Source organism: Dreissena polymorpha, chromosome 5 (genome assembly GCF_020536995.1).
Source record: "Dreissena polymorpha isolate Duluth1 chromosome 5, UMN_Dpol_1.0, whole genome shotgun sequence".
Classification (NCBI taxonomy): Eukaryota; Metazoa; Mollusca; class Bivalvia; order Myida; family Dreissenidae; genus Dreissena; species Dreissena polymorpha.
In genome coordinates, this window is record NC_068359.1 from 13542891 (window position 1) to 13614979 (window position 72089).

Genomic DNA, 72089 nt, shown 5'->3' on the forward strand with positions numbered 1-72089 from the left:
GTAGTCAACCTGAAAATAAAATAAAGAATCCTTTAGAAAAAAAAACATCATCAAACATTCATCGCATAACTGCTTTAATAATAAAAATCCAGATATATTATTTGTATTAAAATTTAAACTTTATAAATATAGTGACATATAGATTTTTAATATGTTCAGATAAAAAAATAACATAAATACTCTCAAAAATAAATTTGTCGGCAAAAAAGTATTACCTTTCCGACAAATTAATTAGATGGGTTGATGTGAAGCTGTGCCGGGATGCAGTTGGGGGGGGGGATATCTCGAGTTGGTTGAGAGGCAGAGAAAGACTCAGACCAGTGCAACTGAGCCGCCAAGAATTTTGGTAGATATCATCACCCATGGAATGTGTGGTCGCAACTTTCTGCCATTAAAAGAAAAACATTTCATATTATAATAAAATAAAACAAATCCAACAGGAGATAACATTTCAAAATAGAGTGTTTAAATAACATTTTTATGGCACAACTTGAACAAATTACAACTTTAATAGACACAATATTATTAATACAAAATGAAAATTTATAAACTCCACTTTATATAAAAATAATTAAGAATTTCTTTTAACTTAAAATATTTTTATTATGGACTCGGGGCTTTTTTTGCTTATTAAGGGAATAGGTGTTTTCCTAATTTGAGAAATTTGCGACTCAAATTTTCACAATTTAAACAAGTTCGCGACTCAAATTTTCACAATTTAAAAAAAGTTTGCAACACATTTTTTCACAATGTTGATCTGTGGACGACACAATTTTGAACAGTTTTCGACACATGTTTTCAAAAAAGTTGCACAACGCGCAACTCATTTGTTCACAGTTTTTCAACAGTGACATTTTTTATGAACAGTGCGTGACTCAATTTGTTCACAATTTTGAACAGTGTGCAACTCATTTTTTAAAATTGTGTACAGTGCGCGACTCATTTTTCCACCATGTTGAATGAACAGTGCGCGACTCATTTTTTTCAAAATTTTGAACAGTGCGCGACTCATTTTTACAAATTTTTAACAGCGCGCAACTCATGTGTTTTCACAATTTGAAGAGTTTGTGACTTATTTTTTTGAAATTTTTAATGAACAGTGCCCCACTTATTTGTCCCCCATTTTTGAACAGTGCGCAAATGATTGTTCCAAATTTTGTACAGCGCGTGACATGATTTTTTCACAATTTTGAACAGTGCGCAACTAATTTTTCCACAATTTTCAATGAACAGTGCATGACTTATTTTTTTCCCAAAATTTTGAACAGTGAGTAACTCATTTCACAAATTTTGTACAGCGCGTGACTCATTTTTTCAAAATTTAATTTATGAAAAGAGTGGGATTTTTCCACAATTTTGAAATCAGAACGAACAGTGGGCAACTAATGTTGCCCACAATTTTGAACAGTGCGCGACTCATTTTTTTCAAATCTTGGTACAGTGCGTGTCTCATTTTTTCACAATTTCGAACAGTGCGCAACTCATTTTTCCACAATTTTGAATAAACAGTTTGCGACAGTAGAACAACTGGCACTGATCATTGGTTCATCAGCATGAGAATGGGTGTAAAAAATGGCACAAATAATGAAACATGTGTGTTTAAGCATGTATACATAACAATGAAACTTACCAACCACTCGGCCAGGATACATATGGTGCAGAAGCTGCGGGATTCAGCATGCTCTCCCACTGATATTATGCAGTTCAGTGGTCAGACTGGCAGTCAACTTATGTTGGGATTTCCCAATTGTGAAGATATTAACCTCAGCAATCTCCAAACACAAACATATGTTCATTTATTGTCAGTCAAACAGTAATTAATCCATCATGTCACCCAGACAGTCTCAAAACACGATGCAAAACCAAAGCATTTTCGTTTCGTCTAACACACAGCTGGTAACGTCGCTGAATATTGCACAAAAGCAGCTTCATTATGAAGTTCCAGCGACTCGAAATACACAAGAAGTCGCGTTCCCCACCCACTTTGACTTCGCACTTGAAGGCCTGTTTTTTGGGGAAAACTGTTAACATCTCACAACAAAACGTATACTACGGAGATGGACAAGTTGAAAAATAAATCACTCTTATCACTTCCAAATTGCGCACTACGTTAAAATCCCGTTCCATTTGATAATTGTATTTATTGTTTGAAAATTTCACTCTACACATTCGCTTTGAAAATAGCGGTTGGTGTGTACTCTTGGAAGTACATGTCGAATGTGTTATTGTAAAAAATATTGGTATTGTGTTTTTATTGCAGAAATTGTTCTTTTAAGTTTCGATTTCTCGCTTCAATTTTTGTATTATGTGCGTTTAAATTTGATTGTTTGTTGCTTTCTTGCGAACTATTTTTTATGTGTAAATATATATGCATAGACGCTAGCGGATGTAATCAGGTTGCTACTAATTTGCATATTTACTACCGTATCTACATCAATGAATTTAGCGGTTGTTTGTTTTTGTTTGTTTTGTGAATATTTTCTTATTTACTTTAAAATGTGGCATAATAAATAGAATATACGGTTGGTGACTTTTGATATCATGTGATATATGACTCGTCCGATATGGTGTGTGAAAAGGCTCGGCAAGCCTCGCCTTTTCCTACGCCATATCAGACTCGTCTTATATCACATGATATCAAAAGTCACCAACCATATCTTCTCTATATCCCGTACAAGAAACCGTACATCTCGGCGGACTTAATCCGCTAGTCCAAATTTGACAGCTGTCAAAAATGGGAATTTCCCAGTTTCTAAAAATAGAAACGAGACGAACATTGATGGGCAACAGAGTGAGCCGGAAGTCAAGAAGTAGGACGGAGAGGAGAAGATCAAAGTTCGATGCGCTTATATGAACATCAACGGACTATGTAGTAAAAGGACTGACAAATTGAAATCGGATTTTATAAAGAAATTATTCGATAACAATGATTGTATTTTATTTACAGAAACATGGACAGATGCTTTTTCAAATTTACATGTAGATGGTTTCGAACATTACGTTTTAAATAGAGAAGATATTAAAAGCACAGCAAAACGAAATTCAGGCGGTATTATTGTTTATATAAGAAATAATCTAGTGTCAGATGATAGTTTACTTTTTGCATCAAAAGATGACATTATTTGGGTTAAATTTTCTGCCAAAAAGTTAGGTACAGAGAGAGACTTTTTTTTATAGGTTTATGTTATGTGGTTCAAGATGATAGTAGCTGCCAATCTATGGATGAGACTAATGTTTTTGATAGGTTAATTGATTCCGTTATATATGTAGAAAGTTTGTCAGAAAATGAAAATTATTATGCAATTTTTGGAGACTTTAACTCACGCACTTCAACTTTGCCTGATTATGTAGAAAATGATAGTGTGAACAATTTCAATATTGATTTACTGCCTGAGGGGTACTAGTCAGATATTGAATTACGTAGGTTTTCATTAGAATAATAATGGAAGACATATGTTAGATTTTTGTAAGCAAACGGGCTATAGAATTGTAAATGGTAGAAAAGGCAATGATAATACGATAGGGAAACATACATTTGTAAGCAATGGGGGATGTAGCGTGGTGGACTATTTGTTATGCAAATATGCTATGTTCAAGAATATTTCCATATTTGATATCGATGTTCCAAATATTGACTCAGACCACTGTTTAATGAGCGTTACATATACATTAGACTCAGTAATCAGTAAAAATACCAGTGAAAGGTGTGATACAAAAGAGTTTGAAAGTGTAAACTATAAATATGTATGGAAGCCCGACTTGAAAAATACTTATATGGAAAATTTAGAGAGTGAAGAATGTTTAAAAAGCTTAGATGTTTTGACGAATAATATAAGGGCTAGCATGACATGTGATGATATAGATATGTGTATAAATAATTTCGAAACTATTTTAGACAATGTTGCCTCACCTTTTGTTAAAAATATATGTACAGAAAATAGTAATTATATTGTTAACTCGGAAAGTTCACAGCCATGGTTTTATCGAGGAGTGTTTGAGAAAAGGAATATTTTCTTAAGATGTCTTAATCAGTATAGAATTAGTCAAAATAAAAACACAAGAGTGAATATGGTTAAATCTAGGTCGGATTATAAGTTGACAATAAGAAAATGTAGATACAATTATGATAAAGAAAAAACAAATAAACTGTTGAGTAACAGGCACAAAAACGCTCGTTTATATTGGAATATGTTAAAGGGATCTGCTGGTATCAAAAAGTCAAATATATCAATGTCAATGTTTGAAAATTATTTTAAAGCTGTTAACAATACAGAAGATAGGTATTTTACACCTGATGAAGATATTATGTATTTTATTGATAGGTACGAAAATGATGAATTTAAAATTATGTTCAGTGAATTAAACACATGTATAACTATTATGGAAATAACAGCAGCCATTAACCAGTTGAAAACCAACAGGTCATGTGGTCCTGATTGTTGAATAAACGAAATGTTTACTGTCGGTAAAAATGCATTGGTGAACGTTTTTTATACATTGTTTACTTAGATTTTTGAAAACGCATATTTCCCTAAGCGATGGTTGGAAGGCTTTGTGATTCCACTGCATAAAAAAAGCAGTATAAATAATGTGGATAATTATCGTGGTATAACTTTATTGAGTAGTTTAGGTAAGCTGTTTACTAGGATTATAGATAATAGATTGAAATCATGGGCCGAAAAGTATAACGTGTATATAGAAGCCCAATCAGGATTTAGGGCAAATATGAGTACGGTAGATAATATATTTGTGCTTAACGGTTTAATAACACATGTTCTGAATCAAGGGAAACAACTCTATACATTATGTGTTGATTATACTAAAGCGTTTGACTATGTGGTTCGTGAAAATCTTTGGTTTAAGCTGATACAGCTGGGACTTAGAGGTCATATACTCTACATTTTTAAATCAATATAAGTCTAGAGTTAAGTATTGCAATGAGTTAAGTGATGAATGCACATGCACTCACTGACTCTTGGGGTACGTCAGGGGGAGTGCTTATCTCCCTTTTAATTTTCGATGGTTATCAATGATTTAGAAGATATGTTTATTCATAACAATGCAGATGGTATAGATGTTAATATGTTTAAGATATTTATGTTACTGTATGCCGACGACATTGTCATTTTTGCAAATTCGGCTGAATCATTACAGCGTAGTATTGATATATTATATGATTATTGTTTAACATGGAAACTGAAGACAAATGCTGATAAAACAAAAGTTATGATATTTAAAAACGGCGGTATTATTCCAAATGACATTGCTTTTTATTATAATGGCGAACCAATTGAAATAGTTAACAAATTCTGTTATTTAGGTGTGGTTTTTACTACAGGGGTTTCGCTTAGTACCGCACAAAGTACTTTGGACGGACAGGCACAGAAAGCCATTTTTACTATGAATAAATACTTGAATAAATTGACTTATATACCGCCAAAACACAAGTTGGAACTTTTCGAAAAGCTTGTATCGCCAATTTTGAATTATTGTTGTGAAATATGTTGTTATGCGAATGACTTATCCATTGAGACATTACATATGAAATTTTGCAAAAAAATGCTTGGTGTGAAGAAAACTACTCATAACGATTTTATATATGGCGAATTAGGCAGAGTATCTTTTAAAACTATACATATGTATAAGGCTATTAAATATTGGTTACGAATTCTTCAAACGAAAGAAAATAAGTATATTCTTGTTGTGTTTAATTTATTAAAGAATGATTTAGAATATTATCACAATAAAACAAATTGGTGCTCCTTATTGAAGAACTTATTATGTTTGCTTGGTTTTGTTGATGCCTGGACTTTTTAAGGTGTAGGTAATAATGACATGTTTCTATATATTGTTAAGCAGAGATTAAATGACCAATTTATACAAAACTGGTACGCCAGATTAACTCAGTCTAGTAGAGCTTTATTCTACAACACAATTTAATCTTTTAGATTTCAACCATATCTCGAATGTTTTAATATTAGTAAGTTTTGTCAATCGTTTTCTCGTTTTCGAGTCTCAACGCATAGATTGCATATTGAGGCTGGTCGATGGACCAGACCTTTGAGTACCCCAATAAGTGATAGAAAATGTGCAAGATGCAATACAATTGAGGATGAATATCATTTTGTTATGGAATGTGTAATGTAAACTGACATTAGGAAAAAATATATTGGCAGAAAATATTGGTTTAGACCTAGCATGGCTAAATTTGTAGATCTTATAAAGTCAGAAAATGAGAATATACTTAGAAACTTAGGAACCTATATTCATAAAGCATTTATTATTAGAGATGAGGTAATGTATAGAAATTGACATGGTAAAATTGATGCACAATGTGTTTCGTGTGATACTGTAAATACATGCTTTCTATGTGTTTTCTTTGTACTTGAATTGTATATACAATTGTATTTCATGTTTTCTATGTGTTTCTGCTGAAACTGTTAATGTGTCTGATGTACTATGTATGTTCCTTGGTATATTACAGAAACCATACGCAAACTATGTTTACATGATTGTTGATTACTGTTACATACATTTTGTAATACGGATAATAAATGTGATATGAGGCCTTTATGTTGTTTTAATTCTTAAGTATACTAGACTATGATAGCGTTGCTATTTACAACTGTAATGTATTGTAGTGAACTACGATTACATTATAACATTTACCTGCATTTTTCTATTACGATTAATAGATAAGACATGTTGCCTTAATACCCTGTGTATTATTTTATTTACCAGGCTATAATAGCGTTGCTCTGTACAACTTTAAAGTATTGTAGTGAACTAATCTGAAATTGTTAAAGCAAAATTAGTTCTGCTGTTTATGTTAATATCACACCATATAAGCGTTCTATCGTATGAATAGATATGACAACAACATCTATAATGTCTGTCTTACTCGAAAAATCATAATGTAGTTCACGATTTTACAATTAATGTATTATAACGTGTTATTATAAGTCTAGTTTCCACAATATTTGTCTTACCTGTTTCTTTCGGTAAGACAAATATATGAAAAGTGGATATAAATTGTTAAGTACAGATGTTAGTGATGGCAGTTGCCTATGATATCAGTCTTACATTTTCGTTTCGGTAAGACATATATATCTATGGCACTCTTGATGTTAATTCCATAGATGTTAAAATACCATCTGTGATAGATATATAACTCATTCATGTTAACTAATTAAACTATATTATATTTTTGTATTTAAAGGTTTCTTTGCGATTGGTTATTTTACTTGTTTTTCGTAATAGTAAAATTGAACTAAATTTATAAACATATCCGAAGAGGCCGATGTAGAGAAACCATTTAATGCATGATAAAGTGGTGTAATATGGCATACTTATGTTAATGTGTATGTTATGTCGTTGTTTGTTAAATCGATGCATATGTTTAAAATACAGCCCGAAAATGCTTCCTTTAAACAACATACTATCATGCTTATATGATGATATTTGATAGTACGAAACAAATTAGGGTAAATGTATGCTACATTTTAAAAGCCGATTTCTATGTTTCTACATTCACTGGGGGCTGACGAGGTCAAAGCGTAGTCCGTTTCGCTACGACGTCGGGTATATGTTTAACTACGAAAACATGGTGTAAATACACTACTTAATCAGGCGAGTTCCATATTTTCTGGTGTTTATGGATTAGAGAACGGAACATCCAGTAATGGTAGGTACTTATTTTCAATAACAAACTAATAACAAATGCGCGTAGTTGCAACCTTTAAGTTTATTTTGAGCTAAAATCGAAATATTTTGATTTGAAGCAATGCATAAGGAGGTTATTCTGTTAAAATTGCCTATTACGGTAACTTAAATTAAATAAAACTACATTTTACTTCGATTCAGTGTACATTACACATTTTAAAGTACAAAACAGGTTACGAACATATATTTTAATTATGCAAATTCTTTGTTTCGAAGGAAATTACAAGTCGTTTTATGTAAAGGTTTCGCACAGAGTATGTATTGGTTGCGCAACGAAGTACAAATATAATGTATAGGTTGCTCAACGAAGTTTCTGTATCCTTTTCTGGACATATCACATGCAGTTTTCAGTTACTACAGACTGCCATTTCCCAGTGCAAAAGATGCCGTGCTTCACTGTGCGCATGAACATCCAAACGAAAAGGTTGAACCCGGTGAAAGCCTGCAGAGTCCCGGGAGAGCCCCGGTATACCGTCACTACGCCGGCACTCACCGGGGTTATACCGTCATCAGACCCCGGCAGAGCTGCGGCAACGCCCCGGTTTAACCGGGGACAACCGGGGCTCCACCGGGAAAGTATTCAAATGTTTAATACCTCCGGGATGAACCAGGAGTTACCGGGAAGGACCGGCAATAACCGGCTTGGCACTGGAAACAACCGGGACTGCATCGGGAACAACCGGAACGGTACCGTCAGAGCACCGGTTTACTTATGTAACGTAGCTATAAAGGGACTCTGCCGGCATTCACCGGGGCGTTGCCGTAGCTCTGCCGGGGTGGTTTTGGGCCCCGGTGGAGCTAAGGTGCCGTCCCGGTTGTTCCCGGTACAGTCCCGGTTGTTCCAGGTGCCACACAGGTCGTTGCCGGTCCTACCCGGTGACTCCCGGTTCATCCCGGAGGTATTAAACATTTTAATACTTTCCCGGTGGAGCACCGGTTGTCCCCGGTCGTCCACGGTTTATCCCGGTGGAGCACCGGTTCATCCCGGTAGGGCCCCGGTTCATCCCGGTAGATGCCTGATCACGCACTGGGGCTCCGCCGGCATCATAGTGAGACTGGGCCTTAACCGCATTGTAACACGAAGTAAATTTATCGGCCGTCATGTACGCAGTTAACAATAACCTGTAACAGAAACCCACTGCCACAACTTTACAACAATATATTGATTATGCAATTGCGGAGTTGTGCCATTGGGGTCCTACTTTCCACACCTTACGGCTGTTACAGGTGTGGATTTTACAGGTACAATCATGTATACGAACATGAAATTCACCTCAAAATTAGTTGACGATTACCGATTTTCAAGAAAATCGCTTTGATATATACAATGTAAAAATCAAAATCCGTATGAGATAAATAATGATCGAAGTTGGAACATGGAATTTACTTTGACATAAGCAGAGTTTCGAGATAAGCGAGTTGGGAATAACGAGAATCGAATGTCATTTGATAAAGAGTACCGTATGCTGAAAACCTATCGTCGGTCTCTATCAAAATGAACGTATAAGGGATTGTCAAAAGGTGAAGATGCGTCATTTTTATTGAGACCGACGACATTAGGTTCTCGATTCTCAGCTGTCATCTTATGTATGGATTTTCGATTTTAATCGTTTTCTTTGGCCTAGTCGTGAATGTAATTATATCATAATAATGTGCATTACCATGTCGACTGTGCGCTTCGGATCATGTTGTGCCGTTGTTACAACCTCTGTCTCAAAGGAAACATCCAGCCACTCCATGACTCTGTATTAATTTTTTTTCTTCTTTATTTTGCCTTTGAGAGATAACCAATACGTCTTCTGTGAGAAACGCATGCACGCTAAAGCGTTGTCGTAGCGAGGCATATACGTATGCTGTCAGAGACATGATCATGCCTTATAATAATATGTAGCCTTTATTTCTGATAACTGGGTCACCCTACACATTTCTAAACACCCCAGTGGCTTAACAATACATAGATCAATATGGAAATTGTAAAATTGTGTCAATTAAACACAGTTGTAAACCTTAATTGCATTTTTTTAAAGTGAAACTTGACTTCGGTTTGATAAATCAGCGGTCTATTTCATGTTTAACCGCATAAACCAGACACATCTTGGATTATAATTTGATGTAACAGACCTATGAAATGACATTGTGCTTAAATTCAGAGTTTTTTTATTACAAAATCATAATCTTACATGTTTTAAACACAATTTTCGACTTATCCGTTCTCGATGTCATGTGTATTTAAACAATGTTTTCGTAGTAAAACATATACTCGACGTCGTAGCGAAACGGACTACGCTTTGACCTCGTCAGCCCCCAGTGACATTGTTAATAGAATATCATCCAGTAATCGGTACAAGGACAAACATAAATATATGCAGCTATACTATCCAAAGTAGTTGATTTAAGAAACCTCTAAGATAAGAACATATTGTATTATATTTTAAAATAGATTGGTTAAATGCTTAGAAAACGTTCCAGAATTATCTTGCATGTATGCTTTTTGAAATATTGTTCTCAAAGCGATCTTCTCCAAATGTTGGAAACATACAACTACAACTTGTGTTAAAATTTTGTATTCTAGTCTACACTGTTCGTCAACACTTGTATTGTATATATGTCCTCGTGGGCTTAAATGCCTTATTGGATTGAAATAAACTGTCTTTCTGGTCTGTCTTCATATACTATAGAAACAGTATCCAAGATGGCGTGTATGTGATTGCTGGATTGCTTTCATACCACACTATTAACCCATTTATGCCTAGTGGACTCTCCAATCCTTCTAAATTGGATCAATGTATTTCCAAAATTAGGGATGTCTTGTATATTTATTTCTATATTTAGAATATTTCTTACAGAAATTACTTTATGCAAACAGCGCAGACACTGATGAGACGCCGCTTCATGTGGCCTCTCATCTGGGTCTACGCTGTTTGCCAATGCCTTTTTTTCTAGACGCTTAGCATAAATGGGCTAAATGAGCTTAACAAATATGCACTATCGCACGTTCGAAGGGATACACACAGATAGACTGGTTTGTGCTCTTATAAGATACGTCAATGAGTTAACAAATTTTAATATTACCCATACCTACGTGCGCTGGCGTCACGTTTTAGAATCCAAATTGCAAGACTCAACAGGTTCTATATCCTTTTAATCTACCCATACCTTATGACGAAATGCTTACTGTTGGGATTTACTGCATCCATTCATATACAACGCACATGTATTATTTGAATACAAAAAAAACATTGCTCGTCATATCATACATTAATTGAGACTCGTTTTGAGAAAACTGGGCATAATGCATGTGCGTAAAGTGTCGTCCCAGATTAGCCTGTGCAGTCCGCAAAGGCTAATCAGGGACGACACTTTCCGCCTAAACTGTATTTTCGGTAAGGAGGGACTTCATTGAAACTAAAAATTCCATAAAAGCGTAAAGTGTAGTCCCTGATTAGCCTGTGAGGACTGCACATGCTAATCTGGGACGACACTTTACGCACATGCATTAAGCCCAGTTTTCTCAGAACACTCCCCAATTAGTGACAATATACCAGTACATGCTAGTAACAAAAAATTGGAAATATATATGAACAAAAACGTCATTATAAGACTCCTTCACGTATTTATACTCAAACAATGAATATGAAATCGTTCTCATTAATGTATAATAACCTTGTGTTTATAAAGAAACCTACTATGAATTATAGTGCTACAGGAATATGTTTTTACGACCGATCTAACTATTAGATGATTTTTGTTTAAGTTATTTCTATTGCCATACTTCTGTTTTCAATATTTCAAGCACATTTCAAGTAATAATTACAAGTCGATGTATTGTAAACGTAAACGCAATCTTAGGCAAAACGTTCTTTTTTTCAAAACAGATGTGTCAATGAAATACGTTAGACTTTAGAACAAAAATAATTTACATTTGTGTACCCCATAATCCGTTTTCACTATACGCACGTGTAAACACCGTACCTGCAATAAATTATTAACACGTCACTATTGTTTACGGTGTTAATGTTGTTTTGTTTCTAATTTCAAAATATCGTTTTGCCGGGACAACATTGCCAATATGGGTTGACTTGAATGGCAATAAATCAATCGGTGATCCAAATAATAATCATGATGTGCATGAATCTTTTATAAGAATGTGATCAAGGCATTGATCATGATGTGCATGAATCTTTTATTAGAATGTGATCAATGCATTTGTGTGCAATGTGCGAAGACGGCAACTGAATGGAAATACTGGCAATAACTGGGAGTTCAGAAATATAAACTTAACTGGTCTGAATACTAGCTCTGTCTCGAGCTGTGTGCTTTATATACATAAAACGTTAGCGGTTAATCATAGTTTAAAACAATCAATGTTATTCGAATAAATGAAGCTTGTTTAACTAAAAGTACTATTTTCCAGTATTAATAGTACGGGAAATAGATACTTATTCAAACCCATGCTGTCATTATGTCTCGGTATCAATCCCAATAACATTGTCTTCGTTATCCATTATTAAAATCACAAAAACGATTATAAAGAAAAATAAACTTTTGCACATTTCTACAATTTAAAGTAATCATGAAACAGGACGTTATGTATTTATAGTACTATATAATTACAATTCAATAAATGAGTAGATTTATCAACGGTTCAAACTATTAATATAATTATGTTTTAATTTGTGAGTGATCGGCACTTTTCTTTGCTTTGTTGATATTGATTACGTTGACAAGCACATTTATGAGTGCAAACGAGTCAAAGGCAAAATAATCAATATAAAATATGTGCGATGAAGGAAGATACCATGGATGGCATGCATCATATAACACGTGAATTGGCTCATTGATTGAAAGCAGATTTACTGCAGATACACAGAGAACATGCGGAGTATGTGTCAATTTATTATCTCCTTTTACATATAATACACATCTACTTTTTGTGCGCTTTCTAGCCTCCCTTTTAAACGATTTTTCGTTTAAATGAAGTCTCTTCTTAGCAAAAATCTAATTTAGGCGGAAAGTGTCGTCCCTGATAAGCCTGTGCGGACTGCACAAGCTAATCTTGGACAACACTTTACGCACATGCATTATGCCCAGTTTTGTCAGAACACGACTCATTTCATTTTTGTTTTTTGAGGTTTTGATTATCTGCTATGCTTACCGATAAAAGCTGATGCAATATCTGTAGTAGTTATGTCATTTAATAATCAAGAATTAGTCCGATGCAAGATGCTCATTTGTCACTTGATATAACTGTTTTATTTCATCATAAGTTTACTGACCACGATGGAATTTGTCAATACCGTGTAATGGACGTAAGTCCATTCTCGTGGTTTAAATTCAAACCTGGTATTTTCCGTTATGGTTATATTGGTCAGCGTCAATACAATGGATTAAATAGAGCTATGGACTTTGTTTGCTATCTCCATCAAGCCCCACCCAAGTTAAATTTAACATATACACACATAATTCAATTAAACAGATCTAACACATTATTCGATTAATTCGGTTCCGCCAAAAACGAATACTAAGTACGATCGGGCCGCAAGAAAATCATTTAAATTTAAAACAAAGAAAAAAGACAAGAAGATACCAAGTGAACAGTTTCAACATTGCACGAGCCAATTTAATGTGATATGAATGGAAACCAGGAGACATGCGAGCCATCGTTCATTTGCGATGGCTGGTGAGAAAATGTGATGCTGGCACAGGTCCACATCAAGAATCAATGAACACAACAATATCGCTCTGAACTCCTCGCTTTGCGCTATTTTACAATACGACGGTTACTGGATGAGTCTCATTAAATTTTAATTTGAGCCGTGTTCTGAGAAAACTGGACTTAATGCATGTGCGAAATGTGTCATCCCAGAATAGCCTGTGCAGTCCGCACAGGCTAATGCGGGACGACACTTTTCGCCTTAACTTGATTTTCGATAAGGAGGGATTTCCTTGAAACTAAAAATACCATAAAAACGAAAAGTGCAGTTCCTGATTAGCCTGTGCGCACATGCATTAAGCCCAGTTTTCACAGAGCGTGGCTAATTCATTTCTGATTTGTGTAGTTCTTATTATCTGCTATGCGCTAAGATAAAGTGATATTTGAGTGGAGTCATAATGTTATTTGGATTTATAATCCCGATGCGTTGATTTAGATGATGCGTTTTGGACACCAGTGTGCTCCCTGTGTTATTCTAATGAATTACGAATACCTCAATATAAGACACAGCAGCAAACCTGCTTGCTGAGGTCAAAGTCTGGAAGGCATGATTTGAAATATTAATGAAATGGTTGACTTGATTGATGTTAATTTGAACAATTTAAAAGCACTACTGAATCCTTGAGATTCGGTGCAAAAAAGTCACATTCGACCGACTCCCGTGCATTATGAAAAATAACTAAAATAACATGATTTAGTTTAAAATAGAATGCTGTAAACATAATATGAATATGAAAGAAACAATGAAATGTCTTAATGTGTTAAATAAAAACAAAAGTAAATATACTAAAAACACAATATTGCTGTGTTGATATATGAATTGGGTTATATGCAGCATAGTTGGGTAATAAGAATGTATACTGTTTATTCAAAGGAAGTAAATCTTGACTAAAACGAGTGTTCCTATTTATTTGTATTTCCAGTTTAAATGTATGTCTTCATCTGAACTCTTTTTTACAAAAAATATAGACGCACGACTTAGAAGATAAACGTATATACTGTATCCCCAATGCAGAATCTTACGAGAAACATCACAGCTCGGAAGCGTAGAAATATGTCGATACACTGTTAAAGGGGCCTTTTCACAGATTTTGGCATATTTTGAAGTTTGTCATTAAATGCTTTATATTGATAAATGTAAACATTGGATCTTAAAAGCTCCAGTAAAAAATCAAGAATTAAATTAAAACAAGGAAAAAAAAGTAGCCGGTACCAGGGCTCGAACCAGTGACCCCCGGAGTCCTGGAGTTAGTCTGAAGTAAAACCCATTAGCCCTCTCGACTATTCGCCGAGTACACATACAATAAGTATTTTATACCTTGTATAAGCAATCTTTGTAGTTTCGTAAATTTAAACGACAACAACAGAACTCTCCAAATTATTCAATCGTTTCGCGTTGCAACGCTTTATAATTTTTAGGTTTTCAAATCGTCAAAAGATACATATAATGGCTATATTGGACTATGGTAAATGTTCACTAATACTGTTTCCTCACAAATATCATAACTAAAACGAAAATTTGCGAATCTGACACAACTTTTTTTCAATTTTGTCAATTTACCAAACCGTGAAAAGATCCCTTTAAATAGCAACAGTGCACATTTGAGAAGTTGAAACAATCAGCTGCTCAATTCAGGCGAGTAAAATATGACGTGCTTTTTTCTCTGATTCTAACCTAAATAGTGCACACATAAGAGATGTGTAGCTCATACATATTATTGTGTGTTTGGGAAACATTATATGAATAATAGAGCATGAGCATGTGTAGTCAATTTAATGCTAATATATTTCCTTATTTAACGTAGACATTTACTCATTTTAATGCTTTAAGTTAACAATCAATGGATATTGTCTTTTAAACGACAATGTCATACTTATTTTAACGATTTGTTTCGATAATGTAACATGTATATGGTCTGATAAAATGATGGGATGAAATGGATATTAAAGAGGACAACGTTTCGAAACCATTTTGTTATCTGAAATATGGTATTTTCTTTACGCGGGTGACGTTTTATTTAACAACTAAAGATACGTGTTTGTTTTTGTTCAACAGTATAATTGTCGGCAATAAAGCTATGCAATCTTTCTGCTATTGGTTTGTTAATGGGAGGTTAATATTGATTATGTTTATTATTTTGATCTAGTATTAACGCCATTACAAAAATGTGTGTTTGCGCTAAAATACACCGAAACGTTGGCAGGTTTTGAATTTAAAGCAATTATAAACACTCTAAATGTTGTGTACACAGTGCGTTCCTTAAACTTCTTAGGATGATGCTAAGACGTGAAATATTTTATATTCATTATATTTAATAATGACGTTACGAAAAATGAGTCACTGGTTCGCAAGACACATTTCTAGGTTTCTAGGTCATACCGATTAAGTATCTCGTGGAAACGAATTTTTTTTGCGAACTTCTGAGTATTTGTTAGAACCAGTTATTACCGCGTACACAAATAATTTACTGGTAACGAAATAATCAACTAATTCGAATATATGCCGATAAACTATTTTAAAAATGGAAGCTACTAGAGCGGCTATAGTAATTTCCGTCAACATTCATCGGACTGATTCTTTGAGTTTGTTTAACCGTGTAAAAACGTGTTTAACCGTCTCATAGTTTAATTCTGTCGTTCATTTATTTTCCTTACTAGTAACAAAGTCTTTCCCAAGGTAGATATGGCGTTGTTAATGCTAATTAAGTCGTTTCCACTACTTAAATGGGGCCTTTTCACGTTTTCGTAAATTGACAAAATTGAAAAAAGTTGTTTCCGATTCGCAAATTCTCGTTTAAGTTATGATATGTGTGAGGAAACATTTATACTTAACATTAGCCAGGCTCTAAAATAGCCATTATATGCATCTTTTGACGGATGGTCGAGTGGTTTTCTTTTACCCCAGGATTACAGGGGTCAGTGGTTCGAGCCCTGCTGGGGGTTACTTTTTTTTTCTTTTTTAATTGGATTCTGGATTTTTTACTGGAGCATTTAAGATCTAAGTTCTACATTTATCAAAATAAAGCAAATAATGAAAAACTTCATAACATGCCAAAATCTGTGATAAGGCACCTTTAATAAACCGTTCAGGTACTGAGGAAATAATCATGACTATAACGAAGTGGGGACGACTAACTGATTAGAATCGACCTTTATACCACATGCAGATGTCACATCTTCGCCATCGTAAGACTTTATTTATATTTGATTAATATCGATTACATCGGGGTTTTCACACACGACCATTTACATTAGAATCTTTTTAGTTGGGTTTTGTAGTGCCTGATCAAGAGATCCAGTTACCGGTTCTTTTTAGAGCCCGATGTGAAACACCTGTGACTCCCAAATGAGTGCGCCAGATTGTTACTACTGTACAAATAACCAACTCGCCCGCCTATGGCTCTTTAAAAACTCATACAGCTGTAACTATAGAAGCCAGATACGATAATGCACGTGCTGTTTAAAAAAAGTATACCTCTGCCAACCTAAACGGCCAGATCTTAGGATTGTTCTATTTAAAAGCCAATTCCGCGAATTGGCCCCGTTATTTACTAGTTCAATTTTGTTTTAAATACAAATGTTTTAAATTCAGACGCTCATAATTCTTAACGTATTTATATAAATGTATCAAGTAAACATTGTACTGCTCTTTTTCCAAGTCACGAAGCGGCATGTTTTTATTAAGTGACTTGCGGTCAACACTTCCCTTAATCCTTAATCCCAACTTCCGCGCAGGGATTTTGCTGGAACCTTCATAGTTTGATTCAAGCCCTGCCTTCATAACCAACCAAGCCATGATAGCCGAGCCACCTGGTACCATAATGTTCCCGTTTTTATTTTTTGACTTTTTTCAAAATTTCGGTAAAATATGTTTGTATTGTGAACGTTAACTATTACTTTATTTATATAATATTAAGGTAAATTATACCACGTTTCATAATATTATACTTAAACAAAAAAATCTTCAAGATCTGGAAGGATGTACACGTGTGTGATGCAAGAGACTGTATGTGAGAGCTAGAAACAAAAACACTACGTAGAGATTGCAAACGTCATAAATTATCGCCGTAGATAGTATATCGGCACATAGGTAGGCATTCTCGAATTCACTATTTTAGATAAAAAATAAACCCACATGATAAAACAACTTCAGAAAATTAATATTAAATCAGTTACTGATGTTTGACAACGTCAACTGCAGATAAATAAAAATGGCGTCACAACCTGCAAATCTCTGACCTAGTTTCAGTCCATGTTTATGTTAAAACGTAAGTTTCTTAAGCCATTTATGTTTTTCGCATAACACTTGCATTTTAGAGTCATGAGTTAACATACAGGGGATTGACATTACGCATATGGCGTTTGGCCTATAAAACCAGACGGAAAATCGACTTAAATTAAAAGTTTGTATAAACTTTTTGTTTGTATACCGAAATAAACAATATTACATGGATTAATCATGCAAATGAACAACACATTTATAGAAAGTTCACTATCCAATTAGTTTTATCTTTACAAAAATGTAGAACCTAGACGCGTGTAGTTATCAATCTGGTGTGACAGAAAGCAGGCATATCTTATCGCATTAACGAGATTCAACGATAAGGTCGAGAACACTTATGGAAGCTTTGAGCTTACGCATATTAAGAGAAGTTATCATAGATTGCTGAAAACTAAATAGGTAAGACAATACAACTTATAATCAAATATATAAATGAGAGGTTTTACTTAACGTGTATTTCATTTATGCGTATGACTATGTCGTTTTAGCAGAATATTTGGGCACGACGTATGAGTACAAAGTGTTTTTACTAAATCAATAGATAAACACACAACTATATTTTGACGCGAATCCATCAGTTGGAAAGAGTTTGGAGTTTCACGTGCATTGTTGTTTTGTTTTTAGTTCGCTTAAATACATATATTAGAAACAAAGTGATTTATCTTATATTTTCATGAAGTTTTAATCATCTGGAAAACATTGATATGAATGAAATAAATGAGTACACAGCATTAAACTGGTTCAAATTCAAACATCTAATTTAAACTTACATACTACTTGCAATTTATACTACTTGCAATGAAGCAATATATTTCAAAAGTATAACCGCGTGCTATTCCATGTTATAGTTTTTTCATTTTGGTTTGTCTCCATCGGTGTGAACACGTTTGTTTTCACTATGCGATAGATGTAGCTCAAAAGACACCAAACAGGGTTGTGAACGATCCGACAACCTGTGTGCACATTGCTTTTCTATTCTTCGCAGATCTTAACTTTGACTACGATACTTAGTGCCGGTAAGGCTGCAACTGGTTTGATGAAGCGGTCCGCCACCGTACAAGAAGAAATTACTTATCAGAAGCAAAAAATCTGAATCGGTCGGTGCATTCACTTGGGTGGTGACAATGCTTAAGATCATCGCCGTGGCAATCATGAGATAGAACACATATATGTTCGCCTGAAATAAAAACTGCTCAGTCATATTATGTCAAGCAAACAGTAAAAGTTTCGTCGCGATATAGTTTTGAAGTTTTAACAATGCGAGTGACTAGTATGTTCCTTCAATAGCGGTTATTATATATCAAAAGCGTATTAGAAAGGTATGAACTCAAGTAAGCATAAGTGTGGATACTGGTAATGTGAACTGTTGCAAAATGAAGTACTGCATTTAAACGATAGGCATTGCACTGATGTTTGTTTGTGTGTGCAGGATAAAGTCATCATTATCGATGAGGTCAAAAGGTAGTGTTGATTTATTTGATGTTTCTTTGTTTCTGCATCATTCTGTATCAAACCCGCATCCATTGAGGAACCGTGGTTTTTTATTACTCGAGTAATCGTTCAATCGCACAATAAAACTAACGTAAAACAAAATAAGGAATAAAAACACATAATTCATAATTTAATATCTCAATGACATTCTTTAACTTTTATCAACGCAAGACAATCGTTAACAATGTATGTCTAGTTGAACTAGCTCATAGTATGTTATCAGCATTCCTGGGCATTCCAAATACAGTTGATTAGCTTAACATTGTCCCAATCATATGTATTAAACTGTTATATATTCATTTGTTAAAACGATACACGTAAAATGAACCAATTAATTATCATCATTCAACTCCAACCCTACAGACTGCTGTAATGTTTGTGCGAAATCGGAAACAGTAAAAATAGTAAATATTATCTCTATCCACAAACATTGTAATCCTAATTTGTTAATGTGCTATAAGTTGTAACTTCACACGAGCATTCTCAGATATAGCTACTTTATATTACGAGCAGTTTAAATGGGAAACATATTAGTATGCACTCAAACATGCGTACCCATTCGTTCCATGTATTACCAATTTGTTTAATGCAAACACGACTGTAACACGTTCCAGTAACAAGTGTCACAGAAAAACAACGTTCATAAAACCTGGATTTATTTCGCAATAAGTAGGGACACCAACACTGTCGTTGAAAATACAATGTAAAAAGCTCTATTATTTTCTGATACTTACATGAATATGTATACGCTGTGTGGACAAACGCCCATGTCCACTCTGAACATCAGAACAGACTGCTCGGTCTGGCCGCTGCTGTAGTTGCCATGGCAATTTTGAACTGACCTCAGCGGTACTTATACCATCCTTGTACAAGGTTGCGCCGAGCTACTTGAAGCTTATAACTCGTTTTAGCTTCTCGCCGTCCAAGATATTGGTCGTTAAATACAATAAATGTTGATGTATATTATATTGTAATAAAAAACGAAAGTTTAATTTGTTATCACCCGTTATATTTAAATTACAATCCTTATTGTGAGATATCCATGTATCTGACTGTACACTCATCACATGATTGTGCCATGATAACACTTTGTGCGTTTCTTTCATGACGTCTCATGCTCGTTCCACCTCAAGATCGCGATATCTTCGCGTCATCGCTGAGTACAATGCAATGTGATTGTTTGTTAAATGTGTTAATAAAGCTCACTTATTCTCTTTGTTAACTTTCTGCTTTTGTTTTTTCAATGTTCCTAATTAATGCTCCGCTATTGTCGTGTAATTTAGAATTTCGATGGCACAAGTATTGGCAATGTTTATGTTGTGACAACCTACTTTTTATGACTGTTTAGTTTGTGGTGCGTGATAACCTGTGCGAAAGTTAAGTATCGCATGCAAATACCGACGCTATTGTCTCTTAATTAAGGATCAAAGTGGGCAATTTGATGGTAATTAAAACCCGCTTCTCCTTTGAATACTCTTAATATCACCCAGACGGTTATCGAAAATGGGCAAATATAGATTAAAGTGGGTATGTACAATTTTTATATGTGTTCGATTGTAATATATTGATAAAAATATGTTACAATAACACAAAATAGGCAAGAAAAAAATAGAAATTGAAGACGAATTTCATAAAAATAAAAGACAAATTAGCGCCCCGAGCCGATTGTGACGAAGATATTTCGTACATATTTTCCTACAATAACCGATGCATTCATCTTTGTTTTTGGATCGGCGTTGGTGTTCGTATGTCGTATGAATAGATATCGTTGCAGAAAATTAAGATGAACCGTTAAACTAAATTAAGATTCACATCGTACTGATATACATGATGGCGAATTCGACTGTACAGACATTTCCGATTTCAGAATTAAATATCTGGCTTATTTCGCATTTTTCGACACATGTTCTTCTTAACTTTTATTTTGATATACATTGAAATATATGTAGTATACGTTTTTTTTACACATTTTATATTAATTCATAATTATTTGACAACATTATTTTAAATTATAAGTGTCATAAGCTACCTCAATTTCGAATATTGAGTATTTTTCTAAATACCTACTTTATAAAACGTGAAAATCTTTACTATAAAACATAAGAATTAAGATTACAAACTACAACTTGGTGTGTTTCAATAAAAATCAGATATCAAATGCATGCTGACAAATATTTAAATATATAATCCATTCAATTAAAAAAACACGTAAATGAATTCGGTATTTTTAATACCAAATATGTATCATTGGCAATACAGATCAATTGCTACCATTTATGGTATACACGGTGCATTGCAACTACAGCAATACTTCTTTCCGTACGGACATTTATTCCAACCCTTGATATAGCACTCGCCCTTGGAACACGATTTCTTACACTCGCATTTGCAAGGTTCTTCTGAAATTTTCCATTCTTATAATTATATACCAATAGCAGGATTATAAGGTTGCTGTCTTCGTGAATTTCGTTCTGGCGTATTTGCGGGTTATAGAACGACTATATGTAAAGTCTGCACAAACGAAGGTGTTGTTGGAATGTCAGCAGGTTTAAAGGCGTTAACATGCTGATATACCAACACGACGAAATATAGGCGCTAAAACGGAATATGTGTGTCAACACGAACGATAACATTAATGTTTTAAGGTGTATATTTGTCGTTTATGACCTGTTGACTTTTTTCCGCATTTGTAACATGATAACACTTTAGAACGACTTTCGGGCATTAATTCTCTATTAAATGGGCAAGAGAACGGACGCGCGTCTCATTTTCTGTGGAAACAACCCGGCTCTCCACAACAATAATTGCTATCATATTCCGTTTCGGCGGCTTATTTGTTACGTGTTGTCGTATTGTCACCATCAATGCCGCCTAAACGCTAGACGATATTCCCGAAATCCTCCATTTAAAAAAAGCACAATCCTTTGAGTTTTGTAAAACATTACATACAAGCGAAACGTGCATGCTAAAGCGCATTTAAACATTATTTTATTTAGAAGATCATTCACATTTTACAAAACACAATGCATATTCAGATGCAATGAAATTGTATCCATTTAGTTTATACCAGGTAAAAGTATGTCGTATAAGTTCTGAAGATAAGTTTTATCAGTAAGCCATGTGGTTAGGGGTATAATTCACGTCGCAGTGTTTCCAATATTATGCTGCTTCTACTTTACTAAGAATTTAACAATTTTGAAGCACACGTAGTATAAAAGGGGACACGTTGTTATCTGCTTGTTTTGTATTGAAGACAATTGACACAATATTTATTAAATAAAAGAAAAAACAAACACTGCGATATTTAAGATAAAATCGGGATAAAATTGGGTGAACCGTCTTGAAACGGTCAATACAATTTATAAGCTTTAACCGGTTTAAGCGATCGTAAACCTAAAGCTTTGCCCAGATTTATCCATTTATGCCTAGCGTCTAGAAAAAAAGGCCTGTGCAAACAGCGTAGACCCAGAAGAGACGCCGCATGATGCAGCGTCTCATCAGGGTCTACGCTGTTTGTTTAAAGGAATTTCTGTAATAAATATTCTAAATAAAGAAATAAATATGCAAGACATCCCTAATTTTGGAAATAAATTGATCCAATTTAGAAGGATGGGAGAGTCCACTAGGCATAAATGGGTTAACTTACAAATTAAAAGTTTAAATAAACATTATCCTAATAGCATCGTTATTTATTTGTTACTTGTATTAGACTATAATTTACTCTTTGGGAAGTAATGTTATTATTTAATTGCAGAGATCACAATAAACATAATAATCATGATTGAACATTCTGAATGTATATCAAGCCTGGTTGTCCGACGTCATGTCAAACAGGAAGTCATGCTATATATGCATACAAACCTTTGTAATCGTACGACTGTGCCATAGCGCCAGCTAGACAGATGATCAGCACGGCAACAAACAACTTGCTTGGGGCCATGATTGGTGATCGTTCTGCAAGAAAATGTGTCGGGATATAAGTGTTTAAACAACTATAGACATTTGTACTAAATTATTATACAATATATACCGGTATATGCAAGCAATTTAATCACTCTTATTGTAATGCGTATAGGCAAAAAATTAGTAAAACACTTGTGTAATTTATAATATAATGCCATATTTAAATACTTCTAGTTAATTATATTTTGTAATTAAATTGAATTAGTCTTTTTAAAAGTATAAATAAAAACAAAAAAGATCACCAATCCGTTTTCCGGAAAGAAAATGTAATTCGAGGCACCTCAAACCGTAATTAAAATGCAAAACGTTAACCTCTCCCAATCGCATATATTTATTGCGCTAACGCATCTAAGTTTTGTCTTATTACACAATGGAGGCTAAGCCGAGGTTAATGCGGTTGATGCAGATGTGTTTGCATCAAACAAATATCAAAGAGATTATATAAACATGTTGTCTACATTGATGTCGTTTCAGATATATGAGTCGTTTGATAATTTCGCCACACTTGCGTTCCATGACACTGTTTATATAATATGTGGGCGTATCAAACCGATTATACGCCCACGATTCCATTTTAGATCTCGCTTCAGACATTTGATTCGTTACATAATATCTATACGACGGATGTCATTGACAACTTGTTTATGTAATAGGTATTAACAATACATGTATATCATTAATCAATGATCTAAAAGACGGAAGCAGAAACAGATTACATTAGTGATACTGAAATGGAAAAGCTATGATTCGATTATGGTAACATGCAGGTATTAATGAGCCTTATACAATATCGGGTGAACGCAATAAAACAAGACACGCGTTGACCATGAGTAATCATTAAAACAGAATTCTAGCACATATAACAAAAGTTGCAATCCCTCATTTTCGATTCAAACACAACTTATAATCACGCTGTCAATAACGACTAAGATTTTTCCACCATGTTAAGCACTGCAAATGCGCATTTGTTCGTTACACAATTTTATGGTGATATGTGTGTGTATGTGTGTTTAAATAGGGTATACGTACGTAGAAATAAAACAAACAACCGATGAGTATAATTGAAAAAGAAAGTGCGGGAAAGCTGCCCTCGTTTTCGACAAAATGTTAGTAGTCACGTGACAAACCCAGGTTGTATTACCAGTTGTGACGTAATAAATTTGTTACGTCACAAGCTCGTTCTCAACTTGTACACTCCAGAGTTAGGACGCCATTTTTGATATGGAAGAGAAATTGGAACAGTTTATGAGTTTAGTGTCCGAGAAAATGGATAAATTCGAACGTAAACTGAATAACGGACTAGCAAAGGTGCATAGTTCACCAGTGGACGAGAATCCATGCGGATTATAAGTGGATCCTAGCAGTTTTGCTTCCACGAGAGACAGCCACGTGTTTGTTGCCCCCGGGACCGGTTTTTCTACCGCATCCGGGACATTGCCGACGGACATCCAGGGGGAATTTTCAGCGTTGAAGGACTCTCTTTCGCGAGTAAGGCTTCCGGCTGAGCTCAAACTTAACGAATCCCATCAAGGAGTCCGGAGATCAGACCGACCAGTCTTAAACACTATTACAACTCTTACAAAGTGCAGCCGGTATAATGAGACTTCAGTGAAATTGTTTGCCATGCTCGAGCCAGGTCAACCTTTGAGACACGACACATTGGATACGTTGTTCCTGATTTCCCACGCTCAGTGCAAATATTTGCAGGACGAATACGCGGCTGTGCTTTTCAACAGCCAGTTTTACAATTCAACCTTTAGATTGTTTCGAGCTCTTCAAAAGAACACATCAGGGTTGAACGCGGAATCATTGGACACTTTCTGTCAGCTGAAACGTTAGCTGCAGCCAGCCGGCCGCAACGAGGAGGTTACTCTAGCAATCAGCCAGCTAGAGGTCGTGGACGTGGGTACGGTCAGCGCTCTGGAGACGTTTTCAGTGGATTTTCTCGTCGAGGCTTCCCGCAAAACCGCAGGGAAGACAACTCTTCATCGACGTCAGCTGGATCAAAAGACGAATAGCTTCCCTTGGATTTCGATAACCAATCACCGGTGCGTGTGAAATTTAATACGGATCATGAGAACAACATCACAACATGAAACTTGTAACGTGTGTGTTTTCTTTTAAGATTTATTGTGTAGTTCATCCTTTATTCTGCATATATGTGTATTACACGTTTGAAACAAAACATTGGCTCATGGACAAGTATTGGAGCGCCTGCTTACGTAATTCAGTGGCTCTCCAACGGAGTGACAGTGCCTTGTAAAACTCAGATGAAGCCTTTCGAATTTGAAAATCTTTTATTTCGTAAAACACAGGTAACATTTGTTGATTCTGAGATTAAAAGATTACTTTCATTAGGATTTATTGAAGAGGCAAATATTAAACCATATTGTGTAAGCCCTTTGGTTGTTGTGCCGAAGAAAAACAATAAACTTCGTTTGATAACTGATCTGCGTCAATTGAACTCAAGTTGTGACACACAGGAATGAAGACATCCGTGACGCAGTTAAGTTACTGTAAACGTATAGAAATTCGTCGGATTGAAATTTCGTGGTTTAATAAAAAACAACTAATTCGTTGACACGTAATTTCGTGGATTTCAAATAAAAAACAACTAATTCGTTGATACGTAATTTCGTGAATTTCAAATTTTCGGGGAAGACTTACCGTCATAATTATTAAGATTTTATTAAAACGACCAGAGTAATAACGAAGCATAATCTGCTTATCTGTGTTGACAGCAAGACTTGAGGTTAATGTGCACTAAAGCATGAACGTGTTGCCGATAATTGTCGATAAGAGCGATAAAGCGGCGCACTTGTGGGTCCTCACTCGCTAATTGCCATCAATGTTGTTTTAACAATATTTGTAAATCACAGCGCAATTGGTCCCCTAGTAGTAACAATTGAGTAATAAGGTCCCTAAAATGCAGGTGTGAAAACCGTAATGTCTTATTTAAGTTTAATTGGCATATGTGATACATCTGCAATTGTTCATTTGACGACGTCCCGTAAAAGAGGACAGTCGTTGATGTACAGTTTATATACCTTGCTTGATTATAAAATTATTATTAACCAAACACTTATCAATGAAACAACATATTGCAGTAACTAGCGTATCTCAATCAAACAATGTCTCTTTCAAAATGGTTCAAAACGGGAACAGTACAGACACTTTCTCATACTATAGCAGGATTGCCCTACCCTGCAAAGGCTCAGTCTACGACTGAAGCTTTATTAACACAGGCCGCTAATGATGCAGTAGAAGAAATGGTCACCATGATGAATAAAACTTATATTTACGATGATGAATAAAAAAGAAAAACTCACACGACTTTAGTGTTTTATTAATGCACTAGATGGCGAACAAATTGATATTTTATATAAACACAATACTTGTTATTCATACAGTAATCATTAATATCGTAGTTCTTATCATACTAAGTAATCATAAACATCTTAGTTCAAACATATATAACATACGTAAAATTAGTGGAAATATAACAACAGCATTTTCAATTCGGAAATATTTTAATTAGTCAAGATAAAGTTTAATAAGACCTACTGAAGTGAAGTTACTATTAGAAAAAACAAATATCTCGGAAAACTGACAACAAAAGAAAATGCCGGAAATGACATTCGCACATGACCGATTTCGGATTAAAAATGTATAAATAATCGTTGGTACTTGAATTCGTGGTTCGGCGGACCAACGAAATCCACGAAAATTCGTACCACACGAACTTTAATGATTTTACAGTAATTGAGAAAGGGATAGGTTTATCACTACCGACATAAAAGACGGGTTCTTTCATATTCCAGTTCATAAAGATCATAGGCAGTATTTAGGTTTTAAGCCGAGAAAAAAGTATTTTCAGTGGTGTGTACTTATGTTCGGGCTTTGTTGCTCGCCATATTATTTCAATAAGACATTAAAACCGGTAATAAGTTACTTCAGGGGGCTTGGTGTGCGTGTTACTGTCTTTGTTGATGATTTTTTATTAGCAGCCAGCGTCTCTTGTATCCCTGATCATCCAGATCAATTATTGCACACGTTACTACGGGGTTTACTATAAACTTTGAGAAGTCCAAGCTTGTACCAGCCAGATCAGTTCAGTATATAGGGTACACTATCAATAGTACTGAGTATAAAGTTATAGTTAAGGCGCAATCAAAGCGCATTGCGAAATTAAAACGGTCGATAAGGAAAGTTCTTAGCCGTCAATATGTCTCCGCGCGAGATCTTGCCAAAGTATTAGGGCAGTGCGTGTCGATAGCCTGGGCCGTAACCCCAGGTACATTATTTCTTAGCATATCTTACGGTTTACTTGCTAGTAAATTATCTTGGTCAGATATCTTTTCTCTGATCCACGGCGTTGTCGAGGAATTAGAGTAGTGGCTTCAGGCTGTAGATTATTGAAATTATAAGGAAGTATGTACAGAAACTATACAAGCCCAGGTGGCAAAAGATGCCAGTCATCTGGGTTGGGACGCGGTATACCAAGACAAAGTCGCATCGGGCAACTGGAATACTCGTGTGTCATTCCTAACGCCCAACGAACGCGACATATTGGCCAAATTAATGGCCATAAAAGCTTTCGGGAGATTGTAAATAGGATTAACAGTCCAGATACTCACAGACAATGTCTCAGCCATGGCGTATTTCAATCATCCGAGTCCGAGCCCCAGATTATTAGAGTTAGCGATATCAATATGGGCAGAGGCCATAGACTATGGGATTTCACTGCGCTGCGCTCATATTGCGGGGAAAATGAATACAGCCGCCGTCGGCTGGTTCAGAACTCCGGACAAACACAACTGGATGTTGCATCCAGCAATTTTTCGGTATATAGATACTCTGTTCGGCAAGCATACAATAGACCGGTTTGCGAACTGCCAAAACACCCAGCTCCCAAGGTTCAACAGTCAATTCTGGGAACCTCATTCAGAGGGGGCTCTGGCACAGAACAACTGGGCGCAAGAAAACAATTACGTGAATGCTCCATGTTGTTTGATACCTCGGGTGCTAGAAGTAATACAGTCGCAAAAAGCATTTACAACAGTAATAGCCCAATTTTGGAAAGCTCAAACGTGGTTTCGCGGTCTTTTGACAATGTCCATTGTGCCTCCGTTACAGATTCCGAACAGTCCGCGGGCATTTCGGGCCATGGGGCCGGTGCCAGAACCGTGCAGAAATCGGACATGGAATGTATATGCTTGGAGGTTTTATGGCGGAAAAGTTTGATACATAAAGGTTGGTCAATTGAGTCCGTGAACAGATTGCAGTTTTGTTTAGCTAAAGGTACGCTTAAATCTTACATCAATGCTCTTGCTAAATGTGCTCGTTTTTGTAGTAAGAGTCAGTGTAGGCTTCCCCCAGAGAGCACTGCTCTTTTGGCGGACTTCCTGCGAGAGATATCAGATGGGTTTGACATTCCTAATTCAGAACTTAGGACAACTCTAGCTGCCTTAGGGCACTTGTACGCTTTAGTGGGCCCTTTAGAGACATTTAACAGTTCTGAGATAAAATTACTTGTCACTTGCCTGGTCAAGTCGGGCAATGCTTCGCCCATGTGTAGGTCTAAAGTCATGCCTATTCAGAATTTCCACAGTTTATTTTTGTCATGGCCTTAGAATGATGCGATAGAAATAAAGTTCTTACGCTTGAAGACTATACATTGTACTTTTGGCCCTCACACTTATGTTACGGCCATCTTAATGTGGCTCCCAATTGACAAATTTCAAGTGCTGATCATGTTGTTTGTTTTAATAGTAATCAGGGCGAGTGTCGGGACAATGAGGCCAAATTCACATTTTTGGGGAACAAAAAATGATACTAGTCGTACTGGGTTTGATGTAGTACTGCCAAGGGGGTAGGTTAGTTAGACCCTGTTAGTACTCTTGAAGTATACATTGCTAGGACTAATGTGCATAGACCAGTGGTCCAGTATTCATATCTCTTAAGGCACCTTTCAGCTCTCTTCGCGCTTCCGCGATCGCTGGAGAACGAGATCAAACTGGCAGCTTTAGAACGTCAGGGTTACTCCGCTTGGTCCTTTCGCCCTTCCGGAGCCACAACTGCTGTGGAATATCATGTCGATCCGGAAATTGTTCGCAAAGTCGGTCGATGGAAAATATTCCACCGAATCCAACAAATTTTATTTTTATTGAATGCTTTTTTCACATGAGTGTTTGATAAAATGTGCATCTTTACTTAATTCTCAATTGTCTTATTTTCCTGCAGAATTTTCAAGTCCTATATAGAGAAGAACGTATTTTGTTTGCAATTTAAAACTAGGTTAGCAAATCTTACTGCACTGAGTAGGTTCTCTGCCACACATGATATGAGATGTATGTATGTAAATATGTTTATGCGTTTATTATAAGCTTTCCTCATTTTTTAAATTCTGTTTTTGAACATTGGAACTCATCTTTATTCTTACATTTATTAATCTCAAAATCAGCATGGCGTTTCTGGCAAACGAGGGCAACTTTGATTGTAAAGCAAGAACTTTTCATGTTTACTGGGTATCTCCATTTTTTCTCTAATTGTCATTCAAGCATACATTGTAGATGATTTCTATGTTATATATGACCAGCATGGCCGAAGTCTTATGCCAATAATCAAACAATATTAGGAAAACAATGTTCATCTATTCAAATTAAACAGATTTCAGAACACATAAATACAATGACACACAGCAGCATGATATAAGCATAATACGATATAAGACAAATAATGCCATTTTCGGATAGTCTACAAACCACCAACAGATGGAACCATGTCGCCCATAGAGTCTGAACCATGATATAGACTTTATATCAACATACATTAGGCTTTTACACTCCCGGTAAAACAACTTTCGAATCCCCAATAGGGATACGCTTAAAATCATAAGTTGTACTTCCTGGGATACATAAATTGACAGGAAAACTGCCAAAATGGAGCCTTAAGAGGAGAGTCGTTTTGATTTTTCACATATTTCCTCTACTTGGATACCTTTTCTCCCAAAAAGCTTAATGCTATTTGACCGCACACACATTATTTATGGTAAATTTGTACTGACTATATATTATTCTGTTGATTCCGTCCCGAAATCGCTTTTCTTGTGGTGACCTAGATAGACAATAGGGTTAGCATTTCGCATTTTCATCGAAATTCTTATTCGTATTAGTCGGAAATTTTATCCATTGTGTTATATTTTGAACATTTCATATTGCCAGCGACATCAGAATCTTTCTTCTTGTAGCAAATCGTTTTGGAACGGCCACAATTCACCAAAATCTAATTGGGATACATAAATGGTATTGGGATACATAAGTTGTATTCGTAGTCAACATATCTCTTGCTCGTGTGAATTACTTTGGGGGTCGAGTTCAGAGAGAAATTACGGTTATTAGGTCTACTCGTATATTCTGATACTATCAATGATGGCTACACCACCATTATAACTGCTGAAATTATTAGTTGATGGTTTGATATTTCATTCAAAATTTGTTCGTGTAAATCAATGACAATATAATTAAAATAAAATGCGTTATAAATAGGCTGCAGTTACTCCACCTTTAAGATTAGAAATGCTCGAGAACCAGTTAGCGCAGTTAGCGCTGTGTGGTCTTACAATTTTCAAAAGTTACTTCCAATGTAAGTAAAGTTGCCTCTTTAAGCGAATGTTTGATGATACCTCGACAAATTTTATCGGAAATCTCTGAGGCCCGATGTCTTTCGCATGGGTAAGTAAATTTTTCCACTAATCCTAGTTTGGATGTGGTATCCGCCTATCGATAGGGGGGTTTCTGGTTCCATGTCCACACGTGGGGAGTTCTTATGATCTCTTTCATAGACACCAAGTAATGCCTACTAATGGTTCTTCTCAGGAAACAGACTTGAGAATCTTTAAATAAGTCTTAGGCTGTCAATGCAAATAAATAGTCTTAAACAAGGTACCTCAAGTTGTAGAGCTTCAGCTGGTGGCCGAAAGTACCCGGTCTAAATACCAGGTCTTTCTATTGTTAACTCAGTAAGCGTTATCAATTTATTGGAGGTATTGTGTAAAACTTTCAATAATTGATCATAATAAATACAAACGGTTAAATTATTTTTTGTTTTGTAACTGTGCTTTCAGAAAATGGAAAGCAAGAGAAAACGTGAAGCCTGTGAACATAGCGGAAATGTGTTTTCGAAGGCATACATCTATGATCTTGCGTCACATCAAAAGATGCCATAAGATGGAGGAAAAAATTACCGATACTCATGCTCTGTTTGTGGTCAAGAATTCAAAGAAAGGTGGATTTGCTCAAGGCATGAGCAGAGTATGCACTCCCATGCAAAGCCTTTTAAATGTAGAGACTGCAGTTAAACTTTTAAACTTGAATAACAACTGAACATTAATCTGGGGAAGAATCATGGAAAGGACACCTTTGAATGTGACAAATGTCAGAAAAGATTTCAAATAAAGTGCAATTTCCAAAGTCGTCAGAAGGTTTGCAACAAACAGAGCAACAGAAGAGTAATGTGTGAAGTTTGTATAAAAACGTTCAAAAATGAATAGCGATTCGCACCCATGTGGCAGTAATTTACAGGGCCAAAACCTACACATGTGAAGTTTGTGATACAGCCTTCAAACGATTTCACAAGACACTTGAAAACAAAAAGACATCAAAGACATCTATAAAGTTTTAAAATTCAAAATTCGTTCCACAATTGCAAATAATCCAAATTTCTTAATTAGTGATAATATAGGCATTTCTCACTATTGAACAAAATTGTGTCTGTGTGTCGTATGCACAAATCTGCATGAAAACTACATTTGGACTCACATCTTACATCAAATCATTTCTGTCGTCAGTTGTCAAAACACCTATATACTCTTTGATTCCAATAATGTCGCTTTAATGGAATTAGCTTTTTTATACATTTGATTCTTAATATTTTATCAACTAAACTTGTTTTATTAGTAGTTCAATTTTACAGTAGCCCCCCATTAATAATTGTATTATTACTTTACAGTACTGCCCCAGGATTTTGTTCACGTCATTGTGTCTTCGCTTGTCAATTACGTCATTACTCTTTCTCTGATCCTGGATACATGGATATTTTGAAGTCATACGATCAACTTTCCAGTTGTAATCTACATGCATAGGTCATTGGGTTTATAAAGTTCAATTTTATTAATATTTTCTCTCTGATAGGCGTTTCTTGTTTGATTTAATTATTATTATTTTATTTTTTAGCAGTCACATTAACAACCAAGCAAGGTAATATGGAATTTTTACACCCATTATTGCTGCTTCTTCCTGTATTTGCGCGATGATTATCTGAAATATTAACTTAATGACGCTATATTCTTAAATCTTTTTCTATAAAGAAGGAATGTAGTTGACACTTGTTTGTAGTTTCATTTGATCGTTCGTCAAAAAGTTGTAACTCTGTTGCTCTGGTATCTTCAATACCATTGAGTAATTAAATTGAATGCGTTTTAATTCCCTAATATTAGTGTTTAATTTGAGTTACAATGCTATGACGTTAAATTTTATTAACACTTAAATGTATTATGAATATTGCTTGGCCAAGTGTGAGGTTGAGCGCTCTATAACCGGTTTAAACCCCCAATGCTTTGCATCGACCGTTCCAAAGCTGTGACCCCAGCTTTATTCATATTGTGTGTTTATGTTGGTTTGTATTGTGCTGTTTTGTACTGTTTGGGTAATCGGTCACTTGCCTTAAATAAAGGTCCTACCAATTGTTTATAATGAGAATTCAATACTGCTTCAGCAGCTTGAGTTTCACTTCGTTATATTGTTATTTTAACTGTTTTATGTTTCAATATTTTTGTCAATGAAGATAGGTTGTTACCACTTCTAACATGTAAATTATAAGCATGTTTACTTCTTATTTAAAAAGCCATCTTTGTCCAGGTATGTCTATAATGGGTTCTGTTTTCTTAATTCTCAAAACGCTTATAAATTGTTTTACAAATAAAAGGTTAATTGATTGTAATTGATTAAGATTAGTGCAATTGCAGCTTTTAAGATGTTTTCCAAAAAGTAAATGGTCTTACAATTTTTTTTGTTGGTTCCAGTGTACCGGTATTTGAACTTTTTGTTCACAAGGGTAACCCTATGATAAAAAAATAATTGTGTTTGTTTTGTAAAAAAAACACTTCATAACTTTATGTACACGTGTCTTTTTATGACAGGATTATCCGCTTACATTAGCTTTCAAACATTTTAGTTTAATTGTTTAATTAAAAACAATGAATATCTTTGATATATGTATGTAATTCTATAACTTTCAACAGCACACAAGTTTATCCTTTAACAAAATATCATCATTAGCAAAGTGCAGAAAAACGGAAATGCATTTCACATTGGTTTTTCAATTTCTTTAATGTTAAAACTGTTACATGTGCGTCGTACACATGTTGCTTTGTAATATGTAATTTGATGTTTTAAACAGTACATTCCAATACAGAAGTCAACTTATGAACTTATCTTACTTTATCATTACAGAAATATGTCATGTAAATGCATATATCAAGTTATTGAATGTTGTATTAGATTTGTAATATGTACAGTGTTGACACAGATGTTTCGCTAGAAATAACTATTTTTTTTATGGAATATGTGCAAATATTTATAAAGATTCTCGTCCTAAAGTTCCTACGGCAGAATCCATTGAAAAACATTTTTTTTTTAATCATAGAGATTTGCCCTATAAATAGTTGACATTTTAGAAGGATGAATATCATACCATTCCAGTTGGAAGTTTCCTTGTCATTAGCATGTTTACATTTTGTTAATTGATTACAATGTGTACAACAGTTATAATTTAATTACACTCAAAAAGAGTTTTACTAGTTCATGTACATATGTATGTTCGTATCACTTTAGTTTTGTGACCAACCTTTTGCCATGTGTAAACACTCTTTAACTCACATATCCTAAACCAGTGGGCCATTTTAATGAACCTGCACAGAAAAGATCTTTTTGTGGATCCATACACATGTTATCTAAGTAGTTCTGGTCGTCCACTGCTAAAGCAGGTTACTAGTGCAAAAATTTCTTTGTGAAAACAGTTTTTTCACAAATGACATCTCCAGAACACCAAAGTTTTTATGGATTACTTGAGTGCTATGAGGGCCATCATGGTCCTTTTTTGTGTGTTCATCTTTGAATTGATTGTGCATTAGGTATTTATTTTGTGATTAATCTTGTGATAATTGTATTGCTCAGGCAGAGCTTCTGTGTGATAATTACTGTGCATTAAGTATTTGTTTTGGGATAAATCTTGTGATAATTATATTGCTCAGGCCGAGATTCAATGTGATAAATACTGTTAATTTAGTATTTGTTCTGTGATAAATCTTGGGATAATTATATTGTTCAGGAAGAGCTCAGGATTGTAACTTGTTAACGCATAATAGAAGGCCATACAATTAAGGCTGAACCAAGTTATTTAGTTAAACAGGCTCATATTTTTAAACGCAGTTTTTTTCTTCTTCAAATATGGTAAAAATGCAATAAACTAATAAATTATCAAATATTCTCAATATTTTTCGATAGGTTTTGAATTGATTATGACATTGACAAAAAAGTGAAATTTAAATCTTAAAAAAAGGATTTAAAAAAATATTAATGTACCAAATGTGGCCATGAAAGTTATATGTGACAGAGCCTATTAAATCTATAAATACTTCAGCCTTACTACTGTTGTTTCTTTTAAGATACATTTTATGTTTTGCTGTTTCTGTTAGTTTTATTTATAAATTAAAAATACAAATGAATGACTCTTGCTGTTTTGTATTTTCTGAAATCAACTTGGACACATTTTACAAAGTTGACTGACCGATGTAAGCTTCAAAAATGTTTGTTTGAAGTAACACGCGACAAATAGCAAATTACATAACTTACTGCAGTATATGTTTATTCAAATAATAAGAAATTACATTACATATTGCTATGTGATTGTAAAATTTCAAAAGGCACATGTGAAGCCTAAAATAAAAAATAATGCATGTTTATGTAGTAAAAAAGGCACAAGCTTAAATTTGCAATTTAAAGGACTAACAATCAGATAAAAGAACCACCAAAATAACAATTAATTCAATATCATTACAATTTTAGCATGGGTAAAGTAATGTGACTAATGAAGGCTATCCATACAGATATTGTGTCAGTCACTTCAATGCAAAAACTTTTAAGACTTAGATAAAAAAAATGTTCAGAATCACTAGACAAAGTAGCACTTTATAATAAATTTTGTAAAAACAAGAAATGTTTGTGAAACAGGTATGTCCCCACCCCCTAAAATGCTATCATATCTATACATCTGTAGAACATGAAAATAGAAAGTTTAGAATTTGACCTTGTCTTCTACTAGTTATAGACATCAAGTTTACCAATGTTGAAATAAAAGTGTCAAAAGATACTTAATTTATACACGATTTTCATATTATAGTAATATATTAAAATGCTACCCTGTGACATTGACCTGTGGATTATTAACACACAAATGGATACAAGTCTTATATATATATACATCAGTTCCCTTGATGTGAGCCACTTTCAAAGTGAACTCAAACCCGTTTGGAAGTGATACTTTTGCTTCATTGATTTTTGTAAGCGTAACGGGATCTAATCGGCTGAACTCCTTTTAGTGGCTGGTTTAATCCAGAAAATGTAACTGTCTTTTCTTTGGACTTCTTGCCCCGGAGCCGTGCTTCTGTATCATAGTAATGATCCATGAAACAAAGTTCTTAAATTAAGTTCATCTATTGTTATTCAGTGTTAAAGCAAGGAAAAAATATGAGGACAACAGACACAAATACCCAAAATAATGACATATCAAACCATCAACACATAATTTCAGCAGTAAGCTTTTTAGAGAAAAGGTCTCCAAGTAGACGATATATGTATAAAAATAAAAACGACTCACCTCTTGAGGCTCCATTTTGGCAATACTCCTGTCAATTTATGTATCCCCGAAAGTACAACTTATGATTTTAAGCGTATCCCTATTGGGGATTGATAAGTTGGTTTACCAGGCGTGTTTAAGCCCTTGAGTACACATATATTACAACAAAGTATATACACATATGGTCAAAGACGTACAGAAAAAGTGTTAATACAAACTATTTGTATTCAGTTTATAGTTTTTTGTATCTTTATATTAAATAGATAAATAAATGTAAGTACATGGGGAGAAACTATTGATAACATTAGTCAGCTCTCAATTTAAAAGCATTAAAAACACAAATATATAGATTTTGTACACTTTTTTCATTGTCAGATATATCAATATATGTTCATACCCTCAAGAAACATATGTCGGTCTTGTGTACCATTCAAGTTTTTTTTAATGTAAACAGTGTGTACTGTTTCTGTTAAAAAGACTCCTTGCAAAATATATACAATGTTTATACGCAGTGGTAATGATATCAAACGTGTTTAATTTATTTCTGAACCACTCGATTTATGCTTAGCGCTATGTTGTTACATGGCGCTCGGGATTATTCAATTATCTACATAAGTGTAACTGTACATCTATAATAATATAAAACACATGACTCATATCGTATGTTCTTTTTCAAACAATAAAATGTGTTCCTGACATATGCATTCGTTTGTATATAAGTTTAGTGAATGAAGCTACTTTAAATGCGTTATATAAGCAACAAGTCTTTAACAATTTTAATTATTTAACCATCATTTGTCACTTCAAAACTAAATGTTTCATGAACACAAAGTTTATTGCTGCCCACCTTACCAATTTTGGTTTGAGGTGAGTATATATATTTTTTAAATAGCTACATGGTATAATTGCGATCTTAAATCAACGCATTAATTGGAAGGATGAATGTTATATCGATACATATATTGAAATGGTACCATAACAAAATGTTATGGCATCATGTTTACATGTCACCGTGGTGTAATGGATATGGTGTCCGCCAAGCGACCGGGAGGTCACGGGTTCGATCCCCACCGTGGGAGCGTTCTTTATCTTTCCCCCATAAGCCACCCAGTATTGCTTCTATGCCTAGGAAACGGAGTCGAGAGCGTTTATATAAGCCTCAGGCTTTTGATACAACCGAACTAAACTAAATAGGTCTAAACTAAAATGTTATTTCATGTAATGACATTTTAAAGGGGCCTTTTCACGTTTTGGTAAATTAACAAAATTAAAAAAAGTTTTTTCAGAATCACAAATTTTTGTTTTAGTTATGATATTTGTGAGGACATAGTAAAACTGAACATTTACCATTCTCTACAATATCAATTATATGCATCTCTTAACGATTTGAACACCTGAAAATTATAAAGCGAAACGATTGAATAAATTGGAAAGTTCTGTTGGTGTCGTTATATTTTGGGAAACTACGAGGATTGCTTATGTAAGTAAAAAATACATCCGTTTATAGCATGAGTATGGATGGTCGAGTGGTCTAAGCGGGATGCTTTTTACTCCGGGACTCAAGGTGTCAGTGGTTCGAACCCAGTTGATGGTTTCTTTGTTTTTCTGTTTTTAATTGTATTCTTGTTTTTTACTGTCCAATGTTTAGAATTACCAATTTAAAGCATTTAATAAAAAGCTTCAATATATGCCAAAATGTGTGAAAAGTCCCCTTTAAACGAGCAAGTGTTTGCATAACGATTTGTTATATATTTTGCGTTTCAGAATCAACTATTGTGTCGAGTACGTAGTATGAACGAATATGCGATGGTTAATTGAGAATGATATTGTTTGACCCTACACAACACAAGAATTGGCAAAATGAAACGAATTTAGTTGATGTTCGGGAACTCCTTCTTTTTAACCTTCATTATGTTTCTTATTCGTCAAAGTTATAATGGAAGCTATAACAAATGTACTACATTAGACATTATGCGGTACAGAGATATACAGTGCAATACAATGCATTGTATACAATTCTCACGAGAAAAAGCGGGATTGTACAGGGTACACACTGCTAGTGTGTCAGGCTTTTTTGTGATCACCGCATTTCGAGTACATTCAGACGGCATAAAAGAAAGCAAAGATGCTGTTTGTTGGGAGTGAGCTTTCATCCTGTTATGTGCAGAAATTTCAAGCTTCTATTTACCATTGGAAATCAACGTTGAGTCGATGTACGCACGCGTTGAGATTCTATGTTATGTCTGAGAAATATAGCAAGGACTTACATTATTTTATAAATATCAAAAGATTTGTGTGCATAATCGGAAGCGTAGAGTCTAACTATAATTCACTGCGTGTTATGTCACTGTAGACTCACCGGATATAGTACCTACTGCTTCTTGCAATCTCAGTTTTTAACATCACACATGTGTATATGTGAAAAAGGGGTTAAATGCATGTGCGTAAAGTATCGTCCAAAATTAGCCTGTGCAGTCCGCACAGGCTTATCAGAGACGACGCTTTCCGCTTTATAATACATCTAGTTTTAAAAGAAGTCTCTTCTTAGCAAAAATCAAGTTTAGGCGAAAAGTATCGTCCCAGATTAGCCTGTTGGGAATGCACAGGCTAATCTGGGACGATACTTTACACTGAAACCCCCTTTTTCACAGAGAGCGGCTCATGTATAATATATTTTAAAGACAAAACTGAAAAGTGTTTTTCTTCAAATGAACAAAATGAAACAATCTAATCAAATTCTAAATTTTAATCTTACAGGGCCCGTATTTAGAAAACAATAATTAAATAATGAACTCTGCTTGAAATAAGCTGTTGAAATATTTGCGGCGCTATTTGTTGTTCTTTTGTGCGGTAGACATGATACTTAAATAATACTTGTTTTATTAAATTATGAAGCTTGTTTTCAGATGTGAGCGATCGCACACCAGCGCGATGTAAGAACGGCGCCACGTGCACCAACCTGTTCAACAAGTACACGTGTGACTGTGTGCCGGACTGGCAACGATATGACTGCGAAAAAGGTTGTTGCTACTGACATACATTACTTATTATACTTATTTCATCAAGGAGCAATTTTACATATTCGAGATGAACAAACTAATTAAAAAAATATTTCATCTAATAATGAGTTCATATGTTTTCTGTTATTAAGAACACGTACATATTGGTCATTGTCGACTCGGGTACTACTTAAATGTACCCCGGGTACTTTTAAGTATACTTAAATGTGCCCCGGGTACTTTTAAATATACTTAAATGGGCCCCGGGTACGGAACATATACTTACTCGTACCCGGCAACTTTGGACTGAGCCCGAGTATCATTACCGCCCAACATCCGATGTTGTACAATCTTCTATCGAATACGAAAAAATCGTTAACATAACGTTAATACAGCCTACTCCTCGCTAACACATATTCCACCGCATAACAATAAACACATTCTCCCCCTTAAACGTTGAACGTACCGAGGCTACGATGGTATGTGACTGAATAGAAAGCTTACTTAAATACAAAAAGGCCCTGAGAGTATGTTTATGTTGCTTCAGTAAACATTTGCCTTCGACGAAATTAATGGGTAATAGGGGATTCCTCTTAAGCTTGGTTTAAGATTGATTGACCATAAACATAAACTCGTTTTGTAATAAATTATAATACTATCAAGCATGTTGTTTGCTGTTTAAAGGCACTACATAAGTAAGCGTTATAGAATTTGTTACAGTCATACCGTAACAAGAAATCAACAAATACCAAAAGCAACTACATCAGTTATTCGAATTCATTGTGTAACAACGGTTTTATTTATTTCATGGAATATTTTCAAAAAACTATGATTATTATAAATAATCTTATACATTCATGCATTAATTGTGATTTCAGGCAAACAAGGCGTGTGTGTGATGTTGTTGGTTGCAGTTGCCTTGAGAATGGTGATACACCGTTTTGATTGATTCCTGTTGCATAACCAACATATGTAGGGTTACAATGTTGTTAAAGTCTTGTCTTGTTTTATTATAACTTATTGTGTTAACATTCGATTAGTACACAGACTACATGGTCTGGAGTTACAAATCAGTATGTTATCTTCAAATAGGTAAATATAAGATCGATGTTGGACGAAATATTTTTTTAAAGAAGACACAAATTGAAAGAAAACATCTAACCATTTCAGTAACAAAGACCTGAAATTTTTAAGAACTGTGTGTTGTTTGCTGTGAATACTGTTCGTTCAGTCTCCGGTAATTGTTGTTATGTCGTCACTTTTTTCGTTATTTTAAGAACTTCTCCATTGTTTTAATAGTTTTTCGTTTAGGTTTCCTGTACTATGTTTAATACATTTAATTTTTTTAAATTATATCTGTTTAAATAGCTGATTGTCTTTATGGTATGTCAATCGTTCTTCTGTATACGTTTTGTTATCTGTTAGTCCACATGTGTTTATTTGCACTAGTGCTCTATTTAAGATTTCGCAATCATATTGTTTCTATTTTTATTGAAATATTTTCAGACATAGAGAGTAACTCAAGAATGTTTGTTTTCGTCATTGTGCAGATTGAAGATTAGAGAAATATAAATCACGTGTTTATAAATGTGTTACTTCTTTTAAAGTATACTTTAAGTTAACGTTGTTCAGATTGAAATATTGCACTATTTTTTAAATACAACTTTGATATAAATATTACCAAATATCACATTGTCATGTAGCCAGATTTCAATCAATCCATTTAGAATGCCTATGGACATTTAACAATATCGCGGACAGATGGTGTATTACACATTGACACATATTTTAGTTAATCACGCGATAGTTAGTTGGTCAAAGCTGGGCACGTGCGTGCAAACATGTGTACGATGATAAATCTTTTAAAAACAGTGTCACCAATCTACTAGTAAAATGTATGACTCAATCTTGATGAATCTTGGTCAAAATGAAAATTTTGTCAATATCATGTCATTATTTGAATATGAGTTAACTGCGTCAAGAACTATGTTTATATGTCAATTAAATTTTTTTAAAAAGGTTACCAGTATGTTTCCATTTTTTGTTTGCAAACCATGTTAAGGGTTCACGTTTAAGGACAAAACTCAAACTGTTTCAGTATAGTGATAATTGTAAAAAGAGGTAATATCAACAATGTTTGCAATCTTAATCCAGAAAATTATCAACAACGATTTACACATTTTCTTGCAACAATTAAATAAATACAAATAACTGAACATGATGAAAAGATTGTTAACTTTGTTAAGTGGAACCTATTTATTTTATCTCGATTGCATCGAAAGCTGAATGCAAACTGGGACGCTATCGAGATTGTTTCCTGAGTAGATTCAGTACATGGTGAATTTAGGGGAGATCTGATGAACGCTTCCACTGTGGACATTGAGATCATAACCATCCAGCCGTTGGGAAGACATATATCACATACTAGCATCATATCCACCTCACAGATGTGTCTTGCGTTGGGAAGACATATATCACATACTAGCATCATATCCACCTCACAGATGTGTCTTGCGTTGGGAAGACATATATCACATACTAGCATCATATCAACCACACCGATGTGTCTTTAAACGTGGATCGAGGCCGGCAACCTCCTGACTGCAATCTGTACACATCATTTACTAAGATACCGTTACCCTTTGTGCTGATAATAAAGTATTTGTAGAACCATGTCCCAATACCAATATTTCGGCTGTTGATGCACATTTTATTCAAGGACCAGGCGTTATAAATTGTATATAATTAGGCATAAGACTCATGGTGAAAACATATTTCAAAAAGGTTACTCTGAAATAAACATTGTCCATTAATTAATAATATTAAATATCTGCTATTTAACTTAAGTTAAACGAATTTTAGTTTACAAATTAATCATCTCAAAAGCATGTTATCTTTACGGAGCCTAAATTATTTTAGTTTTGAGATCGTGATGTCCAGAATTATGTAAACTATAGTTTCTATGGGATATTGGGCGTTGTGTTGTTAGCTTCTCCTTTTCGCGAAAGAGGAAATATATTTCATGAAGATCACTTGCCACCACTCAACTCCTCGAATCACATATTGCGAGTGCTATGAAAAACTCGGTTTTAAAACGGCCAGTTAAAGGTTCTATATTGAGAAAAGAGAATAATTAATCGATCAAAGCTTAGACCAAGTACATCAAACACGGTTTGTGAAGCGTCTAAAGTGAACGCACGATCTTCCAAAATTGATGGGAAAGTTTATCAGCGACGGGAAATAATACGGGCTTTATCGTCGAATAATATTGAGTATATGGACCGTAATTGGCAATGGCAATCACGCATACTTACTTAGCAATGTTTACACAATCATTGAAAGTGTCAAATAATCATCAACATACTCTTATTTGCATTGATGTTTAAAAATTAATTTGTAGATTGATTTCGGAAACAAGTAAATTCTTTGTCGCCGGATGTTTGAATGCTTTATTGGAGAATAGTTAACATTGGTCAATCATAATTTGGAACAATTGATCGATATTGCTCTTTATGAGCCGGTTTAACCAAACAATAAGGTAAGGTAAATTATTTAAACCGTTACGACGGAGAAATCCATTCGGGAAGAAGCCGATTACACGTTTTACTGTGTCAAGTAACGGGATTTGCTGTCCTAGAACTTATTGCGCCGTTTTTTTTAAATATCTTGGACCATATGTAATTATGGTGGCAGTCACTTTGTCCAGTTACTCAGAAAGGTACCATATGAATATGCGCGATCGTGTTTGTTCTCACTAAAAACTTGTCATATATTTTAATTATGACGTCTTGATCAAGGTACTTTCCTCAATTAAGTCACATTTACAGGTAAAATCTATGCAACATTAACATAATTTTAATGTGCGCTATATTATTGTATTGATTATAAGGTCCATTTACTTTTTGATCTAACTCAATATAAAAGCTGCACGCTTTCATCACCATACGCATTATATACCTAAGAACTAAATAGCCGAATTGTTCTTTTGATTCTAGTGAAGACTAGTTATACTTCTACTACTTCAACTTCTACATCTACTACTACTATTTCTGAAAATAGTAGTAGAAGTTATAATGATATTAATGATAATAATAATACTTATTATTATTATAATAATAATAATAATGATAAGGATAATAATAATAATAATAATAATAATAATAATAATAATAATAATAATAATAATAATAATAATAATAATAATATGAATAATACAACTATTAATAATAATAATAATAATAATAATAATAATAAGAAGAAGAAGAAGAAGAAGAAGAAGAAGACAAAAAAATAAGAAGACAAGGGAGAAGAAGAAGATGGTGATAATGATGATGATGATGATGATGATGATGATGATGATGATAGCCCTCCCTTAGATAGCCGTCAATGACAGGTCTTCAGCATGATTGATTATGTGTTGAAGCTTTTTTTAGGGGGGGGGGGAGCTCGTAAAATGTTATGCCAATGAGTAATTGTCCATCATGATCATAAATTATTTTGAGTTTGCCACGTCGATCTGAACATTAGATGATGACTGGGAATTGACATTTTTACTTAACGCTATTAATATAATAAGTAAACTCCAGATATAGAATGTATCGGTTATTTTTGCCCCGCCTGTTAATTTCAATACACAGCCCTACGTTATACATGGCCGAAAAGCGTATTTAGTTGCGTAATGACTTAACAAGAATGCGTTGATATGATTCAACGAGGTACTTAACAACGTGTCTTATACATTTTGTATGTCAACATGCAATGAAAGATAGTTTTCAACAATATTCAATATCATGGATCGGTTTATATATTTTGTGTCATTTTTGAAATCTAAGAATGAGCTATTTTTGTTACAATATTTTCTTTACGTTTAAACGTTAAAAGGACAACACTGTCCGCACATATGTTGTGCAAATGATTAAAGCTTTTAGCAATCAGTTTCACATATACACACCCTATTTCAAACCCTTCTTAGTGTTTCATGTTATGATTAAATTCCTTAAATGCCCCGTTCATACCATAATCACATAATACAACTATAAATAACTATAATAATATTTATAACACGCGGCGTCCGCCTTGGTAATTATTTCCAGATGGTATCTCATTTAATTAGATGAAGTAGGTACACACTCTACCTTTCGATACAGTTAATTTGTTTCCGGAGTTGTTTAAGTAAGTAAATAACTCTCTAATATGGTCATTGGTTGTGGCACCCAATGCCGTTGTATCGTACGCTGAAGTCCCAATAAATATAATTACAAGTACGAAAATCCGTTAATTTGCATCGCAATTTGGAATCATTTTTCCATGAGAATGCGTGTCTGTCTGTTCTTAATTGTACCGATTGTGATAGTCAGCGCACTGCAGCAGGAATCAAATACACATCTGTTTACAAAGTTTAATCGATACTCTGGGTATGCATGTCACGCGCAATATCGTGTCTTTGATATTCGTGAAGCACGAAGTCGCTCCGATTGCGCCATAGCGTGCGCCAATGTCCATGGATGTTCAGCAATATCCCATGTGGAGTCATTGAAACGTTGCATCGGCTGCAACTCAACCACCTTCGATATGGCAGATGTGCTTGAAAATGTTACCGGCAGTGAGTGTTATGTAAAAGGCATATATTTTTAGTTTGTTTTGAGGTTTCCTCTTATAGAAATACGTGAAAGCAATATGAGATCGTTATAGTGTGCTTGAAGTAAAAATAATAAAAGCAAGTAGTATACCACGTTTATCGTATAGTCGATTTCCACGATATTTCATGCTCGGCATGTTTCAACTGATCTTGCGAATGACTTAAAATTTAGCGTCCGTTTTGAAAATTGCTATTTCTTCACAGGGTGTCCAGAGGGATGGAAACGTTACTCGAAATCATGCTACTACTTAAATTTCAAAATAACCATGAATTTTACCGCTGCGAAGGTAAGTTTTCAAAGTTACTTAAATATGCGATGATGTTTTTCTATTCTTGTTTTCATATGATTTATGTGGTGTGTTATTTTTATAAATGAAGTACATCATGTTATCAATCCCTTGACCGGTTTTGCCGTTGGGGGTGGGGGGGGGGTGTGAAGGACAACGATACATAAATCATTTTCCAGTCAGGTCTGTTGTGTGCTGCTGAGATTTATTCTTCCGTGGGAAGGATGTCCACTCTTTAACATTGTACATCCAGCTTTTCGTCAGACGGCATCGACGTCGACCTCCCTCTTGCGTGCCCTGGAGCACACTCTTGCCCAGAGAGTCGTGCTTAGTTACGTGTTCAAACCAAGCCAGCTATACTCGTTTGACGGTCGCCACTAGGGGCTCTTTTTTTACCAACAAGGGATGCAGTTATGTTCGGGACGTACTCTTTGGTCTTGTCTTTCGTATAGGAGATGCGGAGCAGTCTTCGTAGACATTTTTGTTAAAATGGCTGTATCCTGTGTCCGCGTGAAGCGTCCAGGTCTCGCAGCCGTAGAGTAAGATAAAGACGTGTAGATCCTGTACTGCTTGTCCAAAACTCAATCTTGCCATCGCTGCGGTCGCCATGGCAATTCTTATTCGGACCTCAGCGGTACTGCTACCATCCTTGGACAAGGTTGCGCCAAAGTATTTGAAGCGTGTCATTTTTTCTAGCTTTTTGTCGTTCATGGTGATGTCTGCACTGGTGTTGGTCATGCTGTTCACCATGATCTTCGACTTACCCTTGCTGACATCCATCCCGTATGCTCTTGCTCTTTCTTAGGGTCTGTTGGTGAGATCTTTTAGTTCAGTGCTGGTGCAACCCATGAGGTCAATCTCATCAGTGAATCTCAAGTCGGAGATGTGTCTTCCACCGATGGATAAAGAAGTGTGGTGGTAAAATTCTGCATAGTGATTTTAAGGGTTTTATTTCATAGAAGAGATTCTTAAGCAAAAGCAAATCATAATGCTCGGTTCATCTATATTGTCGTTCATAAGTGTACACGCATCTGAGTGCCAATTACTCCTAATGATGAATTTTATGTAAAAATGCATTCATAAAATACACCAATCTTGTTTTTTTTTTAAATATGTGAATACATGTGCCACCATCTAGTTTAATTTATTTAACATAATTTTCAGGGAAGTATAACATAACAAATCGCTTTTACTGATATCGAATAAAAATGGAAATAAAGATAAAACATATTTGCTCTTAATGTAAGATCAAAATTCAACTGGTTAAGATTTTCAAACCTAAGAAACTCTTTATATAGTTTATTTGCGGTACCTTCTGTTTTAAAAAGATATGTGAACACTCTAGTTACCTCGTTATTTGTTGATATTGTTTTGAATTCCATATATTTAGAAAGCAGTAGATAAGAAGCCTTTTTAAAACAATATATGGCAGTCTAATAATTTAGATTAAGTGATTTTTGTTTTTACAACGTATCTGCCTTTTTGTAGGAGCACTGTTCCAGAATGGGTGCTCACGTGATTGTGCCTGACGATGCTGATGAGAACACATTTATATTTCACATGAAACCACCAGGTTCGTGACATAGTGTTATTTTTCACTATATGAAATGAATTTCCTCTTTAATACAACCAGAACGAATATGTGTGTTTTGAGCGGCATGCCACGACACACATTGTATTTGCTTTACCAATTGCATGATTATCGAATTGACATAGTCATCGTTTACTGCAGAAGTTACTAATGTTTTAAAAGTAACATGCGTGTATATGTTGCTGGTTTTATTTATTATATAAGTAGACTTTCAGCTTTAACAAGCATGACATAACAAAATTAAATTAGTCATTTCATATTACAGTTACATTTGTTAACATTATATCAGGTAAAGTTTTTTACATTCGTGAAAGGCTCGCTGTCTAGGATTAATTCAATTATTGAAGAACTACGCGAATCAGATTCAACAAACATGAATGTCATTGTGTATCTCATATTGCGTTAAGATAGGAAAAAAACAGACATAACTATCAATTAATTTTTATGTTTAGAGTCTAGTGAATGTGCAATTATCATACACCAATAGAGGATAAACATGACTTACTGCCGTTGACTATACGACGATAGGTTTAAGTTTTTCCAGTTAACTTGCATTGGTTGACTCGTGCAGTTCAACTATTGTTTATACAAAAACATGAGTGTTTTCGTCCGAATTGCACTTGTAGCATTTTTACAGATGCATTCAATTTTTTTATTCAGCATTAGCAACCTGGGGCACGTGGATTGGAATAGAAAAAGAACCGATGAAAACATGGTTGAGTTACCATAACAACAAAACTGTAACCTATCTGCCATGGTATGCAGGAGAACCAAATGGTGGTACATACGAACTGTGTGCGACCTGGGGAGAACACTTTACGCTTCAGTGGGATGATGTACCATGCGAATGGAACCGTTTTGTAGGTTGTGAAAATGAGTTACAACATTGAATTGTGATTTTCTGCGTAAGTTGCACCGCTTTCTATCTCTCATCGCAGACGGTTTATCGCATTCGTATACTTTTATTTTAGCGCATTCCATGGTGTAAGCGATGAGATATAAGGACAAAAGTAGAAAAAAATGTGTCAACTTTCCCGAACCTTACTTTTAAACCAACGGTTAACTTGTTTGGTATTCCATAACACGTTTGCTATCATGTATTGCAACATGCGATCACAAAAATAAACTATTTAATCAGAGAATAATATTTTAAATAGCAATACAGATGTGTTGCTATGATATTTTGAAGATTTCTAGAATTGAAAACCGTTAATTAAAAAAGGCAATAACTTGAGAATAATTTCATCAACTGTTGAAAAAAAAACATACCCTTTTGTGGAGATGTAATTTGGAAATATCAATTCATTTTCTATAGGCCTTATATGTTTAACGCGTATGGAATCTTACTTGCATTTTACATTACTTTGCAATTTTATGGAAGGTTTGCGTTTGAATGCCATTACAGCAGTTCTACTTTGTATTATTGCGTAATTTGTTAACCAGCGTGTAGTTTAAAGTTCTTGTTTCATAGCTTTTCATTCTAATACATAGCCATATACATACAATTAATAAAGGAACCACCCGAACGCCATGGATACACATGGCTAATTCCGAAACGCGGAGAAAATCTCCGTTAGATCAATACAATTTATTGAATATCTTTTGTATGCCATGTTAAACATTAAAAATGAGTTAATTACATTGGCCATAGAACAAAATAAATCAAAGTACGGACAGTACTGGTGTGACGATGCTTTTGATGAGGATTGATATAACAGCATCTATTTAAGTTTATCTACATCTCACCACAATTGTGTATGTGAGTACGAAACTTTTCGGTAGGAAAATAAACGGGTACACAAATTTTGGATACAAAAATTATGCCAAAAAAATGGGTTCGGAAAACAATTTGGTTACGAGCAAAAATTTAGGTACGAAAAAAAATTGGGTACGAAAAAAATTGGGTACGAAACGTGTAGGGTACGAAAAAAAAATGGTGGTACGGGGAAGTAGTACCCGTGGGGAGCTTGATCCATTCCACGAAACTGGGAGACGGGTTACATTCTCGATCAAATATAACAAGAAATATCTGTAAAAGGGTATTCGACGTGTATTTTCTGTACCACTTATCTTTGAAAACGTTCTGTTACAGTAAAACGTGTGTTGGTTATAACATTACGTTTCAGCATATAAATTCAAAACTTGACATGCTCTTTAATTACACCATGCTCTTTAATTTCACATGTATATCATACCAAACTTTATATTTCGTTGTTTCCTTTCCTAAGTTAATAATGCTATGTGTACGGACGTGATTTCACATGCCCATGTGCATGAACATATAATTTTTTTCTTTTGATTATTTTTTTCTCTAATTCAATAAGCTTAGACCTGTTTGTTCGTTAAGTACGGCAATAATTTAATGATGATTCCCGAAAGTAGGTATGAGCACATAGTCGTAAGAGCACTTGAATACGTGAGTTCGACCATGAACACATGGTAAGGTTAACTAAATCTCAGCGATATGACCTAATATGTGTTTAAAACAGCAAACAATATCCAACAAACGAATGAATTATCAAACATAGTATGTGCACTGATTTGGCTCTGTAATTTTTGTTTGAAAAGTTTATTAAATATGCAAAATGAGGTAGCACGCATAAGAGCGAGTTTCATAGATATATTACGGCTATTATGCTGTTATATACCATAGTCGCTACAACGTTTACAAATGGCAGGTTCGAATTAATTCGTTTTCTTTACACTCATGATCGCGTTGAAAGTTAATTATACACGTTTTAATTCGCAATTTATTTACTGAATCTCGACAAATGTCAAATACAATACAGAACTTGCATAGTTGTTTCATTGATCTATAAACATGTAATGGATTGAATATAACGGATTTAAAATTAACGTTTTCAAACTATTATTAAACCTTTTTCCCAGAATATGCTGTCCTATTAATAGATGAGCTTCCTATACCTTTATTAATGATAATCAGCGAGGTATGGCGATTAGAAAATTCGAGCTATCTCAATCGGACTGGCTAGGTCTTTAACATAGGTCGCCATTGTGAAGATTTTTTTCATGGTATGGTAACTTAGACGATGCTTCGCAGCATCGTCAAACAGTCATGGTAAGTAAGAAGTCAACATTTAGATGCATTTGTATGTTCCTCAATTCTAGCAATGATGATTATCTTATAAAATGTCGTCTACGTATTTTGGTATATTATCTGTATACTAAGTATTTAAATACATGCTGCACTTAAAAAGTCAAAACCAAACAAACTGAACATAAACTGATGAACAAAACCTGAGCTCCTTTTGTAAAGTGTGTATGTATTGTTTTCAAAGTACCAATTTTATGTGTTTCTGTATATGTATGCGTTAAGTTGCTATATAATACAAATTATACCGGAACGAAGCATAATTTGTTTCATTGTTAGCACGAGCATGGTAAGTCTTTTTAATGTGCTTGTATTGTATGTATTCGTGTATTTATGGCGAACGAAAACTATACTTGCTCAATATTACACCATGCATTCAACATAAGATATAAAACCCAATATCGTCTTTGGCAAATGACCAGTATACATATCTTGAATCCAGGTTGTCGAGTTTAGGTGCACTCTTATACATTTCTCATTGTTCATATTAACATTTGAAATGGAATTTCGATCAATCGTTAATTCGGCAAGGTCTGATTTTCGGACTTTATCTGGATTTTTTTTTTTATAAAACTTTTAACCCGCGTATTGCTTGTTTACATTGTCATCAGTGTATTCTCGTCAATAGAGAACTGCTATTATTTTTGTCACAAATTAAACATTGGGTTGACGGTCGAATAGAACTGCTACGTCACAGAAAGTCACACCTTAAAAAAAGATTACAGTAGAGCGTTTAATACCCCACTGACAACCAAACATGGGTGTTTAACAACGGAATCCTGTTAGGCAATCGCCAATCATGCATCGATATTAAAATAGATACTCACCAGTAGGATGATGATGGTTAGCAATCACAAAAGTACAATCACACAGAACAATGTTGTAGATGTATGTGTTAAGCGTATTTTATTAAGAGTTAATTGTATGTTTCAAATGTTAAATCAACAAATGTCGTATATTTATCAAAAATATCATGCGTCAAAGCATTGGTAAAAACACGTGTTTCTATAAAAAATATATACGTGACATAAATCCAATTCCTGCTGTTGATATAAAAGAATAATAAATTGCACATTGGCTATAGTCTTATATAAACGCAAGAATGAAACGTTTTTCTCCTAATTCTGCCCACATGCCAGCAAGTATATATATTTTCTTTTTCTTGATTTTTCCCTTATCCCTGATATATATATATATATAAATATATACATATACATATATATATATATATATATATATATATATATATATATATATATATATATATATATATATATATATATATATATATATATATATATATATATCTATATATATATATATATCTATATATGTGTGTGTGTGTGTGTGTGTGTGTGTGTGTGTGTGTGAGTTTGTAAAACCTACCAACCGGGGCAAATCGTATGTATACACACCAACAAACCGGGGAACACCTACCAACCGGGGAATTCCCCGGTTGGTTTTAGGTGAAAATCTCTAATCTACGTGTATGAAATACCAAACTGTCAATTTAGATTAGAAATCCAACGCCTTCCCCGATTAGCGGGTTTGTGGCATGCACAAAATATACACAAATCTTGACCAAATGACAATCGAGTGTGTATCCAGGCTTATAACAGTTCCCCGGTTGCGCTGTTTAAAAATCATACACTCGGTATTTATATCATTTAATGAAAGTAAGTTGGAAAAATGGAGTTTCGAGCGAACAAACGCATTAAACTAAGGTAAGTTTTTTTTAATTATGTTTACAACTTTCAATTACTATTAAAAAGCGTTTTTATGTAAACGTTAAAGTAATACTGGAAGACGAATTCTAAAGATCGATTTATATAAATATCATTTGATTACAAAGCTTGTTTTACGGTACATATTTCACGAATATATTTTATAAATATACGTTAAACAAAGTAGAGCTCTAGGCAGTTTTTCGTTAGTTTTATATATATATATATATATATATATATATATATATATATATATATATATATATATATATATATATATATAAATATATATATATATATATATATATATATATATATATATCCTACTCACTCCGGCGTCGGCGTTAGCGTGAGCGTTAGCGTGAGCGTTGGAATGTTAAAGTTTGCGTACCACCTCAAATATTGTCTATGTCCATTGATATATTGCTTTTATATTTAGCATACTTCTTTACCAACATGACCCCAATCTATAAACAAGAGCAGACAACTTTAACAAGCATTTTGTAAGAATTATGGCCCCTTTTTCCACTTAAAATATGCATATTATTGATAAATCTTTGTTTAAGTTTACGTACCACCGCAAATACTTTATATGTCCCTTGACATATTGCTTTTATATTTTGCATACTTCTTTACCAACATAACCCCAATCGATAAACAAGAGCAAACAACTGTAAAACGCATTTTGTAAAAATTATGGCCCCTTTTCCACTTAGAATATGCATATTATTGATAAATCTTTATTAAAGTTTGCGTACCACCTCAAATATTTTCTTTGTCCCTTGACATAAGGTTTATTTTGCATACTTCTTTACCAACATGACCCCAATCTATAAACAAGAGCAGACAACTGTAAAAAGCATTTTGTAAGAATTATGGCCCCTTTTTTCACTTAGAATAATCATATTATTGGTTATTCTATGTTAAAGTTTGCGTACCACCTTAAATATTTCTTTGTCCCTTGACATATTGCTTTCATATTTTGCATACTTCTTTACCAACATGACCCCAATCTATAAACAAGAGCAGACTACTGTAAACAACATTTTGTAAGAATTATGGCCCCTTTTTCCACTTAGAATATGCATATTATTAATAATTCTTTGTTAAAGTTTGCGTACCACCTCAAATATTTTAATTGTCCCTTGACATGCTGCTTTCATATTTTGCATACTTCTTAACCAACATGACCTTAATCTATAAACAAGAGCAGACAGCTGTAACAAGCATTTTGTAAGAACTATGGCCCTTTTTCCACTTAGTAACTTGAGGGTACTGCACCTGGCAAGTTGAATTTTACCTTGACCTTTGACCTTGAATCTGAAGGTCAAATTAATAAATTTTGATTAAATTGCCATGTCTTCTTTATTTAGGATCAGATTTGATTCATACTTTGACAAAACAACACTTACCTGATACACCACAATGGACTTCACCCAAACCATCCCACACGCCCCACCCTAGAAATCCCCCCCCCCGCCCCCAAAAAAAATGTTTTTGTTTTTCTTATTTTTTTTAACATGTTAAAAAAAGCATTTTTTTTTCTTAAGACCGTCCAACCATCCCACCCAAGCTATTGCTTTCAAACTTGAAATACAATCTTATTAGTTTGTTTTATGTCTTTACAAATGTTCAATACATATGTTTTGTGGAAACCTGAACTCAGAATCGTCTATAATGTACCACTTCTTTAAAATATAAGCGATCAATATGTTTGGTTTAAACTTATTTATTACGACATAGTAAAATATTCACAAGTTACATAAAATTGACATAGGATCAATATGTTTCAATTATAGTCCTCTTCCAGTTAGAATATGACTATAGTACCTTGACCTTATTGAATATGAACAAGTTCCCCATGGTGGCTTACTTTATACTGTCAAGCACTTGAATAGTCGAGCGCGCTGTCTTCTGACAGCTCTTGTTGTTTTTCTCATCGACATTTCCATTTTAACATTTAGTAGCCAAAAGGGTCCAAGTCCCCTTGATCTCGCAAGAACGTACTGCCAGAATTACGTCAATGTCAATGATGTCATAGGTACAAATATTTTTGTATATGGTTATGTTTAAAGTCGTTTAGAAATTATAAAAGAACATCGTAGCCCCTTTCCATTAAAAAGAAGAAAACAAACATGGACTATTGGATTACTTAATACTGGGCAGAAGTATGGAAGTAGCATAAAGATTTATTGATTATTTATGAATAAAACACTATTGGCGCCTATATCTATATATGACCAAAATGATTATTAATATAAAATGTCTACAAATATAAATATTTCAGGCGAAGGAGTCTTTGCCACTAAGCCTTTTAAAAAAAGGAGACTTTCTTCTCGAATACAAAGGGGATCTGATAACACGAGTAAAACATGCACGGTAATTAGAAAAGGAGTATGAAAAGGAGGGTCAAGGCAGCTTCATTTACTTTTTTAAATACAGAGACAAATCTTGCTGGTAACTACATATATCTTTACTTTGCACATCAAACGTTTAAATCACGCCATTAGAAGAAGAATTATCTTTAGTTTTTTCACCATAATAATTAAATATGGAATGCGCGTTATTTTAGTTTAAAGCACCAGAAGTGTGTATTTAAATGTCTTATTCAGCATTGACGCTACCAACGATATATTTCATGAGGGTCGAATGATAAATGATGCCGAAAATGGAGACGCAAAAAAATTGTGTAATGAAAATAGTTGAAGTCAACCAAACTCCCCATCTATGCACTTTCGCCGACAGAGACATTGCAATTGGAAAGGAACTCCGATATGGTTATGGAGTACCAACACTTCCATGGAGAAAGGTACATTCTATTGTAAAGATGTCATCTGTGATGGATTTATCACTGATATTTATCACATTTTATATTAGCTTAAAATGTCTTTTGAATTATTATTTTTATAAATATAACCAATCAGTTTTATGATTACATTCATGTTCATTCATGAGTCATTCATTTTAAATACAGATATTCAAATACTTTTTCCCGTGAATTAAATTGTTTAATCATTGAACGTCGTCAAGCTCTACTTTAATGCGGTCTGTCTGATAATGTGTATTTGTTATTTGAATTGTCAGAAATGCACGGAGCGAAAAATGGGTATGTTTCACAGTGATTTGTTATTACTACACATGCATTAATACAAATGCGTTGTACTTTATGGTTTCATAACTAACGAACTTTCTAACACTGACTAGATTATGTGCAATACCAATTTGTATTGTTGTTTTGAATAGGCAACACAATGACTACTAGATCTACGGACAGCCAGGAACCAGGACAAACAACATCCATACACACGGAAGAAGTCAATGAGACGGTTTGTAATATTTCGCAAGGTCGAAGATACTAAGGCGTATTTTCTGGTTGGTTTTGTCTTCAGTGAAATGGGCGTAAATTTGCCTTACTAAGGCGTATTATCTGGTTAAATACCTTTAAGCCGTGAATTAAAATGGTTAATCATTGAACGTCGTCAAGCTCTACTTGAAATGCGTTCTGTCTGATAATGTGTATTTGTTTTTTGCATTTTCAGAAATGTACGGAACAAAAAAGGGTATGTTTCACAGTGATTTTGTTATTACTACACATGCCTAAATACATATTATGAACATCATGAAATTATTGTAATTGTTGTACAAGGAATTAATGCCAATGTGTTGTACTAAATGGTTTCATGAATAACGAACTTTTTAACTCTGACTAAATTATGTGTTATACCATTTTGTATTGTTGTTTTGAATAGGCAACACAATGACTACTAGATCTACGGACAGCCAGGAACCAGGACAAACAACATCCGTACACACGGAAGAAGTTGATGAGACGGTTTGTAATATTTCACTATGTCGAAGCTACTAAGGCATATTTTCTGGTTTGGTTTAGTCTTCAGTGAAATGGGCGTAATTTTGCCTTAAATTATATTGTGCCAATATTTATTCCGGTAGATGCTAATTGGCATTTAGGCTTAACATAACATGTTGGTCGATGATCATTATATTAACATGTTAAAGCACACGTTATGCGAATTTTTAAGAATAAAATATTGTTTACCAGTTGTAGTGACTATGAACTACTTGTCTTTCAAAATCTTCATATACACAAAGAATTCAGAATTTACACCTGTCAATGAAACTGGTGAGCATGTGTATTAACCACTGTAGTCTATAGACATCGACTTCATCATAATCACAAAAACGTTAATTATCGCTTATCCAAGAAGTATAATATCATTAATTTTAATTTTCAGTATAAGACTTATACGCTGCCAATTACTGTGTATGAAACTCTGAGACATTAGGAAATTTAACTTGCGTGTTACATATGGACATTGGTTGATATTTTATCTTAACGACAAAAAAAACAATAGCGTCTACTTGATATTTTGCTATACGATACATTCTGACATGGGTAAGAAAAGATAGTTCATTTTATACCCATCACCGCACAATACATACAGGATTTACCGTGAACCACAGTCCGTTCACCAGTCCAGAGAAGTACAATACCTTTCATTTAACCGTGCATACATTTTGTCTTATTAGTATCTGTAAAAAATATTCATTGTATACTTTTTCGAACTTTGATAACATGTTTGGAACAACCTGGTATATGTTATGACATGCTACGTCGGTGTATTCAGCCAATCTTTAAAAAAGTAATTGTTTGATTCATTAGGCAAAACAATGTTTCCAAATTTGTCGTGTGACAACGATGTCATTATCAGGTGCCGTAAGTACCTGGACGCTTTTGTCGTAATTTTGCTATGAAAAATTGTACTTAAGTATATATATTTAAAATGAATATCTTACACATGGCAGTTAGCGACGTCATATGGTGTTTTATTATCCATGTACAGAAAAGGGTACTTCAAATACCAGGAGAACAAAACAAGCAGCCAAAAAGCAATGGAAGTGAAAACGAAAAAGGAGCTGTTCACAGACACTTTGATCGTTTTTTGATAATGGGTAAATTACCAGGGAAAAAAGAAATACTTGCATGTATTGAAAGTGAGAATGACCTTCACAACAGAAGTTGGAAAAATGTCAAAGACTTTTGGAGAAAATTAATTGAAACAAAAAAGCGACGGGGACTTTTAACTTAAAAAAATATTACACATATAATGCACGTTTAGGAGAATACGTTAAAGGATGAAGTTGCCACATTTTTTGTGTTTTCTTGTTCTATATACTCTTTTCGAAAACGATATATGTGTGCTTATTGTATTTGAATGTTTTATTAATACGGTTCAGTCAAAAACGATATTTGCTCATAATCATATCGCGAACAAATTAGGATTGGTATATAGTTCGGCCAAAGAGTGTTTCTTTGTACTTTCTATTACGAGTTTCTACGAGTTACTCACTATACAAGTTATTTTTTACCCTAAACTTGGTGAATATGAATGATTATAGCAAACATGATAACAAATCAATCTAGAAGGCTAAACGTTCAGAGAAGGCACAAAAAAAATCAGTCGGATAAATGGAAGCAAACATTTTGTTCAAGCATAACAAACAAACACTTTTAGATGTAATAAGATAAACATTAAAAAAACTACTGCTAAACTACTGCTACAATATGAAGAATACAAATGAATATTTTGTCAATTTTACAAAATTTGTTGTGAATGACAGGTGTCTGACTTGCAGTTGAGTACTTAATAGTTATTTTAAAGTAAAAATTTACCAACATGTAAATTATTGCGTAAATATCGCACTAGAATTGATGAAGTAGTTGTTAAATATTACAATAATTTCCTACACAGATTTTTGTGCATTTGTTTTGCGTGTAGATATTCACATTAGCTATCAATTCACATATTTGCTTTGTGTATATAATTGGTATGTCTATATGTTTTTCATATCAAAATTGCTTGATCTACAAAATTCGCGAGGAGTTATGCATTTTTTCCCATGTTTTTAATTGAAGTTTATAATTCAACGACGATGAAAATTACTACGATGCCAGATTTAGTTATGTTTTTTGTCTCATTTATGGTTAAAGATCAATTAACATACCCATTTCCCAGACTAAGATATTGTTAAAACAATTTATCGCGTTTGCGACTGACCTCTTTTATGCATTCTAACACAAGCTATTTACTTGTTTTTTTTCGAATACTCTTCATATACACACACTTGAACAAGCTGTAGATTACCTAGAACAAAACATATTTGAAACATATATTTATATGTGATATGTTAATGCATGCACAAAGCTAATAATTAATCATGTTTATACACTTTGCGATATGATGCTATAATGTCGGTTGTTTTAAGTGATTTATCATTATGTTAACCATGTTATCTGCCATCTGGAATGTAATTAAGTGTTTTGACATGTATGCGTTTTTGATCTTGTTCGATTTGGTGCTGTATATTCAGAATTGAGTCACACTGTTATAATTTTCCTGTTGGTACATATTATTTTTAAGTTGGCACCAACAAGGGTCTAACAATTGATCTACATGTGCACTCCCAGTAAGTATATATACTATAATGTAAGTGATTTAAAATAATATTAAACTACGTGTTTGATAAGTGTTTGCTTTGGTTCATATTTAATTATTAGTGTTTTTATATGTTGATAATGCTGTCAAAGTCAGCGGTTATTATACGTGTATAACAACATTAATTATAACTTTTATGTTGTTTTCAACAAATAATATATGTATGACACATCGGCATAACTTTACAGTGCTTAAAATACACTCTTTCTATTATATTTTATGCAAAAATTAGGTACATAAGTTGGTTTACATAAAGGTAGTTTGAACAAAATACGTGAATTCAAATCTTAATAAAAGGTGTTTGGTTTGCAAGGGAAAACAAAGCGATTGCCAGTGACTATTTTCCTTAAAATATAATCTGTTATTTCGACAGGTAGAATTAAATATAAGTTCATTATTAACGTTAACCCGTTTTTTGCATTCTCTACTCAAACAAGTGCATACATACTGTATTTTTAATACAGCACATGTGTAATAGTATCACAGTTGTAGAATTGGAATACATATATTATAACAATAAATACTGATCATTATTAAGATTGACCTACCGCCGTAGACTAAGTCACTGGCGCATCAAAATGCATTGTTATCAAGTCGTTTTGCTAGTTTACTAAACTATTTAGTTTCTCAGGCCTCGCCACATTCGTTGTGAAACGTTGATGGTTGTTTAAAGTTACAGATTTTATTATTTTTGAAAATGCAATAAATGTATTTAAGACAATTTAAGTGAAGTGGAAGTTGCCATGCGTGTGAATGAATTTTCTGTTGTTTACCTGTTTCAGGGGATTAAATGCATGAGTTATTTTATAATGTCAGAGTAAGGACAATGTAAATTTACACTACTCAATCTACATGCATATGGGCAGTTCTACTTTTAGGATAAAAAACTTCATAGTACGTGAAAATCGTGAATGCTTTTTTCTGATGGAAAAAAAGGAATTAAACAAATAAGCCGCCTCCCCCTCTCCTTCATTCGGCTTGACAAATAGCGTGGCCTGAAAAAAATAACATTATTGTTTAGTTTTAAGAACGAATTGTATTCATTTGTTGATTAATTGCACCATGATTGTTATGGTATAAAGCAGCACCTGCATGCTTGTAGTCGGCTTATAGCTAATGAAGTCATAAATGTATTGTTTGATTTGCGTTATGTCTCTTATGTTTATTTTGATGTGAATAATATTTGAGTCAATCAAATAAGGCATTTTTGTATAACTTATATAAGGTCATATGATAAACATATTTAATTTAAATATTGTTTCATACATATTCTTTTCAATTTTTGTACTAACTTAAATATTATCCATGAACGTGCACGCCATTGTCCTATTAACAACGGTACTATGATTACACACAATTACCCCTGTTGGTAAACGCAAATTCTCCGTTGGACATTATTGAAGTTCCACGGTTATAGCGCGCTTAAGTTCCTCTCTTGGTTAACACTATTCCCCTGTTGGCACACATTAAAGTTCCACGGTTGGTACGCACATAGTACCCCTGTTGGTATACATCGTTCCCCAGTTGGAACACATTGAAGTGCCACAGTTGGAACGCACTAAGTTCCCCTGTTGGTATACACCATTCCCCTGTTGGTACACATTGAAGTTCCACAGTTGGTACGCACTTAGTACCCCTGTTGGTATACACCGTTCCCCAGTTGGCACACATCGCAGTTCCTCATTTGGTACGCACATAATTCCCCGGTGTGCATGTAAAATTTTCTTTGATTTATTACCCTATTTATCATAATTTTTATGTAAAAATCGTACTTTAGGTTCGAAACTTTTCTGTTCTTTATCACTTTCAGCTTTCTAGAATATGTGGAAATGGTGGTCCCCAGTTGGTAGGTTTAGAACACATTTCCCCGGTTGGAAGGTTTTACAAGTATGTGTGTGTGTGTGTGTGTGTGTGTGTGTGTGTGTGTGTGTGTGTGTGTGTGTGTGTGTGTGTGTGTGTACTTGACTAGAACTTACCAAGTTACCACGTTTAGTATTATTAATTCAGGTAGGCCTTTCGCAATCGATTGAACACTATTTTGAAAAATACGAGACAGTTATAAGCTTGTTTGATGGAAAGATATCGCTGCAATAGTTTGTGTTCGTATAGGAAATTACTTCCCTTCATTTTGTCGTTTGTCATAGGATGTTCGAGAGCCTCTTTGTGTTATTCTGGGTTTCATTGATGGACGCTGCATTTAGTTTTTGTGAATTCGTGTATTTTTCCGTCTTCTCACAATTTCAGCGTTTTGACGTAAAATTTGTTTGTCGGCATGTTTTTGTTTCGTTTGTGTGTGTAAAAGATGAATACATTGGTAAATAAAATACAGGGTAATTATATTGCAAAATATAACTAACTGACATGTTAATTTCTTAGGTGTTTACAATTTGAAATTGTCATTATTACGATAATCCTAATACAGTTAGATTGATTTAAAAGAAGATGTAAATATATTATTTTGCAAATACAATTAATTAAACATGGGTAACATGTATGCTAAAACAACGCGCAGTCATTTTGCGTTAAAATCCAAAATGGAACACTATTTGAAAATCGTAACTTTCAATTTGGCGGGGTCGTAATGCATACTAAATCGACATTTGACATAAATCGCAAACTTTAAGGCAATTTCATGCGACATGGACAATGTCGCGGACTACCGAATTACGGAAACGGCACGAAATGTTTTGATGAAAAAGTTACAAAATAACAAATTAACTGATAAATCATATCACAATTATTAACATATGTATTCGGACCCTCAACCTATCTACAAATAGTTTAAAGCGTCGAATCTCTGCATACATTGACTATTGTGTATACAATATTCAAGCTAAAGCATGAAAATAAATTAATTTAATCATATTGCAACACCCATCGAGTAAATTGTGAATAAAATGCTTAAACGCCAAAATTATAATTCGGGTTTTAATAGTTAAACACTACCACAGTAATCAATGTGTGATCAGACTTATTGAAAAGTGCAAGCGTGTGGAGCTATCCGTCTGTCAATCAAAATAAGATGAATGACAACCCATGGTCATTGTGTACCCAAATAGTACATGTACAAAAGCGATGTATATGCCATCAAAATAATGCATTTTTTTAACACAAACATATCAAAACGATAACTATCACATACTAATAATTTGCATTACATTATAACAGTGTACATGGTTGATTATAGCGCAATCGTCTTGCATTTGTCCCATTTACATAACATCTCGTCAATGTTTATTCTGTCAATCGCGTTAATTCTGAGGCACTGTCTAAGCAAACAAACGATTTCTTCGGGAACTCTGCAGTCAAACGCTTGCGATTTGATTTCAATAAAGTCTACCCACGATTCCTTTATTTGTTGGGCGAGAATGTCATCTTGGAATCCTTTGTATGGAACCTCGAGACAGATGATGAATATAAGGAGGGTACCGAGGCTCCAGACGTCAACTGGTTTAGGCAGGAATGGCTGTTGTGACAGTACTTCTGGCGGGAGATAAGACGCTGTACCGATATAATCCGTACACAGCAACAGCGATCCGGCGTCTGTAAAATAAATGTTAACAGACATTAACGAGTTCTTTACGTAATAAGTGTAATTAACGGAACACAATATATTGTTGATTTTCTTAAGGGCACAATTATAAACATAACAATTTATCATGTATAATATATTATTGATCACACATAAGTATACACGAAAAAAACATATGTGAACATAGAGAAATAACAAGTTAGTGTTTTCATTTCCCTTATTTGTGAAGTCTTTGTTTACAGATTTAGTCTTAATACTAATTAATGATGGCTAAATTACCTTTGATATTAGTTTGTTTAGTAGATGTTATAGGTCTAAATATAGGCTGTGTAAAACGATTTTCTGGAAGTAAACATTGGACCCTGCATTATGCACGTGATACTTCCGAATGCAAGCTTAAAGGGGCCTTTTCACAGATTTTGGCATTTTTTAACTTATTCATTAAATGCTTTATATTGATAAATGTAAACATTGGATCGTAAAAGCTGCAGTAAAAAAATCAAGAATAAAATTAAAAAAAGGAAAAGAACATTGCCCGGAGCAGGTTTCGAACTAGAGACCCCTGGAGTCCTGCCAGAGTCCTGAAGTAAAAACGCTCTAGCCTACTGAGCTATTTCGCCGAATACACACCATTGACGTATTTTACACGTTATATGAGCAATCTTCGTAGTTGCACAAAATTTAACGACAAAAACAGAACTCTCCAAATTATTCAATCGTTTCGCGTTGCAACGCTTTATAATTTTTAGGTTTTAAAATCGTTAAAAGATGCATATAATGGCTATATTAGAGCATGGTAAATGTTCAGTATTACTGTTTCCTCACAAATATCATAACTAAAACGAAAATTTGCGAATCTGAAACAACTTTTTTCAATTTTTTCAATTTACCAAAGCGTGAAAAGATCCCTTTAAAGCGAGATTATACGATTTTCATATGTGTTCAATTGTAATATATTGATAGAAATATGTTACAATAACACAAAATAGGCAAGAAAAATTATACATTGAATACGAATTTCATAAAATGCAGCAAAAACAAATTAGCGCCCCGAGCCGATTGTGACGAAGATATTGCGTACATATTTTCCTACAATAACCGAAGCATTCGTCTTTTTATTAGGATCAGTGTTAGTGTTCGTGTGTCGTATGAATAGATATCGTTGCAGGAATTTAAAGTGAGGCGCTAAACAAAATTTGGATTCACATCGTACATGCATGATTAACATGCTAGCGAATTCGACTGTACAGCCTTTTTCGATTTCAGAATTAAATATCTGACTTATTTCGCATTTTTCGACACATGTTCTTCTTAACTTTTATTTTAATTTATAATGAAATATATGTTTAATAAGTGTTTTTACACATTTTATATAAATTCATAAATATTTGACAAAATCGGATAATCTCGCTTTAACTTCCTTTACGTGGTATAAATACATTATGCTAAATACACATTTCCTCACAAAACATACATTTTATGTCTTAAAGTATGTATTTCGAAAGCATGATATTTAAAATATAATCCGATTGCATTTATAAGAACCGTTTTCGATACAATTTCGGTCCGTCAGATGTCTATAGAATCGAGTTAATGTTAATTGCAGAAAACTACATGTATTAAACGGGCGTTTCGTTATGACTATATTCAATTAATATCTTTAAGTTAACCATTGATTTTACCATAAGCATTTGTGCGGGGATAAATATACAATAATGTACTCGAATGAAGAAGAGCTAGAGACGCTAGAATAAACAAATAAAAAACAAATAAACAATACAGTTTTTTTATCGCAATAATTGTTTATTGTGTACATCGTATTCTAGAAAGTATATTTTACACGTGCACAATTTATTTAAGTGTAACGGAAACTCAACTATATAATAACATTTTGTATTGGAATACGGTTGTTATGAACGATGTAATGTTCTTTAATATATTTCTGACCGTTGCCATATTTAATAGTGCTTATTGCGTGAATATAATATTGCAATATGCGATTACCAGAAATGCACTTGACGGCGAGACCGAAGTCTGCAATCTTGACCACTAGATCGTCGGTCAGTAGAATGTTCACTGGAGTAAGGTCACGGTGTGAAATCTCCATGGAATGACAATACATAACGCCCTGTAGCACTTGGGTAAATATGTCATACTTCTGTCCACGTGGCATGTCTTTGTGGGACAACAAGTAACGCTGAAGGTTTTCGTTTGCAGCGTACTCCATTATGATATTAATTTCATTGACACCAATCACAATATCGTGCAGGGCAATGATGTTCCTATGCTTAAGGCGGGAAAGACAATACAGTTCACTCATGATATAGGCGTCATCTCGAAAGTCCCCGCGGTATTTAATCTGCTTCATTGCATATATCTTCTTCTCTCCTTTGCTTGGACTGATCTTGAAAATGTCTCCAAAACTTCCGTAGTCAATCATTTCTAAGACAGTGAAACTACATATTCCGCTCTCGATCGTTATTCCTGGAGACATTGAGTTAACCCATTATGTTTTTGTGAAGACAGCTTTTATTTCCTGTCAGATTTATCAGCATAATACATGTACATTTATCGATTTACAATGATTTAACTCACGAATATGTCTTAAAAATATACAGCCATATTAAACATGCTGTAATATGATCAATTCAAAGTCGTCGTGCGATTAATGCGCATAATACAAATACGTATCAAGCACGTCTAACTAGTGCACAATATATAACAAACTTTTTACTTTTTTAATCGTAAAAGTCATATCGTTCTAAACGCATTTTTTCAGACATTACAGTACTATCCAATAGCATAAGCAACAACGGTGTCCGTACAGTTTTCTGACAATTTGCGAGATATATGTTTCATATAGGTAATAGGTAGCGTGGATGTAACGCGCCTTGATAAGCACGTGAACCGTTATCCAGCCACACGCGTATAGCGTAAACCAGAGAAACTCGGAAGCCTTGCTGGAAAGTACACTGGGATTTCTCAATAGAAGGCGGTGTTCAATTTGAACAGACAATTTCCATTAACGCACATTTTGCATTTTGTTATGTTCACCAGACTGAAAAATGTTCGTGTGAATTACTATTACCTTATTTCACTATAAGATATAATTTGTTCACCATGATATTTTATGTTGCCCTTATGACGTTCATCGAATTAACATGATTATTTTCAAATATACAACATGAAAGTACATGCAATATGTACCAACCCAACTTGATAGGTACATTTCCTAAGATCGGACTAAGAACGGTTTAAGTGATTTTAACCAATTATAAGGCACAGCGCCTTACGAAGGCATGATACAAATCGAGGCAAGTGCAAATAAGCTTTGAATTCATCGCGTCGTTATTGTATTTTGATAAACGCGAAATATGACAATTTGATTACGTAGTGATCATCATCATAACTATAATGCAACTTCTAAAAAATACTATACTACGATAAAATGGAGTAAATCGGCTACATCGCTGCTCATTCATCAGATTTTAAGACTTAGAGTTACAAACACACTATACCGGCTTCAGTGTTATCACAATCGAAGTAATTGTTTTAAAAATACATGTATAATTGCGCATGAATGATTACATATATATATTTGACCTTGGAAGTAAAATAGCACTTATAATGTGTGTTCCTATAACACACACAGCGTGATTGTTATTGTTTCCAGTTATGTGACATGGCAGATATAAAAATGCGGCGTTGCGATTTTGCCAGAATGTGAGACATGCCAGACATGAGAATGCATCCTTACGTGTATTGTTATCTTACTTCGCGCAAACGCCTACGGATCGTACGTGTGATAAACGGGTTATTTTTATTGTCATACGTCACGTATTTACCATACTGCTTTGACGCAAATAGTTTGACGGTATGCACGTCGTATCATATAACAATTAATCAAAATACGAAATGCGCTTACAGATAAAACAGTTGAGCACAATATATACACTATTATCGTAAAAGTACTTCTATCTTATAGGTATACATATTTCGTCCGTAAATCGATTAAGGGAAACATGTCCTTTAAAAAATGTGTCATGCAATATAATGATGTATTATTCATTCTTCAGTGTTATAAATAAAACACTAAGTTAAAAAGATATGACTCATTACTTCACTGATGCAGGGGTATTGTGAAATTAAGTAATTAAGCAATAGAGAAGATGGCAATTTGCAATGAACACTCAAATAGTTGTAAAGCACCAAATCAATTTCGAAACTATGGGTAGTTTACGCACTAAGTTTTTTTTTTTTTTTTTTTTTTATTTAAACATATTTTATTTCCAAAAAAGTTACACAACTACAGAACATATATAGAAATACAACTGTTTTGAAAAAAGGGTAGGACCTAAAGTTCTAACAACATTATTGGTGGTCTTTCCCTGTTCTGTTATTTACATTGCATATATTCGTGACGATAGCGTGATTTTGTAAAGCTGTAAGTTACATGGTCAAGATTACATTTGTATTAAGAGAGCAAAATACAAGTGCGCAAGTAAAATACAAAAGAAAATCATGGTTTGTAAAGCATTGGAAATAAAACATACAGTACAACCTTGAGATTGTGAAGTCCTGTCCAGAAGAATAAACATAACTATGCGCTACAACAACATTATGAAAAACGCTTTGTCGTCTTAATAAATATCTGAACATTTTTAAATATGAAGCAGTTGGTGTCATTATCTAACATGTCATTACCAAAAAGCATTGTATTGCAATTTATTTGTTCAATTGCGTGTAGGGTTTCAAAAAGAGTAGTACGTTGTTCAGAAAAGCGTGGACAAATAAAAAAGAAATGATACACTGATTCAACTTCTCCACATACGCATAAAGGTGAAGGTTCTAAGTGATTGATGAACAAGTGCAATTTCAAATCGCTACAGTTATTCCTTAGTCGAGCATGTAAAATGGACGATTTTCTATCACCAGTATGAAAATATAAAGGAGTTTCGACATTTGGGAGAAATAATTGTTTCAATTTAATTTTGAATCTTGATAGAGAATCTAACAGTCTTATGTCGCGAGGTAAGTTGTTCCATAGATCGATAGCCGACGGGATAAATGAGCGTGAGTAAAGTTCCGTCCTTCTAGTAACGATTACATAATCATTTGCGTTCCTCAGGTTCCTAGCAGATTGTTGATAGACAGTTGCTGGTAGTAAATTTTGTAAGTAGTCTGGACATAAGCCATTGTGAATTTTGTACATATGTATAAGTTTTAGATACTTCCTACGCTCGGCTAAACTATGCCAGTTGATTTCTGAATACAAGTTAGACAAAGAAACAGATTTTGTGAGACCTGTGACTATTCTTGCCGCTTCATTTTGTATTTTATTTAACATTTCTTTTTCGTAAAGAGCACATCCGTCCCAAACGACACATGCATACTCAAGTAGTGGTCGTAGGTGGGAAATATAAATTTGATTTAATGTTTTTCTTGAGACCGTGTATTTAATTTTTCGCATAATTCCAAGTATTTTCGATGACGATTTTACTATATTAGTGATATGCTCGTGCCATTTGCATTTGAGCTGAGTGTAAGACCGAGGTGTTTGTGGTTTTCTACAAAATTGACCGGTACATTATTAAATAAAACATGTGGTTGGGGAACAGCATGGTGTGATGAAAACAACATAGCCAAGGTTTTATGTGGATTAAAATCTACAAGCCATTGTTTTGCCCAGTTACTTATAACTTGTAGGTCACGGTTCAGATCAATTTCAATGTTATATATATTTGAGGTAGTACATGAGAGGGAAGTGTCATCGGCAAAAAGGCGGGCAGTACATTGAAGGTGCTTGACTATGTCGTTTACATAAACAAGAAAAAATAATGGGCCTAGAACAGATCCCTGTGGAACACCGGCATTAAGCTCTAACGTTTGAGATATTGATGCTCCAACCACGACTTTTTGAGTGCGACTCCCTAGATAACTTTTTATCCAATTAAGTAAATTACCATCAAATCCATTTTGTTTAAGTTTGAAGAGTAGTCCTGTGTGCCAGACGCGGTCGAACGCTTTAGAAATATCACAGAAAACCATGCATGTGAGTTTCTTTTCATCAATACCTTTCGTTATTTGATCAAAAATGTCGATTAATTGAGCGACTGTGGAGTGACCTTTTAAGAAGCCCGACTGGTTGGAGTATATAAGTTTGTTAGCAAGAAGGTGGTTGTATAAATGTTTATAAACTATCCTCTCCATCAGCTTGCCTACGCAACTTAACAATGAGATAGGACGGTAGTTGGAAGGATTATTCGGTTCTCCCTTTTTAAATAGAGGCATTACAATCGCTTCTTTCCATTGGGCAGGATATGTACTTTCGTTAAGTGATTTGTTAAAGAGGATACACAAAGGCTCAGCAATAGAATTACACGTTTTTTTAAGGACAATATGACTTATAAGGTCACCACCGACGGCTTTATTGGTCATTAAGCATTTAATAACATCTATAATTTCCGATTCTGATATGGACAGGTTATATAATTTTGCGTTAGAGATATCTGAGAATTGTGGAAGAACACCGGTTGAGTCATTCAACGACGCAATAGAGGCAAAGTATCTGTTTAAACAGTTTGACTTGTCGGTATCTGACAAATGTACAATAAGATTGCCGTCAGAGTCCGTTGACTGTAAAGGTGGTATCGAATTCGGATGAGAATTTGTTTTTATTAGTTGCTTTAGTGTTTTCCAATATTTTTTTGGATTTGAAGTATTTAGTTCATCAAGAGATGTTTCTAGGTTAGAATAAAACTGTTCTTTCGCATGTTTTATCATGTTATTAACCTTATTTCGAAATTGTTTATATTTGTTCCAGTTAGCAGAAGTAGGATTGTCTATGGATATGTGTTTTTGTCTATCTCGTTTACGAGCCATTGTTCTAATAGAAGAATCATACCATGGTTTGTCATTAGGGCGCACTGTGACAAGTTTGTTTGGAATGCAAAGTTTCATCAGTTCGATAAGTTTGTTCGTAAACATAACAGTTGCTTCATTAACATTAGAATCATGGATAAATTCCCAGTTTGTACATGTAATAAGATTGTTTAGTCGATCGAAATCGGCATATTTATACAACCAAATGTTTCGTTGAATCGGTTTGCTGTTTATTAAAGGAATTGAAACATGAATGGCAGTAGCATGATGGTCACTAACAGTTTGAGGGATAACTATTACTTCACTGTTCAAGCATGAAACGGTATCCGAGATCAATATAATACGCACTAAGTTGCACTATCTACTACTCAAAATATATTACATAATTTTGTTTCAATTTTTATAATATATTTGTAACTATTTGTGCAAGTTTGTTTGATTCGAAATAAGTTCGCACTATTATTTGTAGTTACTATGCTTTTCGTCGTTATGAGTTTGTAATGCATTTTATCGCTCAAGCTTTTCTGAATCAATCCAAACGCACCAGTCTGAAATAAATTTGATCGTTCATTTTCAAATCGTGTTCTAAATATTCTTGACGAATATAGTCTTGATATATGGCAGTATGTGTAAATGTATTTAGATATGAAATTAGACGTAACAACAAATACCAATTAAACGTTTATGCAATTATACACTTTGAGACTTTTCCAACGCAACACTTGTCAAACTCGAATATCTCTGTTATGAGTTAAGATTTTGATTAAACATTTTAAATGTGACCATTTGACTCCTTTTTGTGCAATCTCAAGATACAAGCATTCATCCGTGATGATTGGACGCCTTAGCACGGGGGGGGGGTTGTTTCGTCTTTTGGCACGTGGAAATAGTGAAACGCAATATTATCATAAATGTATTTAAATAACATCATTAATGGTGGGGTTTTACACCAGGAAAACATAACATAACTTTTAAAAATGTATGGCTCGTATGAATATTCAGAAACGCAAACGCATTTTGGCAAATTGCATTCTATCCATCCAACGGGATAAAGCGTCCGATCGTCACGAATGAATGATTTTATTATTATTTTGCACAGAATCTAGTCAATGATCACATCTTCAATCTTGAATGAAAATCCTTTGGTACAAGAGAGATATTAAAGTTTGAAAAGTGTTGCGTTTGAAAAGTCTCAAATACACTTGTAGACAACCTGCAATTTTCCAAAATGCGCGGTTGTGCTTTTAAATATTCACATGAGCCATACATTTTTCAAAACTAGTTTTATGGTATCCTGATGTAAGAACCCATTTTAAATGATTGAAATAAATTTATAATAATTATTCGTTTCACTATTGACACATGCAAACAGATGAAATACTCCACGTGCTAGAAGTTCGATCGTCAAAAATTAATTATTTTATCGTGAGCTTTCTCAGAATGCAGTCAAATTGGTGCACGTACAATTTTATATCACAATCTTAACTAATAACTGAGAAATTCAAGTTTGAAAAGTGTTGCGTTAGAAAAAGTCTCCAAGTGCATCTGTATCTACTAATCTGTCGCGGAACGAGTGCTTAAATAATTGGCTGCGGTGTCTAATTACATGTTTACCTTCGATCTTTTTTTATTTGAAACAAAAGCTTACGGGCAATAACGGGGTTCATGATCAACGGGGTTTTGTGATAAAAAAAAATAATATAAATAATAAATCACTGAATATGTCTGAAATTGGTTCCACCGTTCCACGTTTAGTACTGCATAATTTATACATGAATAGAGTATATATCGATTTTTTGACCGAGAACATAGGCTTATAAAATACAGTAATTCGTATGCATTTCATATTGAAATCAGCAGCATAAAAACATCTTTTATGTAATATTTGAAATTTTTAAGACAATTGTTTTTTTAAAGTTATTTGAAATAAGTTATAAAATACCGTGATTTTTTACAGTTATTAGTTTATATTGATTTAATAATATCACGACTGGTATATAAAATTGCTTGAAAAATGTAAAGTTTTCATAATTTTAGTATATTCGGTAATAATATTTTACTGGATATGCCCACCAGGTAACTACCAGTAAACTATTGAAAACGCAAGTAGATTGATCATTATCGTCACGTGGTAAACCCAGGAATGCAAATTGTGCATGCGTAGTGAATCGTATATCTTTTATATATAAAATGGTCAATCTTCTTGCGTTATGTATTGTGTGTATATCGTTATGTCACCTCTTCTCGCGATGTACTTTCGAATTCACATCGTGAAATTTTATTACCGGATATACTGAAAATATGATTTTTTCAAGTAATGTTATATACCAGTCGTGATATTTTAATCAATATAAATTGATAATTGTAAAAAATACGGTATTTAAGAACTTTTCTTTTTTCGTCGTTTGTGGTTGATGGATGGATGCATCAAACTCATCTAATATATTTTATGATTTTTTTTTTTACAAACGAAACAATCGATGTTTTGTTGAACATGACAATTTGAATCTGGGAGAGCGCAAGACGGCATTTTAATGAATACTACAAGTCAGTCCGCTAAAAATGTTATTTGAAACTCGCACATTTTACACTGTTTGACATAACATTTATATGTACTGTAAGTAAGTGAATGCTATCTGAACTTGTCAATGATCACTTTCACAGACATTTCCTATGCATTTTTGGAACACAAACATTTTTTTTCCCGAAGGGCGAACAATTTTTGCTTCGTTATTTCGTTAACATACAATGTAACATGATTTTGTAGTCTCATTTTCGAAAACGTGAAACGTGAAATCAGTGAAAGCATGAACTGTCTTTCATTTTCTTTATGTTAAGCAAGTTCCTCTATACGTTGAATGAAAATGTCTTATTTTATTGGCGATAACAATCGATCACATTCAATATCAGTCATTTAATTGGAAATAAAACAAGTCATGCTTAATAAACAATTGAGTTGTGACTGATTAATGTATTAAATTGCGTCTCCAAGTATCATTTAAAACAATACAACGTAAACGTATTCAACCACACAAACTTTTATATTGCTTCAGTATTATTTTTAGTTTTGCGCATCTGAATAAAAACACAGACCATCTAACGAAGGCTAGGTTGAACTCGGTAAGGAGATAACGCACGCGGACGCTGAGCGTTATCATTAAACAAACTGATAAAAAGCAAAAAGTGCTTATACATTTTATTCAAAACAAAATAAATCTCAACCAAAGATAATATTGACAATCAATCAGCGAATACAGCGTGTTTTTAAGGTTAAACCGAATATGTTTGAACCAGATCGCGTATGTGCTTGTTCTGTCGAAGGCAGCAATTGCTTAATAAACGTTGATTACATTGCAAAACAAAAACACTTACGTTGACAAGTGTGAAGTAGAAATAAACACGTTTATTTTTGTGGGAAATTCCTTTCAAACACGTAAAATAAACAATTTAATTAGGGTACACAATTTTCGAAATATATGTTTAAATTAAGTATTTACCTATTCATATTTTTAAAGAACCGTTAATAAAAATAAAACCATCATATAGAAATGTCATGGTTTTTAAGTATTTGGTACCATTTGTTTTGTGGCGTATGTTTTTTTTATGAATATCATTATGAAATTAAATATAAGTTTTTAAACCGTTTTCAATATAAATATTTAAGGCATCATACTTTCCACAAGTGCGAGAGAATAATAAGACCACCCACGTTATATCTAATTA

General features: G+C 34.0%; 1 protein-coding gene and 2 long non-coding RNA genes across 4 annotated transcripts; 2 read left to right on the top strand and 1 right to left on the bottom strand.

Annotated features, from left to right (window-relative positions):
• The first annotated feature begins 18007 nt into the window (after positions 1-18007).
• Positions 18008-40398, top strand: LOC127882428 (uncharacterized). 2 transcript variants are annotated; one of them, XR_008050534.1, is made up of 3 exons: positions 18008-18116; positions 38993-39106; positions 39964-40398. It is a non-coding gene; the product is annotated as an uncharacterized LOC127882428 (long non-coding RNA). The 2 variants fall into 2 exon arrangements; XR_008050535.1 differs by lacking the exon at positions 18008-18116 and adding an exon at positions 32402-32428.
• A 10846-nt stretch (positions 40399-51244) lies between these two features.
• LOC127832233 (uncharacterized) lies at positions 51245-57225 on the top strand. The gene is made up of 8 exons (XR_008026755.1): positions 51245-51437; positions 53402-53478; positions 53725-53894; positions 54050-54246; positions 54681-54763; positions 54977-54997; positions 55187-55269; positions 56300-57225. It is a non-coding gene; the product is annotated as an uncharacterized LOC127832233 (long non-coding RNA).
• Positions 57226-61133: 3908 nt separating this feature from the next.
• On the bottom strand, positions 61134-63924 carry LOC127881468 (testis-specific serine/threonine-protein kinase 2-like). Its single transcript, XM_052429370.1, has 2 exons — positions 63489-63924; positions 61134-61495 (listed from the first exon to the last, which is right to left on the bottom strand). Exons 1-2 carry the CDS (start codon positions 63922-63924, stop codon positions 61134-61136), a joined length of 798 nt encoding a protein of 265 aa, XP_052285330.1.
• Positions 63925-72089: the final 8165 nt, after the last annotated feature.

Coding starts and splice junctions, on each gene's coding strand:
- LOC127881468 (XM_052429370.1), bottom strand. CDS start 63,924: ATGATTGACTACGGAAGTTTTGGAGACATTTTCAAGATCAGTCCAAGC. Junction 61,496..63,488: donor CGCCGTCAAGTGCATTTCTG/GTAATCGCATAT, acceptor TTTATTTTACAG/ACGCCGGATCGCTGTTGCTG.